Here is a 54,078-nt window from a genome sequence, read left to right as displayed (position 1 = left end):
GGGCGTCGCTCTGCCGAGACCAGAGCCACTCTAGCGCCTGGGGCAGAGGCCAAGGAGCCATCCCCAGTGCCCAGGCCATCTTTGCTCCAATGGAGCCTTGGCTGCGGGAGGGGAAGAGAGAGACAGAGAGGAAGGAGGGGGGGTGGGGGGTGGAGAAGCAAATGGGCGCTTCTCCTATGTGCCCTGGCTGGGAATCGGCCGACGCTCTACCGCTGAGCCAACCGGCCAGGGCCACATTCGTTTTTAAAGTGAATTTGACTCATTACAGTCCCAATTGCGGGTTTTAGTGATACATCACAATTTCCAAAATTTTAAAATAATTTCAATTAACTGAGCTTTTAATGCCAATGATTATAAATTGTATTTATTAGAATGGTCAAAATAAGAAAGGAGTTTGGGCTTTGATTATAAAATGCACATTTCTCTCATTTTCTTGGCTAAATTTTCCTTCCCCTTTTTACCATTCTTTTTTATGCTGTCTTCCATCTTCCTGGCTCGAATTTCCCTATTTCCCTCATCAAATAAAAAAATACCTTGCGCGTTTTTGGTTTTTTTAAATTTATTTTTAGAGTGAAGAGTGGGGGGGAGAAGCAGAAAGCATCAACTCCCATATGTGCCTTGACCAGGTAAAGTGCAGGGTTTTTTGTGTTTTTTTTTTAAGTGCAGGGTTTTGAAACGACGACCTCAGCGTTCCAGGTCGCTTTAAACACTGTGCCACCACAGGTCAGGTCGTTAGTGCGCGTTTTAACAGATGTCTCCACGTAGTTCACATTACATTGACTAATTCTGGTTTTCGCCTGTTCTACAGAAACCTGCCTTTTTTTTTTTTTTTTTTTTTTTCTATTTTTCTGAAGCTGGAAACGGGGAGAGACAGTCAGACAGACTCCCGCATGCGCCCAACCGGGATCCACCCGGCACGCGCACCAGGGGCGACGCTCTGCCCACCAGGGGGCGATGCTCTGCCGCGACCAGAGCCACTCTAGTGCCTGGGGCAGAGGCCAAGGAGCCATCCCCAGCGCCCGGGCCATCTTTGCTCCTATGGAGCCTTGGCTGCGGGAGGGGAAGAGAGAGACAGAAAGGAAAGGGGGGGGGGTGGAGAAGCAAATGGGCGCCTCTCCTATGTGCCCTGGCTGGGAATCGAACCCGGGTCCCCCGCACGCCAGGCCGACGCTCTACCGCTGAGCCAACCGGCCAGGGCCCGCCCTATACTTCCTAAATCAGAGTAGTTACCATCCAACAAAAATGGAACGTTCTCAGCTGTGGCTGCAAAGGATTCCATTTCTATAACGGAGAAAACACAGAGGAAGCCTTCCCCTCTCCGTATATAGCTGTCTCTAATTGCAGCGTAGTCCTTCTGGCCAGCTGAATTCACGACATCGATCTGCACTTCCTCCCCATCTAGCTCTACTTTCTTCCGGGAGCTCTCGGCTCCGGTGGGTTGGTAGTCAGTCCTTGGCAAAATCACCACGTACCAACTGCAGAATGAGAGCAAACTCGCCCACACCACCCTTACCCACTATGTTGTAGACTCTGTATACGGGCATGCGTTTCTGACGTTTCGACTTAATTCCCGCCATCTTGTACCAGAGAGTTTTCACCAAAGCCTAGAAGGATCCGAACCGCAAACCAGTCAGCCTCCGCGCGGGCACCGGAAGCCGCTGCCGAATTGGCTCCGGCTGGCGAGTGCGCGATACCTGTCCGGGAGGGTCCGCGCCGGGAGCGCCCGAACGAGGAATCCGATGGGCGGCAGGGGGAGGACGAGAAGTGTCGGAACGTCCTGCTCCCGGGAGTTCCTCCTGGTTTATTTTAAAGGATCCTTTATATATCCTCTTATCAGGAAAAAATTTAACCTATCTACATTTTAAAAAAGAAAACAAAGGGAAACAATGCGTTGCACAAATACAGGGCCCTAGAGAGACACTCAGTCCAAGATGCTGGGATGGTGGACCCGGCTGCGAGGCCGACCTGCCCCGTGTGGCCGGCCGGGAGGGTGTGGTTCCTCCGTCATAAATGGATATCAGAGACGCAGTGCGAAGGGAGAGAAAACACACGGTCTAAATCAGCCTTGTGACATTCGAATACAGGTGAAGCTGAGAAATGGTTGGTTTAAGGGCACACTCAGAGGAGGTAAAACAAGGAAAAGTGAAGACCATGACCGTTGGGGCTCCTGACGTTTTGACCAAGTTCTGATTTTTAGGAGGTACCTGATGATGGTTTTGTTACTACTTTTTAAACTTTAGAAATACTATTATGGTTGCTATAATTTACAGTTAGAAGTACATCAAAATATTAGCAGTGGCTCTTCTGGGTATGGGGAGTGAATTTTTTCCTCCTGTTTATTTTCCTGTACTTTTTACATTATTAAGAGTGTGCTGTTATTTTAAACAAACGATATCTTGTTTCAAGGGATCCAGGTGTGATTTTCCTGTTTCCTGGTACAGTGTCTGTGTCCCTTGGAGAGTAAGGCTGGAAACAGAAGTTTCCACCACGTCTGAGTGAAGGATGAGAGGGCTCCGCAATCACCTCCCCCAGGGAACCTCTGCTGGGAACGTTTCCCGCTGGGCACCAAGGATTCTCCCACTCCACCCTGAGAACCAGGAATGGTCACAAATTAAATGACACAAGAAAAAAATGAGCAGAGAGCACGATTTCTAATCAACAATGAGAACATTTTGAGAATTGTTTGGGTGCAAAAAGCAGGACTGGGGTCAACCAAGGTGGGTGGGGAGACCCCACCCCCGGAGGTCGTGAGGCTCCAGCCCACGAGGGCGGGGGCTCTGGGTCCTAGGAACACTCTGAGGGGATGACTCTCTTCTCCACGGTTTTCCCCTCGTGTGTGACCTGGCAGCTGTAGCTGCTGCTGGATTTCCACTTGTCGGGCGTCAGGCTCAGGTAGCTGCTGGCCGCGTACTTGTTGTTGCTCTGTATCCAGGGCTTGGTGGTCTCCACACCCTGGGTGATGGGGGTCCTGTCTGCCTTCCAGGTCACTGTCACGTTGCCAGGGTAGAAGTCACTGATGAGACACACCAGTGTGGCCTTGTTGGTGCTGAGTTCCCCAGAGGAGGGAGGAAACAGAATGACTGAGGGTGTGGACTTGGGCTGACCTGTGTGGACAGAGGAAGGGGTGTGAGACACAGAGGGAGAATCTGGGTGTTGGGGTGCCCTGATTAATCTATACCAGGGGTACTCAGCCTTTTTATACCTACCGCCCACTTTTGTATCTCTGTTAGTAGTAAAATTTTCTAACCGCCCACCGGTTCCACAGTAATGGTGATTTATAAAGTAGGGAGGTAACTTTACTTTATAAAATTTATAAAGCAGAGTTACAGCAAGTTAAAGCATATAATAATAATTACTTATGTCGGATTTTCGCTAAGTTTGGCAGAATAAATCTTTATAAAACCACTTACTCTAGTTAAATCTATCTTTTTATTTATACTTTGGTTGCTCTGCTACCGCCCACCATGAAAGCTGGGACGCCCACTAGTAGACGGTAGAGACTAGGTTGACTACCACTGATCTATACCCTCTGTGACTGGTCTCATGGCATCCATGTTTGTTCCCTAATCACTCCTTCCTCCCTCCCCCTTTTTAAAAATTTTTATTTATTGATTTTAGAGAGAGAGGAAGGGAGAGAGAGGCAGAAACATCCATCTGTTTCTGTATGTGCCCTGACTGGGGATCGAACCAGCATTCTCTTTGTATTGGTAGGATGCTCTAACCAACTGAGCTACCCCACCAGGGTGGGACCCTCCTTCTTTTTCACCTCCTTTCCACTTAGCCCCTGAACAGCAGACAGCCCCTCACCCTCCCAGGAGCCCTTCCAAATCACCTCTCCCAGGTGACCTGGTTAAGTCCTTCCACCTGTAGCCTCAGTTTCCCCAAGTGTAACCAGGGCAGGCTGTCCTCCCTCCTCCTGTCTCCAGAGTCTGTGTGTGGAGTCTGGCTCTGACCTCCCGAGCCCTCAGTCCAGTATCAGGTCCCCCCTCACTTCATTCTGAAGCCCGGTGCCTCCTCTTTGATCTGGGGTCCCAGCCCAGCCTGATGGTGTGTGGGGAGGCCCCAAGCCTGAGCCCAGCCCACAGTGGGACCTGGATCCCCTGGACACCTGGCTTTGCCCCAGCCTGGCCTCAGCTCTTCAGCAAGGACCGGGGCCAAAGCCTGGGGGGGCTCCTCATAGCTCTTCCTGCCTCCCCATCCCTCATGTCCTGACCCCAGGACCCTTTACCTCGACTGCATTTTTAGCTTTGGTTCCTCAGATGATGGACACAGTGGCCCCGCAGCCACCAAGTACTTCTGATAACCTCTGACTTCATGGGGCAGCTGTGTAGCTCTGAGTCCCCATTTACCCTTCTTTGTCATCTCCTGAGTCTATTGCACCCTTTGAGGAAGGTGAGTGCTGACCTTTGGACAGGGGTTATGGGGCTCCAGGGACAGATGAGTCTGTGCCCCATAGGACCTGCTCCTTTCTGACCATCATCCTGGAAGGGCTGGGCTTCTGGCCACCTTAACCTGTTGCACCTGTGTCTTTGCTTCCCCGTATCCTCATGGCCCAGCAGAGGCCCTGAGAGCTGCATCTTAGAGTAAGCAGGACCCTTTTCGCCATCCTCCATGGGCCTCCCCTCAAGCTGAGCTTGTGTCCCTGGAGGTTGGAGTCACAGTCCCACCCCTGTCCCCAGCCTCCTGTAGGGCTCTCCCAGCTTGGATGTGCATGGAACCCTCAGCCTGGACACCAGGAGCTCTGGACAAGCCTCTGGTCCCTTGTGGGCATCTGTCCTGGAAGAGAGAAAGGAGTCCTGTTCCTGAGTCAAATCCCCAGCCCAGCCCCCTGGGATCCAGCCACACAAAATTGTCAGACTCTGAAGGTGGCTATTTCTGCAATTGGGTCCTTCCTGCTGGTTACCCTGAGACCAACACACCTCCCCCAGACCTTATGGGAGAGGTGGGGAGTTCATTTCCTAAGGTTGGGAGGGCAGAGAGGAAGTAGCCCCAGGAGAGTGAAGGGTGACTTCCCTAAGACAGCAGAGGGGGAGGACACGATGGAAAAGGTGTGAGAGCCGCTTACCTAGGACAATGAGCTGGGTCCCACTGCTGAAGACATACCACGGTGGCTGAAGATCAGGCCAGTACCTGCTGTGTGAGCACCTGGGGCCTGACACCCGGGGGCCAGGCTGGAGTAGGGACCTGCTGGGCATGAGGGGTGCAGGGCTGCAGCAGGCAGGGCTGTGATCTGGGGTGGGCAGGCAGCCAGGCCCTGAAAGACTGGGGCATGCTTGGGTGGGCCCACACCCAAAGGTGTCCCTGTGCCTGGCTTTCTTTCCAAGGCAGGCACCACTTCTGCTTTGGAGTCACCCAATGTGTCCTGGTCACCACTGAATCCTCGGTGCTGATGGCGATGCTGAGTACTCTGTCCCATCAGGTGGCAGTGTTGTGTGGCAGAATAATTCCTGACCTGGCTCTAATCTGTCTGACCTCTCCTGGCCTCATTTTAGGGTCCCTGAGGGTTCCTTTCCCTTAATTTTCTGCTGTCCAACCAAGTGGGCCCCCTCCCTGGGCCTGTGGAACTGGGTCATTCCTGACTCAAGATGCTCCCACATGGAGACCCCCTCACCCTTTGTCTCCACACATCAAGACACAATTCAGTTCTCTTCATGAAACTTTCACTGAAACCTCTGTCTTTCTGTCCACCTATCTGTCATTCATCCATCCATTATCCATCCATCTGTCCATTTGTTCACCCACCCATTCATTTAACACTGGCTCCCAAGCACACTCTGCTAGTAACTGTTTCATGTGTTGAGACATGGTAGAGCCCCCAGTTCTCATCTCCATCTCTCCCTAAAACCTCTCAGTTAAGACCAACAAGATTCCCTCCCCAGTTCCCGTTGTACAATGGGTTTTTTTGTTTTTGTTTTTGTTTTTTGTGAGGAAGACAGACAGATAAGAAGGGAGAGAGATGAGAAACATCAACTCAATTTAGTTGTTTATTGATTGCTTCTCATACATGCCTTGACCAGGAGGCTCAGGCTGAGCCAGTGATCCCTTGCTGGAGCCAGTGACCTTTGGGCTCAAGCCAGCAACCTTGGGCTTCAACCCAGCAACCATGGGATCATGTCAGTGATCCCATGCTCAAGCCAACGACCCTGTGCCCAAACTGGTGAGCCTGCGCTCAAGCTGACAACTTTGGGGTTTCAAACCTGAGACCTCAGCATCCCAGATCAACGCTCTATCCACTGTGCCACTGCCTAGCCAGACATTGTTTGTTTGTTTGTTTTTGAGAGAGAGAGAAAGAGAAGAATGGAGAGAGAGAGGAAGGGAGAGAGAGGAGCATCAACTCATAGTTCCTTTACTCTAGTATGCGTTGTTCCTCCTGTGTGCCTTGCCTGGGGATCTGACCGGTGACTTCAGGCTCAAGTTGAGCCAGCGACCCCTTGCAGAAACTGGTGACCTTGGGATCATCTCTATGATCCCACACTCAAGCCAGTGACCTTAGGTTTCTAACCGGTGACACCCTCAGTGTTCCAGGTTGATGCTGTATCCACTGTGCCACCACCAGTCAGGCATGTACCTTATGTTTTTGCTGGATGCAGCACAGAGTTGGCTCCTCTCTCCAGAGACTCTTTCCCCTGGCGTCTGAGACCTCCCACTCTCTTCCTCCTCTGGCTTCCTTTTCTCTATGGCTCATACATGGCAGCTGACCCCTTCTTTGCCACCTTCTCACACTGGATTCCCACTACTGCTTATATGGTGAGGCTCAAGTCTATCCCAGCTCCAAGCCTTCTCACTTAGTACTATCTCCAGCTGGATGGCCAACAGGAATCTCAGTCTCACCACATCCAAATGAGACTGGCCACCTTCCTCTCAGTCCAGATTTCTTCTGTCTTACTCTTGTCACATGTGATCATGAGTGCTTTGCCCCCACTCACTCCCAGGCTGGAAACCTGTGTTCTTAGATTCAGCATGTAAATATTCCTTTTTTTTTCTTTTTTTTAACAGACAGAGAGTGAGTCAGAGAGAGGGATAGACAAGGACAGACAGACAGGAATGGAGAGAGATGAGAAGCATCAATTCATTAGTTTTTCATTGCGTGTTGCAATACCTTAGTTCATTGATTGCTTTCTCATATGTGCCTTGACCGCGGGCCTTCAGCAGACCGAGTAACCCCTTGCTAGAGCCAGTGACCTTGGGTTTTGCTCAAACCAGATGAGCCCGCACTCAAGCTGGCGACCTCGGGGTCTCGAACCTGGGTCCTCTGCATCCCAGTCCGACGCTCTATCCACTGCACCATTGCCTGGTCAGGCTTTTTTTTTTTTTTTTAATTTATTCATTTTAGAGAGGAGGGAGGGAGAGAGAGAGGGGGGGGGAGGAGCAGGAAGCATCAACTCCCATATATGCCTTGACCAGACAAGTGCAGGGTTTTGAACCGGCAACCTCAGTGTTCCCAGGTCGACGCTTTATCCACTGCGCCACCAGAGGTCAGGCAAATATGCCTTTTTAAAGTTAAAACTAGAGCCTGACCTGTGGTGGCGCAGTGGATACAGTGTCGACCTGGAAATGCTGAGGTTGCCGGTTCGAAACTCTGGGCTTGCCTGGTCAAGGCACATATGGGAGTTGATGCTTTCAGCTCCTCCCCCCTTCTCTCTCTCTCTCTCTCTCTCTCTCTCTCTCTCTCTCCCTCTCTCTGTCCTCTCTAAAAAAAAAAAAAAAAAAAAAAAAAAAAAGAATAAATTAAAAAATAAATAAATAAAGTTAAAACTAGGCTCAAAATAATTGAGAAACAACACAGTCACCTTCTGAGACTCCAAAAACCACAAGAAGCCCCAGATATTGCTTTTCTGATTTTAACTTCCAACTCATACAAGAACGTGACATTGAATGACACTTATGGGATGCAGCATCTGCATTTTTGCTTTAGGAACTGGCCAGTCATCTGTGGTTGGATTTGTGATGCAAATATAAGATTTTTATACTTTTACTTTTTATCATTTTAAAATTCCAGAAAATGGCATATATAACACAATTAAGCAATATAGAGGTGTACTTTAAAAAGTGCACTTAAGGCCCTGGCCAGTTGGCTCAGTGGTAGAGCATCAGCCTGGCGTGCAGGAGTCCTGGGTTCGATTCCCGGCCAGGGCACCCAGGAGAAGCGCCCATTTGCTTCTCCACCCCTCCGCCGCGCTTTCCTCTCTGTCTCTCTCTTCCCCTCCCGCAGCCACGGCTTCATTGGAGCAAAGTTGGCCCGGGCACTGAGGATGGCTCTGTGGCCTCTGCCTCAGGCGCTAGAATGGCTCTGGTTGCAACAGAGTGAAGCCCCAGATGGGCAGAGCATTGCCCCCTGGTGGGCATGCCGGGTGGATCCCGGTCGGGCTCATGTGGGAGTCTGTCTGACTGCCTCCCCTTTTCCAACTTCAGAAAAATACCAAAAAAAAACAACCCCCAAATAAAAAGTGTACTTAATATTTATCTTTCCATCTATCTAGTGCCATTCTCTCTTTTCTTTTGTGGTAAAATATACATAGCTTAATTTCCCACTTTAGCTCATTCTTGAGGCTTGTATTACCTTAATATCAAAACCAGAGCAAGACATTACAAGAAAAAAAAACTAAAGACCAGTATCTCTCATAAACATCGATGCAAAATCCTCAAAAAGATATTTGTAAATTGAATCCAACAATGTATTAAAAGAATTATGTGCCACAACCAAGTGGGATTTATTCCAGGCATGCAAGACTGGTTCAACGTTTGAAAATCAGTTAATGTAATCTATCACATCAACAGGCTAAAGAAGAAACCGTATGACAAAAACTTCACACCACTAGATTGGCAAAGATTTTTTGGACATGACACCAAAAACACAGTTGAAAAAAGAAAAACTAGACCAATTGGACTTCATACAATTTTTTTTTTTGTACATCAAGAAATACTATCACAGACTAAAAAGGTAACCCACAGAATGGGAGAAAAAATTCGCAAATCATACATGTGATAAAGGGTTAATATCCAGAATATACTATATAGGGGACTTCTAAAACCCAACAACAGAAACACCAAACAGGCCCTGGCCGGTTGGCTCAGCGGTAGAGCGTCGGCCTGGCATGCAGGGGACCCGGGTTTGATTCCCGGTAGGGCACATAGGAGAAGCGCCCATTTGCTTCTCCACTCCCCCTCCTTCCTCTTTGTCTCTCTCTTCCCCTCCCACAGCCAAGGCTCCATTGGAGCAAAGATCGCCCGGGCGCTGGGGATGGCTCCTTGGCCTCTGCCCCAGGCGCTAGAGTGGCTCTGGTCTGGTCGTGGCCGAGTGACGCCCCGGAGGGGCAGAGCATCGCCTCCTGGTGGGCAGAGAGCATCGCCCCTGGTGGGCGTGCCGGGTGGATCCCGGTCGGGCGCATGCGGGAGTCTGTCTGACTGTCTCTTCCTGTTTCCAGCTTCAGAAAAATACAAAAAAAAAACACAAAAAAAAACCACACCAAACAACCCAATTTAAAAATGGGCAAAGAAGATTTACAAATGGCCAGTAAGTACATGAAAATATGCTTCATATCACTAATCATTAGGCAAATGCAAATCAAAACTGCAAACCACCTCACACCCATTGGATGGCTGCTATTAAAAAAAGAGCAGCCCTGGCCGGTTGGCTCAGCGGTAGAGCGTCGGCCTAGCGTGCGGAGGACCTGGGTTCGATTCCCGGCCAGGGCACACAGGAGAAGCGCCCATTTGCTTCTCCACCCCTCCGCCGCGCTTTCCTCTCGGTCTCTCTCTTCCCCTCCCGCAGCCAAGGCTCCATTGGAGCAAAGATGGCCCGGGCGCTGGGGATGGCTCTGTGGCCTCTGCCTCAGGCTCTAGAGTGGCTCTGGTCGCAACATGGCGACGCCCAGGATGGGCAGAGCATCGCCCCCTGGTGGGCAGAGCTTCGCCCCTGGTGGGCGTGCCGGGTGGATCCCGGTCGGGCGCATGCGGGAGTCTGTCTGACTGTCTCTCCCTGTTTCCAGCTTCAGAAAAATGGAAAAAAAAAAAAAAAAAAAAGCTCATAGGCATAGACAACAGTATGGTGATTATAAGAGGAAAAGGGGGGTAGAGGTAGGTAGATGAGGGTAAAGGGGGAAGGAGACTTGACTTGGGGTAGTGAACACACAAGACGTTATAGAGATGATGTATTATACAATTGTACCTATATAATTTTTTTTTTAGGTGAGAGGAGGGGAGATAGGCAGACTCCCACATGCACCTAGACTGGGATCCACTCAGCAACCCCATCTGGGACTGATGCTCCAGTACCAAGTTATTTTTAGCGCCTGAGGCTGATGCACTGCTCCAATGGAGCTATCCTCAGTGCCCAGAGGCCACTCTCAAACCATTTGAACCAGTCCCAGTCAAACCAGTCACCAGTCGAGCCACTGGCTGCAGGAGGGGAAGAGGGAGAGAAGGAGGAGAGAAGAGGGTGGAGAAGCAGGTAATTGTTTCTCCTGTGTGTCCTGACCAGGAATCGAACCTAAGACATCCATACATCGGTCCAATGCTCTATCCACTGAGCAACCGGCCAGGGCCAAAAACCTATATAATTTTATTAACCAATGTCACTCCAATAAATTCAGTGTAAAAATATATTCCCAGATAAATGAAAACAACAAAAAAGTTACTGCTAGAAGAATTGCCCTGCCTGACCAGTGGATAGAGCATCAGACTGGGATGCTGAGGACCCAGGTTTGAAACCCCAAGGTTGCCGGCTTGAGCGCAGGCTCACCAGCTTGAGCGTGGGGTCGCTGGTTTGAACCTGGGGTCATGGACATGGCCCCATGGTCACTGGCTTGAGCCCAGAGGTCGCTGGCTTGAGCCCAGAGGTCACTGGCTTGAAGCCCAAGGTCGCTGGCTTGAGCAAGGGATCAATCACTCTGCTGGAGCCCCTGGTCAAGGCACATATGAGGAAGTAATCTAGAACAACTAAGATGCTGCAATGAGGAACTGATACTTCTCTTCTCTCTCCCTTCCAGCCTGTCTGTCCCTATCTGTCTGTCTGTCTGTGTCTCTTGCTTAAAAAAAAAAAAAAAGAAAAAAGAAAAAAAGAATTGCCCTAAGAGAAATACTTCAGGCTAAAATGAAAGGGTACTAGATTATAAATGAACGCTTTTATGACTCTTGATACAGGGTGTTATTTGTTCTAGAAATTTAATCTGACCTGACTGTCCATGAGATTGCCCATTTGTTCCTGGTCAACCCTTGAGTACAGTCACTTTATATTCACTTGCCAAAATCATAGGCTATCTTAGTATCTGGTCACTGCATAGACTGCTCCCTCTGCTACTTGAATCTAGCCTCAAAAACTCCGAAGCCATTTTCCAAGACACAAATTTAACTCTGAGAGTTCCCTGACACAGTACATACTACCCTCACCCCCAACCCCACCCCTTTCCTGAGTCTGCCTTCCCCGGTATCTCCCCAGCTCCCTCCATTGTCTGTGTACCTCACTCCTCCTGGCTGATGCTGCTGTCTTTGCTGGGAGCATTCCCATCATGGGTCAGCACTCCTCCATCTGTAAAACCAGCTTGGCCATGCCCCCTCCCACTTTACTGCTCCTAAAATGTCCATGGCTTTGTTCCCATGACTGGACATGACTTCCTTGGTTCAGGCTGATTCTTTCTGTATTCCCTGGTCCTGAGTGGCACCACAATGAGTGGATGTCCTTGGGGAGACCAACTCTTTGCAGAATCCCTTTTTTGGACCATTTTGTTGAAATACAGAACACATTGATGTAGTCACAGTGTTCTCTTAATGTCTATGGAAAAAGGCAGGGCATCCTAGCTCTTCCCCTCCAATTCCTCTCACCTTCTGAATCTGACCACATATCAGTCCACTCTGTCTGGGCCAATTCCCTCCTCCTGAGGTCTCTCAAGTCCCAGATTCCCATCCTCTCCTACCCACCCAAGTCTGATCATGTCATTTTCTTGCAAACATCCCCCAGGACTCCCCAGATGATGTCTGTCCTCCGTGGATGAGTCCTCCAGGTCTGAGCCTGGCCACCTATCCCTGTACCCACTTGCTCCGGCCTGTGGACTGTCAGCAGCTTTCTGAGGTGGGTCGCTCTATCTGTTCTCCCTCCGCAGTGGAACCTCCTCTGCCCTTTGCTGTATATGCCTCTGTCCTGAAAGCATCACACTGTGTGTGGTTGTCACTTCATGTGGCCCTCTCTCTGGATGGACCTTGAGTTGGGGCCGAATCTTGTTCCCCTGAGATCCCAGCCTCAGCATAAGGCTTGACCTCGATGGGGGCTCCATCTCTCCTCGTGCTTTCCTAGGCCCTGCCCTTGCTCAGAAGTCCTTGCAGGACACAGATGCCAGCCCTGTCCTGACACTCACAAGTGCTGACCCACCTCCATGCTAGATTGCTGGTGTAAGCAGAGGATCAGCTCACTCCCTTCCACCCCTCATTACAGCGATCCCAGTACCCCTGGAGCAAGCAGGTGCCAAGCTGCAGGGCCCTCATCCAATTAGAACTCCTCACTTTGCAGAGGGGGAAAGTGAGGCCCAGAGAAGTGGACTTGTCAGCCCCATTTAAGGGCTGGAGATGGGGATGGCTGGAGGCCTCTGAGCTTGGGCACTGGAGTCTGCACCAGCTGTGTGATCTTGGGCAGGTCGCCTCACTTCTCTGACCTCCTATCCCCATCTGTAAATTGGGGGTGACATTAGGACCTGCTTGATAGGGCCATCAACAGGGAGGCTCTGCCCCTTAAATGATTACTGCCCACAGTGAAGATGCTGTTATGTCACTGATTATCGTAAGTGGTCTCAGATGCTCAGCACTTTGTCCAGGGACTTCCCACCACACAGGGAGGAGGGGCACGGGTCACACATCAAGGTGGGACAGACAATGGCCAACAAAAACCCTCACCCCCCTGGCCAGTTGGCTCAGTGGTAGAGCGTCGGCCTGGTGTACAGAAGTCCCGGGTTCGATTCCCGGCCAGGGCACACAGGAGAGGCGCCCATCTGCTTCTCCGCCCCTCCCCATCTCCTTCCTCTCTGTCTCTCTCTTCCCCTCCCGCAGCGAGGCTCCATTGAAGCAAAGATGGCCCGGGCGCTGGGGATGGCTCCTTGGCCTCTGCCCCAGGCGCTAGAGTGGCTCTGGTCGCAATAGAGCAACGCCCTGGAGGGGCAGAGCATTGCCCCCTGGTGGGCAGAGCGTCACCCCCTGGTGGGCGTGCCGGGTGGATCCCGGTCAGGCGCATGCGGGAGTCTGTCTGACTGTCTCTCCCTGTTTCCAGCTTCAGAAAAATACGAAAAAACAAACAAACAAAAAAAACCCTCACCCAACAAAAACCCTTTCCCATGGAGGTATCTGTATCCTGGGGGGCCAGTCCCAGGAGGCAGCCCTGGCTGAGGATCCTTGGCTCAGGGTCTGGTGACCTGAGGACACCAGGGAAGGTGCTGCACACCACAAGGCATCAGCCAGAGCCTGTGCCCTGGTGCTCCTATGAGTGGCGCCTGAGCGGGGGAAGAGTGAGGATATGGCTCACCAGCTAAGAGAAGAAGGTCTGGACACGCTGGGACAGCAGCATCCGCCACCCACGGGACGTCCTGCCCCTGCCTCTGTGTCTGCCCCACCCACAGGACCAGGTGGTACACTAGTCTTGGGGCAAAATTTAAGGGGTGCCAAAACAGTAATGAAGATAATATTTTAGTACAATATTTAAAAGTAATCAATGCAGCCTGACTAGGCAGTGGTGCAGTGGATAGACCATTGGTCTGGGATGCAGAGGACCCAGGTTCGAGACCCCGAGGTCGCCAGCTTGAGCGCGGGATCATCTGGCTTAAGCAAAAAGCTCACCAGCCTAGACCCAAGGTCGCTGGCTCCAGCAAGGGGTTACTCAGTCCACTGAAGGCCCGCGGTCAAGGCACATATGGAAAGCAATCAATGAACAACTAAGGTATTGCAACAAAAAACTGATGATTGATGCTTCTCATCTCTCTCCATTCCTGTCTGTCCCTGTCTATCCCTCTCTCTGACTCTTTCTCTGTCCCTGAAAGAAAAAAAAAAGTAATCAATGCAAACAAATTCACACTGGACAAAAGGTCAACTCTTCAAATAAAGCGGGTATCTGCTCAGTCAGGCCCCTGCTCTCCAGTGCACCCTGCCTTCTCTCCCTTTCTCCTCACTGCCACCCTCTGTCCCCCACTCCCAGTTTGGGCTGCAGGGACAGTCCCCTACATGACTCACTCATCCCCTTACCTTTCCCACAAGCTCCGAGGGCTGCTTCTTATCGGGGTTCCAGAGCTTCTAGCCCTCCTCTGAGGTGCTGTTGTAGAGAGTAGCAGGCCCTGGGTGCCCACTGCCAGGCCCAGCAGCACCAGGGGCCAGCACTGCCTGAGGCCAGGACTCTGTCCTCTGCGGGCCTCATGGCCCACCTGTCCTATGCTGGGCCTCATCTGCCCACAAGGTCAAAGGCACCTCTGGCTGAGCTGCAGATGTAAGCTTCTGGGGGTGGTAGTGTTAAGTTAGCAGGTGCCCCTGGTCCCTCTCGCTAGCAACGACTGTCCCAGTGCACCCAGGCATGGCCCTGTCATCTGCCTGGGCCTTCTTTGGTCCCTGCCCCTCAGTGCCCCTCTCTCTCCAGGGCCATGGCTATTACTCCTGGGGGTCTGTCCCAGTGGGGAATCTGCCAACTGCCATGCTGTGGTTGGGATCCAGGGTTCAACTGCTCCTACCGCAGCTGCCAGCCCGGCCCTGCCCCTGGGGCCTCATATGGGGCACACCTGCTGCTGCCAAGCATCCAGTGGACAAGAAGTCACCTGAGCTCAGCAGTGTGGCACTTGGGCTGGCACTTCTCTTCTGACCAGCCTGAGTGGTGGTGCTGCCAGGGAGGAATCAGGTGTTGGCTTAGCAAGAAGCCAATGTTCAAGTCAGGAAATTGTGATATTATTATAAAAATGGTGTCCAGCACTTCGTGGGTCTCATATCTCTCCCTCTCTCTTCCTCTCCCCCTCTCTCTCTTTCACACACACACACACACACACACACACACACACACACACACACACACCCTTGGGGGAGGTCAGTCTTTATTCAGACTTTATCAGAGGTCAGATTTTATCCAGAGGGTCACCATCACAAGCCCAGCATCTGGCACACAGTGATGGCTTCCACAAGGCCCATTTTACCTCTCCCTTTGGTGTGAGCCAGCCATCTCCCCAGTGTCCAGATGAACCATCAGCACAGGGTTCTCTGTGCTGTGCTGAGGGGTAGGCAGGAGGCAGGAAGGAGGGACTGAGTGCCCTCATCGTGTGGCAAGGGCCTGGCTCTGCACTGTCACTGCCAGGAGTGACGACTCTGGTCACCGAGTCCCCAGGCTTCCTTGCCTTCTCCCAAAATGAAAGCTATACAGACCTTATTTTCAAAGCCCGATTCCTGATAATCTTTACTTTCTCTACAAATTTGACTACTCTAGGAACCTTATATAAGTGAAAATACTTTTTAAACTGGGAAGTACTCCATACATAATACATATGGAAGATAAGAAATTACTACTACTACTACTACCAGCTGGTTGGTCTACTTGGTGTGGCTTGGGAAAAATCAGTAGCCATTAAGAAATAAATGAATCCTTGATGACATTTCAGCTTCTACTTTTCAAATGTTGAGTTGCAACTCATAGAGTTGTGAAATTGATTCAGTCAGTTGCAACCAGCATTTTGGCCACAGTTCCCATATATTTGATCAAACATTATTCTGAATATTTCTGTGAGGGTGTTTTGGAAGATATTAATATTCAAATTGGCAGATTAACATTAAATCAATCCTTTGAAAAAGCAGCTTGGTCTTCCTAATGTGGGCGGGTCTTATCCAATCAGTCAAAGGCCTGAATAGAATAAAGACTGACTTCCTCCAAGCTAGAAGGAATTCTGCAAGTGGACAAACTCAAACTGCAACTTCTGAGTCTCTAACTTGCCAATCCACTCAGCATATTTTGGACTCACGCCTCTATAATCATGTGAGCCAATACCTTAAATTCCCCCCCCCATTGCCATGGGAGGTGGCAGAATAATAGCCAGTCCTGGGCCTGGACGCCGCTGATGGTCAGAGTGGCTATGTTCTGGTAGTTGGAGCGGAAGCATCAGTAAGGTATCCCTAAGAGCCAGTTGCTATCAGCATACATGACAGAGAGAGAGAGAGAGAGAGAGAGAGAGAGAGAGAGAGAGAATGAGAGAATATGGCCAGTCACTGATGTGACAGACCGTACTGTTCTTAAGGAGTCACAAAGACTCCAGCCATCTAATGGGATGCTGGAATAGCAGAATCTTTGGAGCCCAAGAATTCATTCAGTTATTCATTCACTCAGACATCTATTCACCCGACTCTATTATCACCTAGTGTTGTCACACATAAGATGAGTTGAACAGATCCTGCCCCCTGAGAATTTGCAGGTGAGTGGAGGAGAGATACTTGCAAAATAAATTTAGAGCTGTGTGGTAGGTGCTAAATATAGTAGGGAAAACATGATGTTTGCACAACAGGAAGTCAGTAACTGTATAACCAGGTCAGGGAAACCCCGCCTAAGGAGTGGGATTTGAGATAACTGTAGAACCCTAGTCCGTGAAGCCAGCTGGAGATCACTGAAAAAGGACAGGAAATAAATGGTTTGAGCAAAGGTTTGGAGGCAACCAAGAGAAGCAGGTGTCAGATCAATTGTAGATGGCTTACCAAGACACAAACAGGCAGTGATGGGACGTACAAGACATGGAATTTGGGACAGAGTCTGGGCCACCTCCCAAAGCTGTGTCATGATAAAGAGTCTGAATTTTCTTCCTTCAACCTGTACTGTCCCATCCCAAGCCACAGGCAGCTTTCACTCACTTGGAATGTGGCTGGTCCAAACTGAGATGAATCACAAGTATAAAATACACACTGGATTTTGAGGATTAAAAAAAAAAAAAAAAAAAAAGTTTAGGCCTGACCTGTGGTGGCGCAGTGGATAAAGCGTCAACCTGGAAATGCTGAGGTTGCCGGTTCAAAACCCTGGGCTTGCCTGGTCAAGGCACATATGGGAGTTGATGCTTCCTGCTCCTCCCCCCTTCTCTCTCTCTCTCTCTTTCTCTGTCCCCTCTCTATAATGAATAAATAAAATCTTAAAAAAAAAAAAAAAGTTTAAACCATTTTATAACTATTTTTTATATTGATTGCATGTTCAAATGATAATATATGGTGATATATTGGGTTAAAAATAATTTCACCAGTTTCTTTTTGCCTTAAAAAAAAAAAAGTAGCCACCGGAAAGTTGGAAACAGCAGAAATGGCTTGCACACATGCTTTTGAGATTGGGAGACAAGCTATGGTGGGAGTAAGGAAGATGTGTGGAGGATACAGGCTGCAGCAGAGGAATTCATAGGAGGCCAGATAACGATAGAGGTGAGAAATGACTAAGACTATTTATTGATTTTAGAGAGAGGATAGAGAAAGAAAGGCATGGGAGGAGCGGGAAGCATCAACTCGTAGTAGTTGCTTCTCGTATGTGCCTTGACCAGGCAAGCCCAGGGTTTTGAACCTGTGACTTCAGCATTCCAGGTCGATGCATTGCCCACTGCACCAACACAAGTCAGAAATGACTCAGACTAAAGCAAAGGATTGGACAAGGGAGATGGCCAGGCCTGGTGACTGATGAAGTAATGATACTATTTTTTAAAATAATTTTTTAAATTTATTGATTTTAGAGAGAGAAAGAAAAGAGAGAAAAGAGAAGCATCCATTTATCATTTCATTTAGTTGTGCATTCATTGGTTTATTCTTGTATGTGCCCTGACCCGAGATCGAACCCGCAACCTTGGTGTTGAATCAAGATGATGCTCAGTCTAACGAATGGAACTACCCGGTCAGGGCCGTGATACTACTATTTTATTGAGCACCCTTTACAGTTAAGCCCAGGTAAGCACTTTTTATAAATTAATGGGTTCCACCTGACCTGTGGTGGCGCAGTGGATAAAAGCATCAACCTGGACGCTGAGGTCAATGGTTCAAAATCCTGGGCTTGCCTGGTCAAGGCACATATGGGAGTTGATGCTTCCTGCTCTTCCTTCTCTCTCTCTCTCTCTCTCTCTCTCTCTCTCTCTCTCCCTTCCTCCTCTCTAAAATGAATAAATAAAATCTTTTTGTGTGTGTGTGGCAGAGACAGAGAGAGTCAGAGAGAGGGACAGATAGGGACAGACAGGAAGGGAGAGAGATGAGAAACATCAATTCTTCATTGCAGTTCCTTAGTTGTCCATTGATTGCTTTCTCATATGTGCCTTGACCGGGGGGCTACAGCAGACCCAGTGACCCCTTGCTCGAGCCAGCAACCTTGTGCTCAAGCTGGCGACCTTGGGGTCTCGAACTCGGGTCCTCCACGTCCCAATCCAACGCTTTATCCACTGCACCACCGCCTGGTCAGGCAATAAATAAAATCTTTTTTAAAATTAATGTGTTTGGGCTCTGGCCAGTTGGCTCAGTGGTAGAGCGTCGGCCTGGTGTTCTGAAGTCCCAGGTTAGATTCCCAGCCAGGGCACACAGGGGAGGTGCCCATCTGCTTCTCCACCCCTCCCCCTCTCATTCCTCTCTGTCTCTCTCTTCCCCTCCCGCAGCCAAGGCTCCATTGGAGCAAAAGATGGCCGGGCGGTGGGGATGGCTCCTTGGCCTCTGCCCCAGGCGCTAGAGTGGCTCTGGTCGCGACAGAGCGACACCCAGGATAGGCAGAGCATCGCCCCCTGGTGGGCGTGCTGAATGGATCCCGGTCGGGGGCATGCGGGAGTCTGTCTGACTGCCTCCTCGTTTCCAGCTTCAGAAAAATACAAAAAATACAAAAAAAAAAAAAATTAATGGGTGTTTGGCCTGACCTGTGGTGGCGCAGTGGATAAAGCGTCAACCTGGAAATGCTGAGGTCACCAGTTCGAAACCCTGGGCTTGCCTGGTCAAGGCACATATGGGAGTTGATGCTTCGTGCTCCTCCCCCCTTCTCTCTCTCTGTCTCTTTCTCCTCTCCCTCTCTCTCTCCTTTCTAAAATGAATAAATTAAAAACAAACAAACAAAAAATTTTAAAAAAATTAATGGGTGTTATTATTTTGCTCTTCATATATTACATTGGAAATGTTGGCCTAGAATTCAACTGACCCAAGGCTGACCAAAGTTAAAACTCACACTCTGAGCCAAGGCCAGAGTCCAAATATCACACTCCAGAAGTCTGGTGAGGCAGGGGCATTAGGATAATGGGGGAGTCCAGCCTGACTCCTATTCTTTGGGTTTATTGTCATAACATGGACTCCCAGAATCATGAAGGATGAAAGCAGAAGGGCAGGTTACAGGCAGAAGACAGAGTTCCTTTGGGAACACCTAGCTGGCCTTTAAAAACATGTGCATGGGCCCTGGCTGGGTAGCTCTGTTGGTTAGAGCATCATCCCAATACACCAAGTTTGCGGGTTTGATCCCCAGTCAGGGCACATATAAGAATCAACTAATGAAGCACAAGTGGAACAACAAATCGATGTTTCTCTCTCTCTAAAATCAATTTAAAAATTAAAAACACAAAACATAAGCCTGGCAGTTCTCTCTGTGGAGCATGCCTGTGACTTTCCTCATCCCACTGTCTCCCCAGAGTACTTCTCTCTGCAGCGCCCAAACCTCTTTTCCTGCTTTTGTCTCTCAAGTCAAGTAGCTCTTTCTCCCTCTCCTAAGCTCCGAGGGCCCTTCTTATGCTGCAACTTGTTTCCTGAGCCCATTTCTTCTACGGTTCACGTCTACCTCTGTGACTTTCTATATAAACTCTCTCTTTTATTTATTTATTTATTTATTTATTTATTTATTTATTTTTCTGAAGCTGGAAACGGGGAGAGACAGTCAGACAGACTCCCGCATGCGCCCGACTGGGATCCACCCGGCACGCCCACCAGGGGGCAACGCTCTGCCCACCAGGGGGCGATGCTCTGCCCACCAGGGGGCGATGCTCTGCCCCTCCGGGGCATCGCTCTGCCACGACCAGAGCCACTCTAGTGCTTGGGGCAGAGGCCAAGGAGCCATCCCCAGCGCCAGGCCATCTTTGCTCCAATGGAGCCTTGGCTGTGGGAGGGGAAGAGAGAGACAGAGAGGAAGGAGGGGGTGGGGGTGGAGAAGCAAATGGGCGCTTCTCCTATGTGCCCTGGCCGGGAATCGAACCCAGGTCCCCCGCACGCCAGGCTGACGCTCTACCGCTGAGCCAACCGGCCAGGGCCTAAACTCTCTTTAAAAATAAAACAGCCTGACCAGGCGGTGGCGCGGTGGATAGAGCGTCGGACTGGGATGCAGAGGACCCAGGTTTGAGACCCCGAGGTCACCAGCTTGAGCACAGGCTCATCTGGTTTGAGCAAAAGCTCACCAGCTTGGACCCAAGGTTGCTGGCTCCAGCAAGGGGTTACTCAGTCTGCTGAAGGCCCGCAGTCAAGACACATATGAGAAAGCAATCAATGAACAACTAAGGTGTTGCAACGCGCAATGAAAAACTAATAATTGATGCTTCTCATCTCTCTCCATTCCTGTCTGTCTGTCCCTGTCTATCCCTCTCTCTGACTCACTGTCTGTCTCTTTAAAAAAATAAATAAATAGATAAAATAAAAAATAAATAAATAAATAAAACAAAACAGACTGACCAGGCGGTGGCACAGTGGATAGAGCGTAGGACTGGGATGTGGAGGATCCAGGTTTGAGACCCTGAGGTCGCCAGCTTGAGCGCAGGCTCATCTGGTTTGTGCAAGGCTCACCAGCTTGAGCCCAATGTCACTGGCTTGAGCAAGGGGTCACTCGGTCTGCTGTAGCCCCCCGGTCAAGGCACATATGCGAAAGCAATCAATGAACAACTAAGGAGCCGCAACGAAGAATTGATGTTTCTCATCTCTCTCCTTCCTGTCTGTCTGTCCCTATCTGTCCCTCTCTCTGACTCTCTCTGTCTCTGCCTCAAAAAGAAATAAAATAAAATAAAACAAAACAAAACAAATGAGCCTGGAGTCTCCTCTTTGGGGGCAAAAGCCTGATGCAGAAAGAACAAAAAGAACTCAGTGCGTTTGAGGAAGTGAGAGCTCAGAGGGTACCTGGAACATGGTAGGAGCTGAGACCATTGTTTTACAAAAGAGACTTGGACACATGTAGAGCAGCCAATATTAACACGTATCTCTCTGGGCGGGACCCACCTGGGTGATGTTAGTCATGATAAATGGACATTCTCAGTCAAGTTTAGGGTCATAGGGGAGATGGTTTGTCTGGTACCTCTCTGTACATAGTGTGACCCACCACCCAGGATCTCAGGGCACTGTCCTGTGGGCCAGGGTTGCAGTTAGTTACCTGTTCCCTCTTTACCCAATAAACTAATTGGTGAGGGTACACGCCTCCTGCCCCCAGGTGTTTCTATAGGTCCAGAGGTTTAGTATCCCTGGGATCATTAGGCAGGAGGATTTGAGGGTGACCTTGTTTACTGCACCAAGCATAGCTTGGTTGAAACCTGAAGGCAGGAACTGGGGTTTTTCTCTGGAACAGGGGTTGGCAAACTGTGGCCTAAGTGCCATATCCAGTCCAACCCCATCTGTTTCCCTGAATGAGGTTGAATAGTAACATATTATCTGTGGCTGCTTTCATGCTGCGCCGTAAGGACAAGAACTCACTAGTTGAGAGAATGATTTTATGGCCCAGAACACTAAAATTATTTATCTGACCCTTTACAGAAAACATAATTACCAGCTCTGCTGTTCTCCTGCACAGAAGAGTAAATGCACTTCTCTCACCAAGACATTTTCATTGTCATATCTAGAGGTCCTGGCATTTAGTGGGTATAGGCCGGGAATACTGCTCAGCGTCCTACAGTGTACAAGACAGCCCCCCCAACAAAGAACTGTGTGGCCTCAAATGTCGATAGTACTGAGGTGGAGCATCTGCTCTGGACCTATCATTTGGCACCCACTCTCTTCCCCAGAGGTCCAATAAAGGCATTTCTAAGCTCATTTACCCTGTAACTCCTGCAAATAACCAGGTGACAGCAGAGGGTCCTGTCCTTGGCCAGAATGTCCCATCAAGGTGCTATGTCAGTCCTCTGCCCCATAACCCACAAAAGCAGAAACTCCAGCCAAGTAGACCAGGACTGGTCAGTCTCTTGAGACCTTCACCTTAGGTTGGTTCTTGGATGCATCCTACCCATTTTGACCTTATATAGAACGGCCATGGCCTCCTTAGTATAATTTAGCACACCAGTCAGACAAAACAACTTCCCATGACACAAGTAGTTTTAATTCCCCAATCCAGCTCCAACAGGGCCTAACTGGTCAAGGAGCATCTCCATCACTCTCGATCGCCCAGGGCCCATCCTCATTCTCACCCTCTCCATGGGAATGTGCTCCCCCTCTGTCTTTTTAGTTCACGGTAGGCATGTCCTAGGGTGCTGGGGACACTGAAGCAGCAGACTCCTCCTCCCCACTGTCCGGGTCCATCTTCTCCCTCTCCATGCTCTGGGCCCCCACGGAACAGTAATACATAGCCTCATCCTCAGGCTGCAGCTCAGAGATGCTCAAGTACCCTGTGTTCTCAGTCAGATCTTTAGATCCAGAAAAGCGTGGGGGGACCTTGGGGCCCTGTTTCTTGTCTGAATGGGAGAAATATCTCAGCAAGAATCTTGGAGGGTGGCCAGGCCTCTGCTGGTACCAGAAGATGCTGTAAATGCTGACATCATAGCTGCTGTTCAAGGTGCAGGCCAGACGAATTGTGGTTCCGAGGGATGAGGACACAGAAGGTGGCTGATTCAGCACTGGCTGAGGGCCACAACCTGGGGACACAGAAGAACATGGATACCTGGGGCAGGGCAAGGCAAGGGAAGGGGTCAGGGGCTGTAAGCTTTGGGGTATTCTCACCCATGAAGTGGGCAAGGAGCGCCAGCAGGACAGGAGGCCAGAACATGGTGCAGACGTGCAGAACTCTGCGTCCCAAACTGTGCGGTCACAGCTCCCGGGGCTCTCTGGGGTCTAGGCAGCATCCTCCTCTACCCTCCCAGGGGTGGAGCCATTGCACACCTGGTTCCAACCACCACCATCCCAAACTTTCTCAGGTTTGCAGCATCAGTTGGGAATGGTCCCATGATAGCCTCTGTGGCTCTTGCCTTGGCCCATAGAAGCATTTAGGGAGGAAACACCTGCTGAAAGCTCGCAATCCAGTGCCCAGAAGGCCAGTGCAAGCGTAGGTCCCTGAGGGAGAGATGAGACCCACGGAAATAAGATCCCTGTCCAAATTTACATACCCAGTGAACCGTGAAGAGAGGACACATCCTGAGAGGAGCAAAACACCTGCTTTGTACCACAGGAAATGTTGGGTCCTGGAGGTGAGTGGATTACTCTGTTCTCATCCACACTCCTAGCTCCAAAGCTAGAGCAGCCCCTCCCTCACCAGGGTCCTACACATATCCTGTCCCAGCCCTCCTGACCACTCCTCTTCACAATAGTCTTCCCAGGAGCTGTTGTGGCAGAGTTCTGGGGCAGCTTGCTCCTTGGCCAGACCCTGTGCCTGCAGGCGTTCTGTTTGTCTCACCCCAGTCTCACCCTGCTGGAGTTTGAGCCCATCAGCCAACACTTCTGGGTGGCCCAGGGTCTACTCCAGGGGTCCCCAAACTTTTTACACAGGGGGCCAGTTCACTGTCCCTCAGACCATTGGAGGGCCGGACTATAAAAAAAACTATGAACAAATCCCTATGCACACTGCACATATCTTATTTTAAAGTAAAAAAAACAAAACGGGAACAAATACAATATTTAAAATAAAGAACAAGTAAATTTAAATCAACAAACTGACCAGTATTTAAATGGGAACTATGCTCCTCTCACTGACCACCAATGAAAGAGGTGCCTCTTCCAGAAGTGCGGCGGGGGCCGGATAAATGGCCTCAGGGGGCCGCATGTGGCCCGAGGGCCGTAGTTTGGGGACCCCTGGTCTACTCTCTGCTCAGTGTGGCCCACAAAGCTGTCCAGGTTGTGCAACTGGAGTTGTTGGGTGCTCAGGTAGAGACTTCTGTATTAGTCAAGGTTCTCCAGAGAAACAGAACCAATAGGAATTTTCCATTTAATATTTTCAGACCACAGTTGACTTCAGGTAACTGAAACCATGGAAAGCAAATCCATGTATGGATTGGGGGGACGGCTGTACTCACACTTCAGCAAGGTTGTAAAATTCAAATGATTGTGTGTTTACAAAAACGTGAAAGGTGGCCTGATCTGTGGTGGTGCAGTGGATAAAGCGTCAACCTGAAAACACTGAAGTTGCCGGTTCAAAACCCTGGGCTTGCCTGGTCAAGGCACATATGGGAGTTGATGCTTCCTGCTCCTCCCCCCCTTCTCTCTCTCTCTCTCTCTCTCTCTCTCTCTCTCTCTCCTCTCTATAATGAATAAATAAAAATGTTTAAAAAAAAACGTGAAAGGTTAGAAGATGCAAAATGCTAATAATCATAATAACTAGGACTTATGGAGGTCTCACCACATGCCAGGCACTAGGATTGAGCTCCCTGTGAAGTGAAGTGTTTTATTTATTCCTCCTGACAACTTCATGATCAAGGTACTACTGTACCCATTTTGTAAGTAAGGGAATTAAGGATCAAAATGATTAGGTAACTTAATCATAAAATTTAGTTAGGGAGTGAGGTTACAACCCAGGCTGTGTGACTCCATGTAGAACTGCACTCATAGCCACTGTTTCTTTGGCGGCTTTGGTAATGTTTATCATCCTTGGGATATCTAAGTTGTTTTGGTCTTGCTGCCAACCAGAAGTAAGACAACAGAAAGTTTCTCTCACGAGGCAAGAGCCTGCCCATCTTCTCTTTCTCCAATGCACTAACTTGGCAATAATAGCCTTTTATCCAGATGCCTCCAGGATCTTCTCTAAGGGAACTCCCTGAGATCAACCAATCACTTATAGTAGAGCATTCCTTCATGCCATATCATGTATGGAACTGAGATGCCACTTTACCTGTACTTGGTATTCTATGGAAAGCTGGCCTGTTACTATATGGGCTACCATATGGGGTAGGTGTGATTTGCTAACTCCATATTGTCCTTATGCTAAGTTATACTTATTAATCTAATGCATACATTATAAATGCATGATCAGAAAGGATAATTTGCATTTTTTAAACTTTTTTTTTTTTACAGTGACAGAGAGAGAGAGTCAGAAAGAGAGAGATAGGAACAGACAGACAGGAACGGAGAGAGATGAGAAGCATCAATCATCAGTTTTTCGTTGCGACACCTCAGTTGTTCATTGATTACTTTCTCATATGTGCCTTGACCGAGGGGCTACAGCAGACCAAGTAACCCCTTGCTGGAGCCAGCGACCTTGGGTCCAAGCTGGTGAGCTTTGCTCAAACCAGATGAGCCTGTGCTCAACCTGGCAACCTCGGAGTCTCGAACCTGGGTCCTCCGCATCCCAGTCCAATGCTTTATCCACTGCGCTACCGCCTGGTCAGGCAGGAAGGATAATTTGAATGACAACTCTTTAACAAAACTTACAAGGACATATAAGAACTGACCCTACTTCCCTCTTTATCTATACTTCCCTCCATTCCCCTCCCAATATCTCAGTTCAGACAAGGCTAATTTCAATTCCTCATGTCTGCCAGACTCATTGCATGGTCTCTCACATGCTATTCCAGTTGCCTGGAATGTTCATTCTCTCTTTTTTCCATTATCTCTTCCTCCAGGAATCCTTTCATGAACCTTAGGGCTCTAAACCATGGTGACAATCCACCTTTCAGTGTTCCCCCCCCCCCTTTTTAAGGTAATGTGAGCCACCTTTTTATACTTTCCTAAAATAAAATATTTTCAATATGTGAAAAATATTTGTTTTCACTTAGCTAGTTTGCCAAGAGAGTGCCATGGACCACTAGGATAAGATGAAGCAAATTACATCTAGAGTTTCATATTAGAGTTTTCATTAATTCACATAATGATAATAGTGTATGTAAATCAAGCACATACTATGCAGAAGGCTGAGTGCTATGTGATGTATATATTTTCTCACAGTAACTCTAAAACAATTATTTTCCACATTTTGGAGATAAAAATATGGGGTTTAGAAAACATAAGTTACTTACCAAAAATCACACAGGAAGGGAGACATAGCCAGGACTTAAGCACAGATCTGTGTGACTTTAGGTGACAGCTTGTGTTGCTATAACTCTCCTAGGCAGTAAGAAAATCTCAGGAGGAAAGGCTGAGACCAATGTCATGGTGGAGATGTCTGGTGCCTGGGTTTTCTTGAAACTTAAACTTTTCCTTTTCTTTTCACCAGAACTGCTGTTAAAGGGGTTTATGAAAATTCTCTACCTCCTTATTAGGAGTAAAGGGCTTTCTCACTCTGCCATATCCCCATCATGTCACTTCCTGGCTCCCTAGCCTTACAGGCCTTTCAGGACCAACCTTGCCCTGCTGCAGAAATTATTTATGGAGATGCGGTACAGGGTGCAGTACCTGGGCCTGGGCCTGAAAAATCTCAGCCTCGATTAGTTTATAGAAACTGAAGCACAACACCCTGCACAGAAACCCGCAGCGTGGGACCAGGGACAGACTTCCAGCTCCTCCGGATGTACCCATGGGCATAGCAACTGCCGCTCGCCATTTTGGGCTCTTTTGGTGGAGTTCAAGGACTTTGTGCTCGTGTGTGGCTGGAAGTGGATCCAATCAGTTTCTAAGTGAGGCTTTTCACACAGGCTCCAAGGACCCTCTGTGCCGATGTAATAATCCTTGAGTCATTTCAGGGTCTTGCTTTCCTTTTCCGGAATCCTAGGTCTGTTGAGACAGACCTCCAATAGCTCTTGCTTTCCTCTTTTCCTTAGAAAATGGTTTCTCCCATCCAATGTTCTTTAGATCTTTACTGATAACCCATTGTCTTACTAAAATGTCTTACTAAAATAAAAGCATCGCCTGACCTGTGGTGGCGCAGTGGATAAAGCGTCAACCTGGAAACACTGAGGTTGCCGGTTCAAAACCCTGGCTTGCCTGGTCAAGGCACATATGGGAGTTGATGCTTCCTGCTCCTCCCCCTTCTCTCTCTCTCTCTTTCTCTCTCTCTCCCCCCCTAAAATGAATAAATAAATAAATAAAAATTAAAAAAAATAAAATATCCCTGGCCGGTTGGCTCAGCGGTAGAGCGTTGGCCTGGCGTGCAGGGGACCCGGGTTTGATTCCCGGCCAGGGCACATAGGAGAGGCGCCCATTTGCTTCTCCACCCCTGCCCCTCCTTCCTCTCTGTCTCTCTCTTCCCCTCCCGCAGCCAAGGCTCCATTGGAGCAAAGATGGCCCGGGCGCTGGGGATGGTTCCTTGGCCTCTACCCCAGGAGCTAGAGTGGCTCTGGTCGCAGTAGAGCGACGCCCTGGAGGGGCAGAGCGTCGCCCCCTGGTGGGCAGAGCATCGCCCCTGGTGGGCGTGCGGGGTGGATCCCGGTCGGGTGCATGCGGGAGTCTGTCTGACTGTCTCTCCCTGTTTCCAGCTTCAGAAAAATACAAAAAAATAATAATAAAATAAAATAAAATAAAATAAAAAGGTGAAGGGGCCTGACCTGTGGTGGCACAGTAGGATAAAGCGTCGACCTGGAAATGCTGAGGTCGCCAGTTTGAAACCCTGGGCTTGCCTGGTCAAGGCACATATGGGAGTTGATGCTTCCAGCTCCTCCCCCCTTCTAAAAAAATATATATATATCCTTAGTCATAGATAGAGGTTCAAGTTACTGACAGTCATGCCTGAGTTAGAGAACTAGGAGTTCTCATCTTGAAGACTTTCTCTTACCCCTACCCCCACTCCCACCCCAGTAGATTCTATTAATATACTCGTTTTATAAATGAAAAAATTGAAGTTTAGCTTTATAACATGTCCACTGTCTATTGGCTGGTAAGTGGTAGAGTCAGAATTCCAGCGCTAAGTGGTTCAATCCAAAAGCCTCCTCCATTTGATCAGAACTGTACTGCAGAACATAAAATATCTGGGACTGATCTGCTTCCTTTCTTAAGGCATGGGTGTCTTTTGTTTTATAGTTTAAAAATATGAATATAATATGCTTTATTTTAATTAAAAATAGAAAAAGCAAATAAAAATAATTAGGTTGTGTATTATGAACAAGGATAGAGACAGGAATACAATAGTATTGAGACAAGGAAAAATAAAAGAAAGAATAAGTGATAAAAAGACAAACAGGACAGGACCCAGATATATTGAGAGATACTACAGAAAAATGACCAGCAGGCAGACAGAAAGGCATGTTTGGAGAGTTTTCAACCATATATTGATAGAGAGCTTAAGCAAGAAACAGATGAACTCCCTTATTAAAATCTAAGTTCCCGGCCCTGGCCGGTTGGCTCAGCGGTAGAGCGTCGGCCTAGCGTGCGGAGGACCCGGGTTCGATTCCCGGCCAGGGCACACAGGAGAAGCGCCCATTTGCTTCTCCACCCCTCCGCCGCGCTTTCCTCTCTGTCTCTCTCTTCCCCTCCCGCAGCCAAGGCTCCATTGGAGCAAAGATGGCCCGGGCGCTGGGGATGGCTCCTCGGCCTCTGCCCCAGGCACTAGAGTGGCTCTGGTCGCAATATGGCGACGCCCAGGATGGGCAGAGCATCACCCCCTGGTGGGCAGAGCGCCGCCCCATGGTGGGCGTGCCGGGTGGATCCCGGTCGGGCGCATGCAGGAGTCTGTCTGACTGTCTCTCCCTGTTTCCAGCTTCAGAAAAATGAAAAATAAATAAATAAATAAATAAAAATCTAAGTTCCCACCAAAATTTCTCTTGACTCTTCAAGCAGACCCACTCTGTCTTGCTTTTGGGTTTGTCCTATCAACATCACAGACTTGCTCCCCTCTTCTCCAGGCTTATCCCCATACATCCTTTTAGTTTCAGCTTTTTGTACTGTTCCCTCTACAAAGTATTCCTGGACTTTAGTCTAGCTTAGATTTTCCTGGGCAGAGTTTCCACTACCAGAGATGAGACCCTACTTTGTAGTTTAGTAAACACAATACTGTATAGAGATGATCACTTTTAACACAGCAGTTTACATGGAGTTGTTCATTCAAGGGGCATTTTCGATTGGCTGAAAAAACTGTTAAATGTTCACTTTTTGTTTTTTAGTTACTGAGTTATGAAGAGATCTGAGACTATACCTATTAAACAATAACCCTTTATTACTCTAAGCTCCTGGCAACTACTACCTTTCTATATTCTGTCTCTGAATTTGACTGCTCTGGATACCTTATATAAATAAACTAGGAAGAAACACTTTAACAATATAGATCCAGTGATCTGGAGCCTGAAAATTAATTGACAATAGACAGATTAACAGGTGAAAAGACAAGATTACACATTCATGCAGACACATTTAAATGAAGAACTAGAAATAGAGTTTTCTATACCAACTTAATAGGAAAAGGGGGAGGCAGAGAAAAGCTTCTGTGGAAAAGACAAATAGGCTTTTAAGAAAGTAAATGGAAGGTTTGACAGTTTATGAAATGTTTGTTTAAGGAATTTCTCAGTTGCAAGTAGTCCAAGGTGGAAGTGAAGCTCCCACAAAGAAGGAATTTATGGCAGCTTTGCTCTTGGAAGGCTGGGCCTTTAGTCAGATAAAGGAAGGCTTCTTTCTTCATCTGCTGTGTCTCAAATGTCTTCAGTTTAAAATCATCTTCATACCAGCTCTGGGAGTACAAGTGGCTCTATACAAATGGAATCATAAAGTATTTGACCTTTTGTAACTGGCTTATTTCACTTATTGTCCTCAGTATTTATTCATGTTGTAGTACGTGTCAGAATTTCCTTCCTTTTCTTTTCTTTTCTTTTCTTTTTTTTTTTTTGTATTTTTCTGAAGCTGGACACGGGGAGAGACAGTCAGACAGACGCCCGACCGGGATCCACCTGGCACGCCCACCAGGGGGCGTCGCTCTGCTGAGACCAGAGCCACTCCAGCGCCTGGGGCAAAGGCCAAGGAGCCATCCCCAGCGCCCGGGCCATCTTTGCTCCAATGGAGCCTCGGCTGCGGGAGGGGAAGGGAGAGACAGAAAGGAAGGAGAGGGGGAGGGGTGGAGAAGCAGATGGGCGCCTCTCCTGTGTGCCCTGGCCGGGAATTGAACCCGGGACTTCTGCACGCCAGGCCGACGCTCTACCACTGAGCCAACCGGCCAGGGCCTTCCTTCCTTTTCAAGGCTGAAATATTCCACTGAATATATATACCACTTTATGTTTATTTACTCATGCATCAATGGACACTTCAGTGGCTGCCACCTTTTAGCTATTGTGAATAATGCTGTTATGAACATAGTTGTTGCCCTGGCCGGTTGGCTCAGCGGTAGAGCGTCGGCCTAGCGTGCGGAGGACCCGGGTTCGATTCCCGGCCAGGGCACACAGGAGAAGCGCCCATTTGCTTCTCCACCCCTCCGCCGCGCTTTCCTCTCTGTCTCTCTCTTCCCCTCCCGCAGCCAAGGCTCCATTGGAGCAAAGATGGCCCGGGCTCTGGGGATGGCTCTGTGGCCTCTGCCTCAGGCGCTAGAGTGGCTCTGGTCACAATATGGCGACGCCCAGGATGGGCAGAGCATCGCCCCCTGGTGGGCAGAGCGTCGCCCCTGGTGGGCGTGCCGGGTGGATCCCGGTCGGGCGCATGCGGGAGTCTGTCTGACTGTCTCTCCCTGTTTCCAGCTTCAGAAAAATGAAAAAAGAAAGAAAAAAAAAAAAAAAAAAAGAACATAGTTGTTCAAATATCTCTTCAAGATCTCGCTTGCGCCTGACCAGGCGGTGGCACAGTGGATGGAGCGTCGGACTGGGATGCAGAGGACCCGGGTTCGAGACCCCGAGGTCACCAGCTTGAGTGCGGCTCTCATCTGGTTTGAGGAAAAGCCCATCAGCTTGAATCCAAGGTTGCTGGCTCCAGCAAGGGGTTACTCGGTCTGCTGAAGGCCCGCGGTCGAGACACATATGAGAAAGCAATCAGTGAACAACTAAGGTGTTGCAACGCGCAATGAAGAACTAATGATTGATGCTTCTCATCTCTCTTTGTCCCTGTCTATCCCTCTCTCTGGCTCACTCTCTGTCACTGTAGAAAATAAATAAATAATTAATTAATTAAAAAAAAAAAGATCTCGCTTGCAGTTCTTTTGGGTATACACCCAGAAGTAGAATTGCTGGATTGATTTTTAATTTTTAAAGGAATCACCATACTGTTTTCTTTCTTTTTTTTTTCTTTTCTTTATTTTTCTGAAGCTGGAAACGGGGAGAGACAGTCAGACAGACTCCCGCATGCGCCCCACCGGGATCCACTCGGCACGCCCACCAGGGGCAACGCTCTGCCCCTCCGGGGGGTCGCTCTGCCGCGACCAGAGCCACTCTAGCGCCTGGGGCAGAGGCCAAGGAGCCATCCCCAGCGCCCGGGCCATCTTTGCTCCAATGGAGCCTTGGCTGCGGGAGGGGAAGAGAGAGACAGAGAGGAAGGGGGGGTGGAGAAGCAAATGGGCACTTCTCCTATGTGCCCTGGCCGGGAATCGAACCCGGGTGCCCCCACGCCAGGCCGACGCTCTACCGCTGAGCCAACCGGCCAGGGCCACCATACTGTATTCCGGTATAGCAGCTATACCACTTTACATTTCCACCAATGGAGCCAGTTCCTTGGTTCTGTGGAGGCAGAAAAATTAATTTTTCTCCTACCCTTCTAAGTTCTTCTGTCTGGACTAACAAAGTAATGCGAGATAGACTAATAGGAGAAAATGACCAAATCAATATGTTCATACAGGGGTTCCATAAGACTATGAGACCTGAGGATGGATTAGGTCAGGGGCCCCCAAACTACGGCCCCCTGAGGCCATTTATCCGGCCCCCACCGCACTTCCGGAAGGGGCACCTCTTTCATTGGTGGTCAGTGAGAGAGCACAGGATGCATCCTGTGTGCTGTATGTGGTGGTGCCACAAAGCGCAGCGATGCGGGACGCACGCCTCAGGGCTCCGGAAGCGCGTCATATCACTTGTTACGGCTAGCATTGACAAATATGGAACCAGATACTGACCATCTCATTAGCCAAAAGCAGGCCCATAGTTCCCATTGAAATACTGGTCAGTTTGTTGATTTAAATTGACCTGTTCTTTAATTTAAATATTGTATTTGTTCCTGTTTTGTTTTTTTACGTTAAAATAAGATATGTGCAGTGTGCTTAGGGATTTGTTCATAGTTTTTTTATAGTCCGGCCCTCCAACGGTCTGAGGGACAGTGAACTGGCCCCCTGTGTAAAAAGTTTGGGGACCCCTGGATTAGGTACTTATGAGCTAAAGGGACGTGGTTTGGGACTCCAAAGGTTAGGCAGGTAATTTATATGGAGATTGAAAAACAAATGTTTGATAAATAAATATTTGCCTGTCCATCTTTAACAATGGGACACAGAGGACTTTGATCAAATGGGCCTTGCTAGGTTCCTCACTGTCAATCACACCTACGTCATATTAAACTACAGTTATCTATGATGATAGCTCTTTTCCTGGAGCATGTTTTTCTTTTTTTTTCTTTTTCTTTTTGTATTTTTCTGAAGTTGGAAACGGGGAGGCAGTCAGACAGACTCCCGCATGCGCCCGACTGGGATCCACCCAGCACGCCCACCAGGGGGCGATGCTCCACCCATCTGGGGTGTCGCTCTGTTGCAACCAGAGCCATTCTAGTGCCTGAGGCAGAGGCCACAGAGCCATCCCCAGTGTCCGGGCCAACTTTGCTCCAATGGAGCCTTGGCTGAGAGAGGGGAAGAGAGAGACAGAGAGGAAGGAGAGGGGGAGGGGTGGAGAAGCAGATGGGCGCTTCTCCTGTGTGCCCTGGCCGGGAATCGAACCCGGGACTCCTGCACGCCAGGCCGACGCTCTACCACTGAGCCAACCGGCCAGGGTATGGAGCATGTTTTTCTACCTGAATTCCTTTAGGATGGTAAAGGGGGGAGTCCAAAGTTTGTTTCTGAATCTTTTGTTTCTTGAAAATAACCAGCTTAAAATACGTAATATCCCAAAAAGCATAATTTGGAGTAGCAAACTCTGCCCCCCTCCCCTCAGTTCCCTGGCTTTTGTTTGGTTCTATGATGGATGCAAAAGGCCTTGAACCTCCATGCTGGCCTGGGAGGAATGCTGAGCAACAGGTCTTCTGAAGATCTTGTTCTGCATCAGGTTTGTGGAGATGAGTAATCTGGCCGTACCCAAGCTCTTAGAACTTGCAGTCCACAGCCTGTTGAGCAATGAGGCTTCGCCTATATGTGCCTTGGAACAGTTAACAGTCAACCTCTTCCCACCACTGTTCACTGCTGCATTTGCCAAGGGTCACAAGAAGGCTCTGAAGGCCCTGGTTCATGTCTGGCCCTTTCCATTTCTCCATCTTGGCTCTCTAATAGTGCAGTGGCCCAACCAAGACAGATTGCAAGCTGTGCTGGATTGGCTGGAGGCCTTTCCTGGCCACAGAACTTATCTCAGGTAAGGAGGAGGGTGCTGGAACCAAGGCAGGAACAGAGACTCAGAGGGAGAGAGAGCTGGAATGGAGAGGAAGGAGTGCTAATACCAGCTAGGGCCCAGGATGAGGTTTCTGGGTTAAGTGGTTGACAATGCACCATTAGGGCATCATCACTCCTGAAGGGCATTACGAGTGGGCTTTTCATCTAGGAGTTGTGGTAGAAGTTGCATGAGGAATGGGGACTGCGAAGGAGCCAAGTGAGGAGGGGAAAGCCCATTAGAAGGAAGGACAGGTGGGTTGGTGCTGGAGTCCAAGGATTGGGCTCCAAAGCAGCCCAGGGCAGCTGCGGCTCCTCTGATCCTGAGCCCTGGTGGGCTCCCTAGGTGTCAGCATCTCATTACAGCCCTCTCATCCCTACAGGAGGTCAGAACTGAGGGTGCTGGATTTGACCCTGGACTTTGAGCAGGTTCAGGGTAAAGGTACCTCTGAGGCCTCGGCCAGATTCCCTTATTGGTTACCATTGACAGTCAAGACAGAGATGCCCCAGACCACAGCCAGGACCAGGCCAGCAGAGGATGCAAGAGCAGGACAGAGAGAGTCTTTGGAGCCAGTGGAATTACACATAGATCTTTTCCTGCAAGGTCCCTTCAGGTTACAAACATTCTAGCCCCCTGAATAAAGTGGAAGAGAGCTGTGTGTCCTTGCGTCTCTGCTGTAGGAAGTTGCATAATGATGAAATGCCTTTTAACAGCTTTATGGGGATCCTGAAGACACTGGACCTGGATTTCATCCAGGAGCTGGAGGTATTTGACTGGTTCCGGATACTGTCGGGTCAGAGTCTGTTTGCCAACCATCTGGGAAGGATGTGCAGCCTATGCAGCCTCAAGCTCTACCACTGTGCCTTCCCCTCGAAGGGCAGGCAGTATTCCAGCTACTTCTTCTCCCAGCTCAGTGAGCTGGGCCAACTCCAGAAACTCCACCTATCCTACCCCCTCTCAGGCAACCTGCATCAAGTGCTCAGGTGAACAGGTGGGTAGGGCCCTCTAAACAGTCCTCAGAATGCTGCTAAGTCAAGCCAGAGCAGGAGCAAGATAGGAAGTGGTGCCCATTCTTACCCATGGAATCATGGGTGCAGCCTGGGAGCATGGGTTTGGGACGCAGGTGATGGCTGGGATCTGCTTCGGAAGATGAAGATTTGGTGGGGAAAGAAGCATGCTTTTATTTTTGCAATAACCATTTTGGGCTCTGCTGAGTGCTGCCATTATGTGGGGCCCAGAGGGCCAAGCCAGAGACAACACAGGTTAGGACTCTGGTCCTGGAGCCTGCGCTGCACGGAGAGGGGTGTGCAGAGCTTCACGGGATGGTTATGGGAAGGAAGTATTTCCTCCGTGCACACCCTCTAAAAATGTCTGGATAGGGGCTTTTTGTATACCGGGCCCAGCTTCCCCAAACCCAAGTAATAATGGGCTCATCTTGTGGATTCCTTTTTTTATTTTATATTTTTATTTTATTTTTTTTCCAAAGCTGGAAACGGGGAGGCAGTCAGACAGACTCCCACATGCGCCCGACCAGGATCCACCCGGCATGCCCACCAGGGGGCAATGCTCTGCCCATCTTGGGGCATCGCTCTGCCGCAATCAGAGCCATTCTAGCGCCTGAGGCAGAGGCCACAGAGCCATCCTCAGCGCTGGGGCAAACTTTGCTCCAATGGAGCTTCGGCGGGAGGGGAAGAGAGAGGAAGAGAGACAGAGAGGAAGGAGAGGGGGATGGGCGGAGAAGCAGAGGGGCGCTTCTCCTGTGTGCCCTGGCCGGGAATCGAACCCGGGACTCCCGCACGCCAGGCCGACGCTCTACCACTGAGCCAACCGGCCAGGGCCTTCATCTTGTGGATTCTTTTATCATCAAATAACTTTCTAAACTGGTCCAGTCAGCAGTCACAGTGAGTATGCATAATGTGGGTCTCGACTCCACCAGAGAGACTCAGCATCAGAGGGGTTAAGAAGGAACATAGAAGGTAGATCTGTTGAGGTGGAGGCAGTCCTTGCAACACCAAAGGGCATGTTTACCTGTTGTGGACTGTAAATGGCAAAAAGCCATTATAGATTCCAGGCTTAGCAAAAGGCTAAGTTCTCCCCCCTCCATCTCCATATTTGGCTTTGATGCTGAGAATTTGCACCTACTCTACTTGCTTCCTTGGGTTGCTGGAAGCAATATACATGCCCTTCCTCTGACTCTTTGTTTGTTTCAGATGTTTGTAAATTTCACTAATGTATCCTGTTGTTGCCTTGAAGAGTTCTTGTCTTAGCCTTTGATGTGCAACTTTGTATCAGGGTCCTTGATTTGCATATGTCTATATAATAAAGCGAACTGGGGCTATGAGGCACTCAGATACTGCCAGGCAGTTTGAGGAGTCCTCCCTGTCCCATTGTTTTTGTTTTGATTTTATTATTTATTTATTTATTTTTAATTTATTCATTTTTATTAGAGAGAGAGGAAAGAGAGAGAGAGAACAGAGGGAGGAGCAGGAAGCATCAACTCCCATATGTGCCTTGACCAGGCAAGCCCGGGCTTTCAAACCAGTAACCTCAGCATTCCAGGTCAATGCTTTACCCAGTGCGCCACCACAGATCAGGCCCATCGTTTTTGTTTTGACAAAGTGTGTTTCCTTAGTTCCGCACCGTTATTAGGAGCCGTGCTGGTCCGTTGCATTTACCCGCAGGTAAAAAGCTGCCCAGATGAGGAGCTGGCCTTAGAACTAACCTGCTGGATCCACATGTTAGTGTCCCAGGCATAGGGTTAGACCCTCCCCTGAGAACTGTGCCTTCTCTCTTCAGCTGCCTGCAGACACCACTGCTTACCTTGGAGATCTGCCCCTGTGCACTTCTGGACACTGACATCACCTGGACTTGAGTGGCAACAATCTGTCCCACATGGTCCCTAGGCCTTTAGAAACCTTGCTGAAGGAGGCCTCAGGCACGCTGCAGTAACTGGACCTGAACCACTGCCGGCTGAAGGATGCCCATCTCTGTGCCATCCTGCTGGCCCTGCGCCACTGCTCCCGTCCCAGCTCCCTCTCTGACAACCCCATGTCGAGAGCAGGCCTGCTGAGCCTGCTGGAACACCCGGTAGGGCTGATGGAGCTGAAGCGGGTGTTCTACCCCATCTCTATCGAGTGCTGTATGTACCTGCATGGCCTCTCCTAGTGCCTCGTCAAAGGGAAGCTGTGCCAGGTGCAGGCCGAGCTGCAGGAGCTGCTGCAGGCCATGCACAGGGCTGACATGCACTGGAGCTTCTCATTGCCCTCACCTTTGCCCGTGAGGCTGGTGCAGCTCCACTGAGGAACCCAGGGAACTGTGATGGGAGATGTCAGCTGAGGCATGGCTGGGGCTACAGAATCCCTGTCAGTCTCACGTTGTTTGAAGGAGAAGCATAAAGGAGATTTCCTCTCTTCTACATCATTCTGCTTCCTCAGTTTAAAGCCTGAGCCTGGTTCAAATGTCACTCAGCCCATACACACTGAGGGTCTGCTGTGAGTGCAGGCACCAGTCGAGGAGCTGCAGGTAGAAAGACACCCAAGGCCTGGCCCCTGGCCCTCCCTGCGACCATTCTCTTCATTGTGCTTGTTCTTCTGGCTGCTCACCCTCTTTCCTTCTTGTTTTATGCTTCTAGGTGGAGTGACATTGGGCCTTGGCTAATTTCCTCAACTTCAGATACTCCTTTGTGCACTGGGGGTCAAAGAAGCTCAGGGGGGAGTAGGGAGACTGGAAAAAGGTGCATGGACATGTGGAACTCAACCCAGAAACACATCTAGCCAGCAGGCCATCATCGAGCATGTGCCCGGTGTCACTGTCCTCCCTCAGAGGAGCATATAGAAGGCCCAAGACTGCTCCCACTGTTCCCGCAGGAACATGCTGTTTAGGAAGGGCAATGGCAGAGGACAGCCAGGAGGGGCTGTTTCAGCCAGTCAGAGGGAGACCTCTGGGTCAGAGACATTGAGCCAAGGTTGGACTCTGCTGAGAGAGATCTGAAGTGAGGCATCCTGGGAAAGGCACAGCAGGGGCAGTGGCTGGGCTCTGGGCCTGCACTAGGTTAGAGTAGTCTAAGGGTTGGGGTCACAACATGAGGCCAGAGGTGCCCAGGCCCCCAGCACTACATGGCCAGAATGCAATTAAGGCAGATGCAGATATAGCCACGAGGAAGAGGCAGGGACCTCATTAGGGATTGAGACATATGCAGGAGGGACACCAAAAGACCTGGTCAAATGGATATGCAGGGGGATTGAGCACCAGAGAATCACAGCTGGGTAGGACAAGTTTACAGAGCAGCTGGCAGGCTATACAGCCTGCTGCACAGTAAGCTGGGAAGGATGGACTTCTAGTTCATTCCACTGGCCTGCTTGTGACTGTTTTCCTCTCCTCCATGAGGCTATACTGTGGGCATTCTGGCAGCACCTATGCAAGCCCTGGGGCAAAAGGTGTATAGTAAGGAAGCTGCAGGAAGTAGAAAGGTTTTTTTTTCTTTGTTTGTTTTTGTGGCAGAGATAGGGAAAGTCAGAGAGAGGGACAGATAGGGACAGACAGACAGGAAGGGAGAGAGATGAGAAACATCAATTCTTTGTTGCGGCACCTTAGTTGTTCATTGATTAATTTCTCATATGTGCCTTGACCAGGGGTGCTACAGCAGACCAAGTGACCCCTTGCTTGAGCCAGCAACCATGGGCTCAAGCTGGTGAGCCTTGCTCAAACCAGATAAGCCTGCGCTCAAGCTGGCTACCTCAGGGTTCTCGAACCTGGGTCTTCCACATCCCAGTCCGATGCTCTATCCATTGCGGCACCGCCTGGTCAGGCTAGAAAGGTTCTTAATGTGTCACTTGCTAATGCTTCTACTGCCCAGATGAGGGAGCTCTACTCTTTTCCTCTCTTGTTCCTGGCTGCCCTGAACCCAGTAGATCCCCTCATGTGATTCCAACACAGGGCAGGAGACAGACTCTGCTTGGCCTACAATAGTCATAGTCCATGTGCCCCGCCTCTGCTCATACGTGGAGGGCCTGCTCAGATACCGTATACCAGCTCCCAAAGCCTACCAGTGGTGGTGTGACTTTCACATTATCCCCTTATTTAACAAATACTTGCTAAGTGTTTACCGAGTGACAGGTACTTTCTTCAAATAACACTGCCGCAAACCAGCGTGGCTAGTAATTTCAGGCCCTGAGGGAGAGCGATGCGGAATGAAGAAAATGGGCTTCAAGAGAAATAGGATGGGATCAGAAGGCCTCTGCAAGCTGATGGCAAGAACAGAGCAAAACAGCCCCTAATTTGCTTTATTATATAGCCATATGCAAATAAGGAAGTCTTCAATACAAAGTCACACATCTGAGGCAAAAACAGGAATTCTCTTAAGGCATAAACAGGAATCCATTTAAGGGGTAAACAAGAATCCCCCCCTCAACATGCATAAGTGAAATCTGAACAAATAAAGGGTGAGAGGAAGGGCATGTAAATTGCTTTTATCAACTTAAGCAAGCAAGGGAAGTGGGGATATGGGATGAGTGCAAATACTCAGCATAGCCAATATGGAGGTGGGGTGGGGAGAGCTTACCTTTTGCTAAGCCTGGAACTTACAAAGGCTTTTGCCACTTGCAGTCTCCCACATATCCTCCTTTTCTTTTTTCTTTTTAATTTGTGTGCTGAGATTTGCACTCATTTGATTTCCTAGTTTCCCAGATTCTAATTTGGAGGCAGACTGAAAAAAATACAGAATAAACACAAAATTAGTATAGCCAATGCTAACAGATGTCCAAACAAGTGTCCTAATACATTACAGGGATTAAAACCTTTTAGATTATTAAGCAAATTCTTAGCCAATACAGCAGGACCTATAATAGAGTCTTTGCTGTTTTGAATATCCTTAATATGTTAATGTAATTTCACCAAGTCCTTGTTGACACCATCACTGTTCCACATTCTCTGTAGATGCAAGCCAACACCACCCACTTCAGTCCCACTGGGAACTGTCACAAGGAGCAGAAGTCACACTCAGGAAAAGTCCACATGGCACTGAAACTGTGGTAATATTCTCACTCTAGCTGGTTTCCAAGTCCCATAACCACTGCTTCCAGCACATAAGCTTTTGCCTTAAGTTTAATGGGCATTCTGGATTTCTGGAACCAGGTTGCTTTCTTTTTTCTTTTTTTTTTTTTTTACAGAGGCAGAGATAGACAAGGACAGACAGACAGGAACGGAGAGAGATGAGAAGCATCAATCATCAGTTTCTCGTTGCGCTTTGCGACTTCTTAGTTGTTCATTGATTGCTTTCTCACATGTGCCTTGACCGCGGGCCTTCAGCAGACCGAGTAACCCCTTGCTGGAGCCAGGGGCCTAAGGTCCAAGCTGGTGAGCTCTTTGCTCAAGCCAGATGAGCCCGCGCTCAAGCCGGCGATCTAGAGGTCTCGAACCTGGGTCCTTCCGCATCCCAGTCCGACGCTCTATCCACTGCGCCACCACCTGGTCAGGCTGGAACCAGGTTGCTTTCTAGGGGTTGATGTCAATCTATTATGAGGCTTCATGTTCCTTGTTCCTCGCTGGCATTCCAAGAGGACCTGTTGATGACAAAACTGGAACATACCCTCGCCTCCAAGTTAGTAATTTGATTTAATTTTGCCACTTAGGGCCAATTAATATATCCCGGTATAACATGAGTGACTTAGGCCGTTGCTTGGCTGGTATAAAATGTCTCTCATTTGTCGCAAGTCCTGAGGAAGAATATTCAAAAATGTTTTAAAGTAAAATAAGTCTTATATAATTGTTCTTATGGGTGAGTCTCTCTTCCTGACTCATGGTGTCTTACCAAACTTTCAGGAACCTACCGAGGAACCTCAGCAGACCTAGGAAAAGCACACATATCCTTGACCCCACAGGAGAACAGGATCTGGCCCTTGCCTTATTCCTGTGAGCAGGTCCTTCCATTGTACTTCAAGGAAGGCTTTCCTTGTTGGAATCCAGAGTCTCTTGGCCACTGAATGGCCCTGTACATTCCAAAAAAAATTTTTTTAAAATAAAAAGCATGATAAAGAGGCCCTGGCCGGTTGGCTCAGCGGTAGAGCGACGGCCTGGTATGCAGAAGTCCCAGGTTCGATTCCCGGCCAGGGCACACAGGAGAGGCACCCATTTGCTTCTCCACCCCTCCCCCTCTCCTTCCTCTCTGTCTCTCTCTTCCCCTCCCGCAGCGAGGCTCCATTGGAGCAAAAGATGGCCCGGGCGCTGGGGATGGCTCTGTGGCCTCTGCCTCAGGCGCTAGACTGGCTCTGGATGTAACAGAGCGACGCCCCAGAGGGGCAGAGCATCGCCCCCTGGTGGCCATGCTGGGTGGATCCCGGTCGGGCGCATGCGGGAGTCTGTCTGTCTGACTGCCTCCCGGTTTCCAGCTTCGGAAAAATGAAAAAAAAAAAAAAGCATGATAAAGATTTGCAGGAGTTCCAGGGTATGACTCTCCCTTTTTTATTTTTTATAATTGATCTTTAAGCGTTTGCTAGGCACACTTTACAATATCTTGGCCCTGAGGATTGCAAGGAATACTTGTCCTCTGATCAATGCCAAAAATCTGACAAAATATAGTAAATGCTTTTACAAGTACCGCTCCCATACCTTTCAAAACATTTCTATCCCATTGCCCAACAAGCAATCAGAGAGCACATAAGGCTGAAAAACTCCAATATGACCTTCGTTATCTTCCCATTGTAAAAAAACCCAAAAAACAAAGATACTTAAGAGCTTTGTTAGGAAAATTTACTTTTCCCTAAGCCTCACAGCTCGGTGACTGCTGCATAAGTGGGTCGGGAAGAAGGCCAATGTTGCTCAGCAATAACAGATATATCAGCTCCTGTATCTAAAAGTCTTTTGTAGCCTGATCAGGCGGTGGCGCAGTGGATAGAGCGTCGGACTGGGATGCAGAAGACCCAGGTTTGAGACCCCGAGGTCGCCAGCTTGAGCGAGGGCTCATCTGGTTTGAGCAAAAAGCTCACCAGCTTTAGCCCAACATTGCTGGCTCAAGCAAGGGGTTACTTGGTCTGCTGAAGTCCCACGGTCAAGGCACATAAAAAAATATAAATAAAAATAAAAGTCTTTTGTATTGTTAAGTCTATTTCAGGGCATCAGAGGAGCCAAATTCCCAATTTCCTCTTCTCAGGGCCCTTTTTTTTTTTTTTTTTGTATTTTTCTGAAGCTGGAAACGGGGAGAGACAGTCAGACAGACTCCTGCATGCGCTCGACCGGGATCCACCCGGCACGCCCACCAGGGGCGACACTCTGCCCACCAGGGGGCGATGCTCTGCCCCTCCGGGGCGTCGCTCTGCCGAGACCAGAGCCACTCTAGTGCCTGGGGCAGAGACCGAGGAGCCATCCCCAGCGCCCGGGCCATCTTTGCTCCAATGGAGCCTTGGCTGCGGGAGGGGAAGAGAGAGACAGAGAGGAAGGAGGGGAGGGGGTGGAGAAGCAAATGGGCGCTTCTCCTATGTGCCCTGGCCGGGAATCGAACCCGGGTCCCCCGCACGCCAGGCCGACGCTCTACTGCTGAGCCAACCGGCCAGGGCTCAGGGCCCTTTTTGCAGGATGTGGCCTGACAAGCAGCCAACTGCCTGAAGCAGCTTGAGACAAATTCTTGAAATGACTTATCAGGGCCCTGCTTAATTTTACTTAATTCCTTTGTTTCACCTACCTGAGTAAAGCTTTACACACAAACAAGACAATTTATAGCACAGAAACACAAGTATAACACATAACTCTGATTAATCCTAATACCTGAGTTGAACACTCCTTACAAAGCACCAACCAAACTATCAAGTCTTTAGGATCCACATTCTGTTCTATTTAAATTTAAATGAGGCCCTGGCCGGTTGGCTCAGTGGTAGAGCATTGGCCTGGCGTGCGGAAGTCCCGGGTTCGATTCTCGGCCAGGGCACACAGGAGAAGCACCCATCTGCTTCTCCACCCCTCCCCCTCTCCTTCCTCTCTGTCTCTCTCTTCCCCTCCCGCAGCCAAGGCTCCATTGGAGCAAAGTTGGCCCAGGCGCTGAGGATGGCTCTGTGACCTCTGCCTCAGGTGCTAGAATGGCTCTGGTTGCAACAGAGCAACGCCCCAGATGGGCAGAGGATCGCCCCCTGGTGGGCATGCCGGGTAGATCCTGGTTGGGCGCATGCGGGAGTCTGTCTGACTGCCTCCCCGTTTCCAACTTCAGGAAAATACAAAAAAAAAAAAAATTTAAATGAGCGCTCCTTACAGTTTCAATTTTAAAGCAAAAAATGTAGGGATGAAACTATTTTAGTTTTTCTCAATATTAGAGCCGGCATTTCCTATTTTGCATGCGAGAATTTAATTCAGGCCTTAAAAATCATATTTTAGACAACATCAGACAAAAACTAAACAGAAACAAGAATTAGACAAAACCAGAGAGAAACCCAGGATTTCAGAGCACAACCAGACTAGAAAGATGCCTGCCTTAACTCAGGGCATTTTCTGACAGAGGGACTGATAATGGATGGGACTAAACAAAACTCCTCGAGAAAAAAAACCTCAGCAGCTGCTGGGAAATTATGTAATTAGATCCATCAGGAGTCCCCCATCTAAATTCCAGGCAAAGAATAGAAACAAAATGATAGTTTAGAGCAGTGGTAGTCAACCTGGTCTCTACTGCCCACTAGTGGGCATTCCAGCTTTCATGGTGGGCGGTAGCAGAGCAACCAAAGTATAAATAAAAAGACAAATTTAACTAGAGTAAATTGTTTTATAAAGATTTATTCTGCCAAACAACGAAAATCTGACATAAAGTACTTGGTAAGTAATTATTATTATATGCTTTAACTTGCTGTAACTCTTTATAAATTTTATAAAGTAAAGTTACTGCCTGACCTGTGGTGGCGCAGTGGATAAGTAGTCAACCCAGAACGCTGGGGTCGCCTGTTCGAAACCCTGGGCTTGCCTGGTCGGGGCACATATGGGAGTTGATGCTTCCTGCTCCTTCCTCCCTTCTCTCTCTCCTCTCTAAAATGAATAAATAAAATCTTAATAAAAAAAAAAAAGTTACTTCCCTACTTTATAAATCACCATTACTGTGGAACCGGTGGCTGGTTAGAAAATTTTACTACTAACAGAGATACAAAAGTGGGCGGTAGGTATAAAAAGGTTGCCTACCAAAAAAAAAGGTTGACTACCCCTGGTTTAGAGGATTGTAGTTAAAACATTAAAGAAAATCAGATCATAACAGGAAGAGCTGTAACTTTCCTAACACCCTAGTCTCCTATCCATTCTCAAATTCTATAGCTGCTGTAACCAGAAGTCCAGGTTGACTATGCTGAGATTTCTCTACCTCGATATTAGCTGAGCAGCAAACTAAGTTGACAGGGCTGGGAGGGCCCTGTTGTCCGTTTCCCTGAAATATCTGCCCCTCAACAGTATACTTATATCTACATTCATTTGCCCAGTGTTTCCCTCTCCTACAGCGTGGGCAAAGGTCAGGAGCTCTAGGTGGCTGCCCTTGAAGGGGAGACTGAGACTGATATCTGAGGGGAGTACGGCAATTTCTAGCAAAATGTCCTAAACCTCTGCATTGGAAACTGATAGATTTGTAAATTCCAAACTGCCATCTGTTCTGCTTATCTGTCAGACCTCACCCTTACTGAACTATCGCCCCTGAGACAAAGGAATTCCAAAAAACTGACAACCCACCCCTAGGAGGGGCTCTGGACATACCAGGACTTTTGATTCAACACCCACATGCTCGAAGCCCCCCAAGGAGGAGCATTCCAGACATACCAGGACTTTTGCCTCAGTATCCCCTCAGGCTCTCTCAAACACTATATAACTCGCCCCTAGTCTGTAACTGGTGCTCTTCTCCCCTGGAGAAGTGCCCGGCAGGGTTCTTTTCTTCCTTTCAATAAAGCCTGTTACTCTGGTCTTTCGGACTCCCATGGATCCCAACATTTGGTGCCGAAACTCGGGACAGGGTACTAACTGCCTGGATGATCCCTCTTTGCCGTCCAAACTTACAACCAGGGAAGCAATGGGCAGCGGCAGCTCGTCCCGGGCTTACTCCCTGATTCTGTTTGGACGTGTAATTGTGGGTTGATTGGCCGGCAGTCTAATCGTGTCCTGAACCCCTGCTGGACCAGAAAGGTAGGGAGTTTCTCCCTTCCCCTTCCCCGGTTGGCCTCTAAATTTCTCTCTAAAAAACACCCCTTTCTGGTCGGACGGTTTTCTCTGACATGCCTCACGTTTTGAGGGGTTTGACTTTCAGTCTCAGTGGACTGCACGGAAGACTAGGCGCCTAGCCAAACCTCTCCATTCTCTCGGACTTCTCGTCCTCGGAGCTCCCTGACAGGTGGTGACGACCTCTATCAGGGACGACTCCCCCACACGAAGATTCTGTCCTCTTGGGACAGTGACAAAAGGCGGGGACGCCCCCTCTTGCTCACCTGTCTCCACTATGGGCTCTTCAGAGTCTAAGCCTTCCGACCAGACACCTCTAGGATGTCTCATAAAAATGCTCACCAAACTCGGTCTCTCAGACCTCAAACTGAAGAAATTAATCTTCTCTAACACGGCATGGCCTCAGTACAGACTGGACAATGACTCCCATTGGCCTGAAAACGGGACGTTCATTTACAATATCATAAGAGATCTTGACAATTTTGCCACCGGACGGGGAAGGCATCAGAAGTTCCTTACATGCAGGCTTTTCTTCTCCCTTCTCTCCTGTCCTTAATTTCTGTGCCTTCTGTTCTACATGCAGGCCGTTTTTGGCCAAAGAAACCTCACTTCATTCACCTGCAATACCACACTCTCTTTCTCCTCTCCTGCTGGCCAGGGGCCCCTCCCTTCTCCACAGTGTTCTTAAACCCCTCCTCCCTCCTTACAGATGGACAGCTCTGTCCCTTTTTCTTCTTTGACCCATTCCCCCACCCCACCGGCTTTGGCTGTCTTTTTTTATTCTTCAACGCATCCTTACCCCTCCTCAGAGACTGACTTGTGCCTTCCACTACCCCTCATCCTCTCCCCTCTCCTCAGAACTCTAAATCCTTTTGACTCCTCTGACCACGTGGCGCCACCATCAATACTTGAATCTCCTCCTTCTCCTCCTGCAGATTCTGACCCTCCTTCTTTCCATCCAGCTGCTCACACTGTCCATCCGTCTGCTTTCTCTCTTCCTCCCCTCTATGCTGGCAATTCCCTGCCATCTCGAAAAACTTAAAAAACAGAATTATATTAAGCTATGTGAGTAAGTAATCTCTCTTGTCTCTTTGTCAGAAAATATCTCTAGTATAATTTGAATTGGAACAAGTAAAGCGTGCTCATTTAAATTTCTTAATTCATAAATGTGAAGTCTTTGTTTAATGTGTAACTGTGTCTGTTTCTAAGGCCTTAAACCAATAATTACCCACCTCTTAAACCAGGTTTACTCATCCCCACGGACTCTCCCTGCAATACCCCCACCCTTCCTGTTCGAAAACCTTCAGGGGCTTATCGCCTCGTACAAGCCTTATGACTAATCAATGAGGCAATAGTTCGCCTCCATTCAGTAGTCCCTAATCTCTACAAGTTACTGTCACACATTCCCTCAAACACCACTCACTTCAGGGTCCTAGACCTCAAGAATGCCTTCTTTACCATTCCGCTACCACCTGACTCTTACTTTCTGTTTGCCTTTACCCGGACACTAATGCAGCCCAGCACTTACATGAACTGTCTTACCCCAGGGGTTCAAAAACAGCCCACACCTGTTTCCGCAGGCACTAGCTCAGGATTTAGCAGCATGCAATCTCAAAACTACTACTCTCTTACAATATGTAGATAACCTACTCCTCTGCAGCCCCTCCCTACCTGCCTCAAAGAGACACACTGCCACCCCTCTTAACTTCCTTGCTATGAAGTGATATCGTATCTTCTCTGCTAAGGCTCAACTTTATTCTCAGTCCCTAGTCTATCTAGGCATTGCCTTAACCCCCACCAACCTGAAGTCTCACCCTAGATCAAATTTGCTCAGACCCTCCACAGTCTCCAACCACCTACCACCACAGATCAAATCTTTTCTTTTCTCAATCTAATAGGCTTCTGTAAACACTGAATTCCTAATTTTGCTCTTAGTCAAGCCCCTCAGTGAGATTTTCTGAGCATGGATTTTAAGGTCTATAACGACCAAGGAAGTAACAGAAAAGGCAAATAAGGCCCAAAAGAAGTCAGGAAATACCAGCTTTTGGCTCCAGCGCCCTAAAGGGCTTCATAGAATTCCATCAGGGCCCTACTTCAAGAGTGGAAAGAAAGGTCATTGAACTGAAGCCTGCCAGGCTTCCCGGCCCCATCAAGGGACATACCTCTGCTGTGGAAAGAGGGATACAAGAAAGTAAGCTGCCCCCTTGCTCCATGGAGGGAGGGTTCAGTCTCTTCTAGCCCTGCTCCAGCTACCTGTGACCTGACCTTGCCCAGTGTGCTGGGAATTGCCACTGAAGGCCCAAGGACGTCGTTCACGAGCCTAAGGTATTCATTCCAAGTAGCAGATAAGCTAATCTCATTTCTTGTAAACACAAGGGCCATCTACTATGCCTTGCTTGAATATTTAAGTTTTATTTATCCCTCAAAGATCTTTACTGTGGGTATTGACAGTCTGATTTTATTGCTTTATTTAATGTTTAGTATCTCCTTTGTTCCTCTTATCTCAATGCCCCATGCCTATTATAGGCTGGGACCTGCTGCTAATTCCAGCTAGAAGCAGTGGTCACTAGGACTTAAACTCTAACTGCAAAGTGTAGAAATGTACCACCCTTTCCCTAAGTACTTGCAGGATTTACAGGTCACTCAGCAAACTGTTCAAAGACTGTCCAAGAGGTGCTTCCAGCATTATATCACCAGGGACTGACTTTCACGTGGACAGGTCCACACACTGATTCTGACAACTCCCACTGCTGTTAAGAGTGGCTCTTCCTCCACCCTGACCATCTGGAGCTCAGAAACAAACAAAACTGACTCCTTGTCCTTCTATTCTCTGTTCACCTCTCAGCCTGTCTCACCCAATCAGGTGTTTTCTACCCTTGTGGGACCACGAGTATATGTATCTCCCTACTAATTGAACAGAAACCTGTATCCTAATCTATCTCACTCCAAACATCAACGTAATCATCTCACCCCATGAGCCTCTTTCAATTCCTAGTACACTACCCGTCAATCTAAGGACCAAACGAGCTATACAGGTATTTTCTCTTCTTGTTGCTTTAAAAAGTTCTATAAAAGTGGGTCTAGGGGCAGGGGGACTGGCCACTTCCCTGTCTTATTTCTACTCTCTCTCTCTCTCTCTCTCTCTCTCTCTGAAGCCTAGCGAATTCATATACATGGACTCAGTGGTTTCACACAAACTGGGCGTCTTGACTATTACCTTTCATTGCTCCACTCACTTTCCTATTTATTTTTCTAACTTTTAGGCCCTGCTTCTTAAGGTTGTTTACTAGTTTCTGACAGAACTGCATGCAGACCTTCGTGAATCAGAAAATTGGGGTCCTGGCCGGTTGGCTCAGTGGTAGAGCGTCGGCCTGGTGTGCGGGGGACCCAGGTTCGATTCCCGGCCAGGGCACATAAGAGAAGCACCCATTTGCTTCTCCACCCCCCCCCTCCTTCCTCTCTGTCTCTCTCTTCCCCTCCCGCAGCCAAGGCTCCATTGGAACAGGGATGGCCCGGGCGCTGGGGATGGCTCCTTGGCCTCTGCCCCAGGCGGTAGAGTGGCTCTGGTCGTGGCAGAGCGACGCCCTGGAGGGGCAGAGCATCACCCCCTGGTGGGCAGAGCGTTGCCCCTGGTGGGCGTGCCGGGTGGATCCTGGTCGGGCGCATGCAGGAGTCTGTCTGACTGTCTCTCCCCGTTTCCAGCTTCAGAAAAATACAAAAAAAAAAAAAAAAAGGAAAAATCTACCTAACCCTACACACCAACCCTGAAACCTGCCCTCGTGAAATAGAAATATCTGAAACCCTATACCAGCAAACCTCCTAAATCCTATCTTTCAACTCTTACCGGTCCCCTAACCCTAAAGCTCTCCCGTATCCCTGAAGAACTAGGAGAATGAATAGCATTCACCTCTTAATGCTTTTCAGTCTTTTTACCCTTCACATAGTAAGAGGACAAGATCACTGGGTCTTCTTGACTGAAGAAGAGCCTACAAACGGACATAAAACATTTCTTTTAGCTCAAGCTAACTGCTCTCTCCAGGGCTGCCAGGAAAAATATCTCTAACTTTACCATGGAAGAACTTTCACACACATACCCCTATACAACCCTCCTTATCTCTGCATTGCTAATCTCCAAATACCTGCCTCTTTCTTTATTAAGTTCCTACAGGCCGGGATGAGAGAAATCTCTAGGATTACCTACAATAAAATGCTCCTACACTCCTATTCCCCAGTACCCCAAGGAGAACTTCATGAGGGAAATATCAAATAGGTAGGGATGACAGCAGGAAGAAGCCGCTCCTCAGCCCGAGAAGTTCCCTCCTGAATGTTCTCCAAACCCTCTTCCTCTTTTTTTTTAATTTATATATTCATTTTTTTAGAGAGGAGAGGGAGAGACAGAGAGAGAAAGAGGAGAGACAGAGAGAGAGAAGAGGGGGAGGAGCTGGAAGCATCAACTCCCATATGTGCTTTGACCAGGCAAGCCCAGGGTTTCGAACCAGCGACCTCAGCATTTCCAGGTTGACGCTTTATCCACTGCACCACTACAGGTCAGGTCCCTCTTCCTCTTTACCACACATATTCAATCCTTCTAAAAAAAACTTACACCAACAGGTTTCCTGTATCTTAAAATCTCCACATGTCCTCCCATTCGAGAGGAACCAGACCAGCACGTCTCATGAGGCTCATCCAGGAGACCATGCATCACCATGTCACTCTGTCCACTTGGCACTCACAGCAAGCAACTGACAATTATTACCCCGCAAAATTTTTTTACTTCCTCACTCAGGTTTTCAGAGACATCGCCTGATTCAGACCTTACAGCATGGAAATTGACGACCTTCTGAACTGGATGAGGGACTTGGCTTGGCAAGGTTCCCTTCTTAAGTTCTCTCCAGAAGAAGCAATAATTTCCCAATTTTTTCTCCTCTTTCTCCTCATCACCCCTCACCATATATTATAAAATTAATAACTGCCTTTCTTTTATATGTAACCAGAGTTGAGAAATGATAGATTTGTAAATTCCAAACTGCCCTTTTGATGTTCCGCTTATCTGTCAGACCTCATCCTTACTGGACTATCGCCCTTGAGACAAAGGAATTCCAAAAAGATGACAACCCGCCCCAAGGAGGGGCTCCGGATATACCAGGACTTTTGATTCAACACCCACATGCTCGAAGCCCCCCAAGGAAGCAAATTCCAGACATACCAGGACTTTTGCCTCAGTATCCCCTCAGGCTCTCCCAAACACTATATAACTTGCGCCTAGTCTGTAACTGGTGCTCTTCTCCCCGGGAGAAGTGCCCGGCAGGGTTCTTTTCTTCCTTTCAATAAAGCCTGTTACTCTGGCCTTTTGGACTCCCATGGATTCCAACAGAAACAAGATCCATGGGCAGAAGTACTTCCCTGACCTTCCTTCTTTCGTTTGTTCTGCCGTTTATCAAAGTATTGTCCTGGAGTCCTCCCCTGAAGCACTGAGGCAATAGCCAGACCTTGCATGTATGAAGACCCAATATCAGCACATATTCTGACGTAATCCCCTATATCTCGAGCCTGATCTAAAGCTTTTTGGAGCAGAAATCTCCAAAAGTCTGAGACAAAGACCCTGGAAGCAACCTGATAAGGGTAAGGAGGAGCAGAGGGTTGAACATAAGGAGCAGAGGGCGTAGGAGGCACCAAGGTTAAGGCAGCCATAGCCGCAACACCCTTATTATCTCCCTCATCATCTTCAGACTCCAAGGTCTTCTTAAATAAAAACATTTGTACTAAAAGAAAAAGGTCCCTTATTTATTTATTTTTTGTAGAGAGAGAGAGTCAGAGAGAGGGATAGATAGAGACAGACAGGAACGGAGAGAGATGAGAAGCATCAATCATCAGTTTTTCCTTGCGACACCTTAGTTGTTCATTGATTGCTTTCTCATATGTGCCTTGACCGTGGGCCTTCAGCAGACTGAGTAATCCCTTGCTCGAGCCAGAGATCTCGGGTCCAAGCTGGTGAGCTTTTTTTTTTGCTCAAACCAGATGAGCCCACACTCAGTTGGCAACCTCAGGGTCTCAAACCTGGGTCCTTGACATCCCAGTCTGATGCTCTATCCACTGCGCCACTGCCTGGTCAGGCAAGGTCCCTTATTTTTTACCCTAACTGTCTCATAGTTTCTTACTTCTGAATAGACTTTCCCTCAAAACTTGACTCACTGTGCACACTTGGGGAGTTTTGTCACGTGCCTTTAGTTTAGTTTTCTAGTACCCAAGTCCCTGTTTGGGTGCCACTTTCTGTGAACCAGCACAGCTAGTAATTCCAGGTCCTGAGGGAGAATTATGCAGAATGAAGAAAATGGGCTTAAAGAGAAATAGGATGGGATCAGGAGGCCTCTGCAAGCAGATGGCAAGTCAGAGCAAAATAGCCCCTGGTTTGCTTTATTATATAGCCATATGCAAATAAGGAAGTCTTAGATACAAAGTCACACACCTGATGCAAAAACAGGAATTCTCTTAAGACATAAACAGAAATCCATTTAAGGTGTAAACAGAAATCCCCCCACCATACATAAGTGAAATCAACCAACATCTGAAGAAACAAAGGGTGAGAGGAAGGGCATGTAAATTGCTTCTAGCAACTTAAGCAAGCAAGGGAAGTGGGACTATGGGATGAGTGCAAATACTCAGCATAGCCAATATGGAGGTGGGGGGGGGGGAGAACTTAGCCTTTTGTTAAGCCTCAGACTTACAAAGGCTTTTTGCCACTTACAGTCTCCCCCATAACACCAAGTCCCTGCCCTGGTTGAGTGTACCCTCTGTGCATACAAACAGGCTTGCAAATAAACAGTATGATTTCAAGCTAAGAGAGTGGGGCCACTGGTGAGGTGGGTGCATATGTGAAATAAAGTATCAAGCCAGGTCTCTCTGGACAAAGAAGCTGTATGTGAGTGACAATCTTGCAGCCTGGGCATTTAAAAAAATTTTTTTTTTAATATGTGGGGAAAATTTTTTTTTTTTAACAGAGACAGAGAGAGAGTCAGAGAGAGGGATAGACAGGGACAGACAGACAGGAACAAAGAGAGATGAGAAGCATCAATCACTAGTTTTTCACTGCGTGTTGCAACACCTTAGTTGTTCATTGATTGCTTTCTCATATGTGCCTTGACCGCGGGCCTTCAGCAGACCGAGTAACCCCTTGCTGGAGCCAGCGACCTTGGGTTCAAGCTGGTGGGCTTTTTCCTCAAACCAGATGAGCCCGCACTCAAGCTGGCGACCTCGGGGTCTTGAACTCGGGTCCTTGGCATTCCAGTCCGACGCTCTATCCACTGCGCCACTGCCTGGTCAGGCGGGAACTTTTTTAATTCTTTTTTTAAAAATTTTTATTTATTCATTTTAGAGAGGAGAGAGAGAGAGAGACAGAGAGAGACAGCGGGGAGGAGCTGGAAGCATCAACTCCCATATGTGCCTTGACCAGGCAAGCCCAGGGTTTCGAACCGGCGACCTCAGTATTTCCAGGTTGACGCTTTATCCACTGTGCTACCACAGGTCAGGCTTGCCTGGGCATTTAAACAGAGACTTAAATATGAGTGAACTCTCTGGGCAGAGGAACAGAAAAGTTTTGGTTGGACCCTGACCAGGTGGTGGCGCAGTGGATAGAGCATTGGCCTGGGATGCAGAGGACCCAGGTTTGAAACCCCAAGCTCACTGGCTTGAGCACAGGCTCACCAGCTCAGGGTCGCTGGCTTGAGCATGGGATCATAGGCATGGTCGCTGGGTTGAAGCTCAAGGTTATTGACTTGACCATGGGGTCACTAGCTAGGCTGGAGCCCCCTGGTCAAGGCATATGTGAGAAAGCAATCAATGAACAACTAAGGTGCTGCAACGAACAATTGATGCTTTTTATCTCTTTCCTTTCCTGCCAATCTATCCCTATCTGTCCCTCTCTCTGTCTCTCATGTGCTTAAAAAAAAAAAAAAAGTGCTAGTTGGAGGAATATTGTGATGCAGAAAAATAAACTCAGGGCTTGATGCACACCTGTGCTGTGCTGAACATTCAAATGTGTCCCCAGATCTTGACTATAGTTAATAGCTTTTTTAAAGAAAATTATTAAGTGAGAGGTGGGGAGGCAGAGAGACAGACTCCCACATGCTCCCTGACGGATCCACCTGGCAAGCTCCCTAAGGGGCAATGCTCTACGCATCTGGGGCCGCTGCTCCATTGCTTGGCAGGCAAGATATTTTTAGCACCTGAGGTGAGGCTATGGTTTCATCCTCAGCTCCCAGGGTCAACCTGCTCGAACCATTCAAGCCATGGCTGCAGGTAAGGAAGAGAAAGAGAGGGAGAGAAGAGGGAGGGGTGGAGAAGCAGATGGTCACTTCTCCTGGGTGCCCTGACTGGGAATTGAACCCTGGAATTCCACATGCCATGGTGACACTCTACCGTTGAGCCAACTAGCCAGGGCTAGTTAATAGCTTTTGTTTGATAGTTTATTTTTCTGAAGTTAGAAGCAGGAGGCAGTCAGACTCCCGCATGTGCCTGACCAGGATCCAATGGGCATGCCCACCAGGGGGCGATGCTCTGCCCATCTAGGGCTTTGCTCCACTGTGGCCAGAGCCATTCTAGCGCCTGAGGCAGAGGCCACAGAGCCATCCTCAGTGCGCAGGCCAGCCAGTTAATAGCTTTTAATCCCACACGACTTGCCTTTCTCCAGAGGTGGCCATGTACATGTGTATTTGTAGCCGATCCATGCTTAATACCAGAGCAAGGTGAAATCCCATCATCTCCTGTAGGTACCTTCTGCAGTCACACTACCAGGCATTGCTTGGGACTTGCTTCCTGCCTTGTTCCACTCAGTCACTTTCTCTTCTCAGTCAGCATTGCTATTTAAGCCAGAAACATCTGTACCAAATTTCCCAAGATTGTGAGGCATTCCCGCTGCAGCACGGCCACTTGAGAGCTTGTGAAGTTTCCTCACAGTCTAGGCTGAGGAACAAAACTAGCAGCAGGGTCAGGTGAGCTGGCTGTGTAATTCACACAGCCTACTTGTGCCTCAGCTTCCTTATTTATAGAATTTAAGAATCTTGACTTAGAAGGTTTTTCATAGTCCCTAGCTCACAGAATTACAAGTGTGTTAAATAAGTTACGTGCTTAGAAGGGTTACATGTTAAGAGCGTTGATTGGCATCTAGTAAGTCCTCTTGAAAAAGGGACTTTTTAAGGTCCCATAGCCAATAAGTAGTAGTGAGTGGTGCCTGGCTGGGAGGCCTGCTGGAAAGACTCAGCGATATAACTTATGGAATCCCTTTGGGAGAGGGCCAGACACAGAGGGTGTTTTTGGTAGGAGCTGGTTTCCTTCCCCATCTTGGTTTAGAGCAGTGTTTCCCAACCTTTTTTGTGCCATGCCCCACCTTAACTTAACCTTTCTAAAATTTTTATGTCCCCCCCTATGTAACATACATAATTTTTAACATTAAAAA

General features: G+C 48.7%; 1 protein-coding gene, 1 pseudogene and 1 gene segment (V, D, J or C); all 3 read right to left on the bottom strand.

Moving 5' to 3' along the window:
• Positions 1-405: 405 nt before the first annotated feature.
• On the bottom strand, positions 406-1,630 carry LOC136392462 (ras-related protein Ral-A-like; annotated as a pseudogene).
• A 1,154-nt stretch (positions 1,631-2,784) lies between these two features.
• On the bottom strand, positions 2,785-14,514 carry LOC136393850 (immunoglobulin lambda constant 3-like). The segment is given in 3 exon segments: positions 2,785-3,104; positions 5,066-5,184; positions 14,218-14,514. Coding segments are annotated over 3 exon segments (636 nt in total).
• Positions 14,515-22,287: 7,773 nt separating this feature from the next.
• Positions 22,288-23,088, bottom strand: VPREB1 (V-set pre-B cell surrogate light chain 1). Its single transcript, XM_066366501.1, has 2 exons — positions 22,873-23,088; positions 22,288-22,787 (listed from the first exon to the last, which is right to left on the bottom strand). Exons 1-2 carry the CDS (start codon positions 22,916-22,918, stop codon positions 22,399-22,401), a joined length of 435 nt encoding a protein of 144 aa, XP_066222598.1. The 5' UTR covers positions 22,919-23,088; the 3' UTR covers positions 22,288-22,398.
• Positions 23,089-54,078: the final 30,990 nt, after the last annotated feature.

Source organism: Saccopteryx leptura, chromosome 2 (genome assembly GCF_036850995.1).
Source record: "Saccopteryx leptura isolate mSacLep1 chromosome 2, mSacLep1_pri_phased_curated, whole genome shotgun sequence".
NCBI classification, from domain to species: Eukaryota; Metazoa; Chordata; class Mammalia; order Chiroptera; family Emballonuridae; genus Saccopteryx; species Saccopteryx leptura.
The sequence above is the reverse complement of the archived record's forward strand: the minus strand, read 5'-3'. Positions and strand labels throughout refer to the sequence as shown.

Excerpts from the sequence above, each read along its gene's own strand:
- VPREB1 (XM_066366501.1), bottom strand. The coding sequence starts at position 22,918 with ATGTTCTGGCCTCCTGTCCTGCTGGCGCTCCTTGCCCACTTCATGG. Across the intron at positions 22,788-22,872 it reads GCTCCTTGCCCACTTCATGG|GTTGTGGCCCTCAGCCAGTG; the intron begins GTGAGAATACCC and ends CTGTGTCCCCAG.